Source organism: Pteronotus mesoamericanus, unplaced genomic scaffold (genome assembly GCF_021234165.1).
Source record: "Pteronotus mesoamericanus isolate MK-2021 breed Mesoamerican mustached bat unplaced genomic scaffold, CSHL_Meso_final contig_702, whole genome shotgun sequence".
In the NCBI taxonomy this organism is placed as follows: Eukaryota; Metazoa; Chordata; class Mammalia; order Chiroptera; family Mormoopidae; genus Pteronotus; species Pteronotus mesoamericanus.
In genome coordinates this window covers 6684112-6753078 of record NW_026555239.1, presented here as the reverse complement: position 1 = coordinate 6753078, position 68967 = coordinate 6684112, and the positions used below count along the sequence as shown (strand labels likewise).

General features: G+C 65.5%; 1 pseudogene; it reads left to right on the top strand.

Annotated features, from left to right (window-relative positions):
- The first annotated feature begins 67247 nt into the window (after nucleotides 1–67247).
- LOC129077918 (DDB1- and CUL4-associated factor 16-like) lies at nucleotides 67248–67888 on the top strand (annotated as a pseudogene).
- The last annotated feature ends 1079 nt before the right edge of the window (nucleotides 67889–68967 follow it).

The following is a 68967-nucleotide window of genomic DNA, read 5'->3' as shown; positions in this document are numbered from 1 at the left end:
AGCCACTGCCCGACCTGCCCCGGAACCCCCGCCCAGCTGGTCAGTCGCACCGTGCGGGCTGAGAGGCGGTCGCACACAAGCGTGGCAGCCACGCCGCCTCCGCCATGGCCGGCCTCCGGCAGCCGCGCGGGCCCGCAGCCCCCCTTCCTTGGCTGGGGTGCGGGAACGATACTGTTAATACCACGCACACGGCACAGCCTGTGCTGGAAAAGGGCTGGCCCTTCCCACTCAGAACCCGCCTCGGTGCTGCGGCACCCGGGTGGGCTTCCAGGAGGAGGCGTCTGGGCAAACCCTGTGTAGGGTTCGGGCAGAGAAGGCGGGCAGACAGCAGAGGCAGGCCTGACTGGGCTGCCCGGGGGGCTCAGCGGGGCCCGTGGGGTTGGCGGGGAGGGTGTTCCCACGCAGGGGACCCTCCCCAGGGTCCTCTGTCACCACGCCTGTGTCTGCACCGCCCCCTGCCGAGTGGCCTGGCCGGAGCAGCGATTCCTAATTTCAGACGCTGGGCAAGGCCCTGGCGGCGGTCACAGAGCGGACGGTCCCTGGCGGCCGGGGCGTCGCGCCCGCCCAGCGCCTCTGAGACTCCCTCCTGGCCTCCTGGCCAAGGGGACCGCGGGTTCCCTTTCACACCTTGGCTCCGCCGGGCACGTTTCTGGGCTGTGGGCCCGGGCTCTGGGAGGAGCCCCACCGCGAAGCGCCCGCGGGACCACACCTGCCCCCGAAGTTTCCCTCCCCTTCACACTTGTAGTTGAGCAGAATCAGCAGATTATTGTAAGAAAATGCGACCTTGTAGAATGGTGGGCACAAAGGAGAACACAGTTAGTAGCATTTGCTAGAGCAGCAGCAAGAAGCTGACACGGGAAAGGGAGGTCATCGCCCACGTGCAGAGCGCGGCCCAGGCCTCGGAACCGGCCCGGAAAGGCGCTGGCCCGGACGCAGGAAAAGTGCCCACGGGTGCGGATGAGCCCGGGGGAGGCCTGGCGGGCGGAGCGGCACCTCGGCCGCACTGGAAAATGCAAAAGGATAACGCGACGGCACCCCGGGCGCGCACTCATTATGTAATTAATACGGGACTAGAAACTCATCCCAGCGGAATCAAAGCGGTGTCTCTGCTGCCCCCGGCTGTGCCCGTTCCCGTGGGGGGGGTGCTCGCTCCATGTCTGAGGATGCGCTGGGCGGGGGGCGGGGGTGGGGGCGGGGGCGCTGGCCGCCGCGGATGTCGCGGTCCCGTGCGGAGCAGCGGGAATCAGCCGGCGTCCCGGCCGGGCTTGGCACACGACTGGCGGGAGGGAGCGGCGACCGCGGCCCAATGGGCCGCTCCGTCCCGGGGCCTCGGCAAACCGACACATCCGTTTGGAGCGGAAGCACCCCTACCTCACACCCAATCAGAGCACGTTCAAGGCAGCGCGGCTGCTTAAAACAGGCGGGGAGAACACTGCAGGAACGTGCAAAATAACGTTCGCATGGCTTTGGCGTAAGGAATTTTCTTATAACAAAAAAACCAAGATGTATTTAAAACTTTAAAGTACAGATGCATTCAACTGCACAAAACTTGGGAAAGGCTGGGCGTCAAACAATTCTCTGAACAAATTCAGAGGAGAAACGGTAGCTCAGGGCGCGTGTTGTAACATATCTGACCGTGAAGCGTTGACGCCCGTGACAAGCCAGGCGTCCCCATCAGCAGCTGGGCATCGTGCCACACAGTGTCAATAAACAGGCAATTTAAGGAAGACAAAAGCTGAGAGCTGCCCAAACTCACTTTGCTGTATTAATAATTACATTACTCTTTGTCTCGCTGCCTCGCACCTGCCTGACAAGCAGCCCCGAACATCGTTGTCAGGCGGGAAGCGGGGTGACAGGCCCTCCCGACGCCGACGGGGAAAACCGGAACCGCAGCCGCTGTCCTGGGAGGCAACCGGAGGCCCCGCTGCTGCTCCTGAGACGCGCCCCTGGGACGCGGAGCCACACGCTCCAGCGCCTGGCCCTGCCTGGTGAGGGCTGCGCGGGTGAGGTGCCTGCGCAGGTGTCTGAACTCCGTGGGCGCCGCCCCACTTCCTGGGCGACGCGGACCGTCTCTCCTCCATGTGTGATCACGCGTGTGCAGGTGACACGCTGAGAAAGACGCCGGCCGCGTGGGGAGAATGTCATCCGGGTCGTCCCCGAGATATCACACGTCTCGTGTTGTGACTCTTCAGGCAGGCTTCGTGTCCCGCCGTCCTTGGGAAAACAGCGAGTGTCCCTGCGTCCCAGCCGGCGGCGGCGTCTCCCCAGCGGGCGGGGCACCGTCAGATTCCGCTGCAGGCCCTTCCTCACGGCGAAGGGAGACGGGCACACGGCGAAATGGAGACAGAACTGCTGACAAGGAACAGACTCCAGCCTGTCCCCTCAGGAGCGACTCCAGGGCCCCCCGTGCAGCAGAGGACCCGGCCTGGCTCCCGGGCCGGAGTCCGTCCTCGCGTCCGGAGCTCCAGCCTGCACCTGCGCTGCGGCCCAGGTCTCCCCGGGCTCCCAGCAACCCCCAGGGCCGGAGCGTTGCCCTGGAGATGTGGCCACAGAGGGTTCCCATGGCAGACAAGCCAGCTCGCTCCTGAAGGAGCCCAGGGTGACGGATGCTGGGAAGGGTCTGTCCCTGGGAGCTGCCTCCTGGAAACCCTCAGGCCTCAGGGTGGGGGGCACCTGCTCACCGCTGAAGGTGGGTGTCCAGAGCGCCCCCAGAGTCACCAGCGCTGCTCCTCGGTGGCCTCAGGGGATGCTCCTGACTGCCCCTCGGACCGCAGCCGACACCGTCGGCTGAGACGGGGCAGGCTGCCTGGCCGTCTGCAGCTCGGGGCTCAGAGGGGGCCTGGGGACGGTCCCATCGGAGGAGGGAGGGGACTTGTTTTCCCTGGACGCCCCTGAGCTGCCGCCACGAAGCCCTGGGCAGGCTCCCACGCAGTAGCCGGCGGGCGTGGGGGTTTCTTAAAGAGTAAATAAAATGGATATTTCTTACGTTTGTGGAGAAAAAAATCGATATCACATGTGTACCGATGCTAGACAGACAAGAAAATTATTAAGAGCTGCATAGATTTACACGCCGGGCGAGGACATTCAAATACATTAGAGGAATAACTTATGCTTTCTTTATGGTAATATTTTTATTTAAGATTTCCTCCTGTGCCAGAGCAATACTATACTTACTTAGCAACATAGATCAAGTCTCCATTCGTCACAAAATATGTAAATAACGGCGAAAGCAGCAGAGAGGGAACGCCAGGAAGGCGAGGCGGGGCGCACGCCCAAGGCCGGCGTGGGGCGGCGGGGCGACCGAGCTCTCCCCCCGCCCGTGGCCCCCGCATCCACCACGGGGAGCGCTCCCGGGCTGGTCGTGGGGAAGGAGGCGGGCCTGGGCTCGGCCCCAGCGAATCACCCCGCTCCGCGTCCCTCGTCCTGGCCCACGGGAGCCAGCAAATAAGCAGAGTCTTCGGGATGGAGTCTCCCTGTCGCTGTTGTTGTGCCGGGAGATCCCGCGCTGCTCCCCAGCCCCTCCCGGCCTCGGAGGCCCCGCCGCTCACCCTGAATGCATCCCCTGGACTCCAGGGCTGACCGGCAGGGTGCCCCCCGGAGCCCGCCGCCGGCCGTGGTGCTACAGGCGTGTCCTCTGCTTGTCGCGGCCACCCTGTGCCTCCCGCGTGTGCAGGCCCCCGGGAGCTGAGCCGCAGAAGCTGAGGGGTGAGGGGACACAGGGGCAGGGCTGACGCTGGGCTGCCCAGTCAGGGCCCTTCCCAACCAGGCAACCGAGAGGCCCCAGAGCTCCCTGGAAGCCGGGGAGTCCAGCGGGGGTCCCCCCGCAGCCTCTTCTCGCTCCGCCCGCCGGCGCCCCCAGAGCTGCTGCGGAGCCTGGGCTGACCCAGCAGGCGTCTGTGCGGGGGCTGCCTCCGCGGGCGGCTTCCTGCCGCCTGCACACGGGGGAGCCTGTCCTGCGTCCAGCGCTGCGCTCCCGCAGGGTCCCGGCCTGTGGTGGGTGCCTCTGCCCTGCTGCTCCCTATGGGGGCGGCCCCGCCCTGCCTCCCAGGAGCTGGGCGCTGCCCCAAGTCTGCGGGCCTCCCTCCTCACAGCTGATTGGAACTGGCCACCCCAGGTGCCGGCCAGGCTCCCCAAGGCCCCGGGGAGCGAGAACTCCGCCTGCTTACAGGCAGAAACCCCAGTTGCTGGGTGGGGGAGCTCGCATCCACTCTCAGGAGTCGGCCTGAGCCGGGGCGCGACTCCACCTGCACGGCCCGTGCCTGACCCCCGGCTCTGTGGGGCGCCACGCGGCCCCTGGGCTCCTGGCCGCCCTCCCTCCTCCAAGGGCCCTGGCGGCCGCCCGGCCCGGGGCACAGGACGGTCAGTGGGTACCAGGACCAGCTCGGGGCTGCAGGCGGGCCCTCCAGAGGCCCAGGGGGGCGAGCTCCCTCCCGGGGGCGCGTCTGCCCCGCCCTGGTGGGGGTGGCGTGGGTTTTGTCGATTCATTTGGGGTCATGAAGAGATCGGAGCTCCTGCTTTGCGTTGGTTCCCAGGGACACGAAGCTGCTGCCCCCGGGGAAGCCCACTGTGAGGGCGGGGCCCCAAGCCGATGCGCCCACAGCGCTCGCGCAGACACGTGAGGAGGGGCTGCTGTCGCCGAGGTGCGTGTATGCGTTCTGTATGTGCGTGGGTCTGTGTGTGTAGCTGAGCACGTGTGTGTCCATGTGTGTGTTGTGCATGTACATGTGCACATTCATGTGTCTGTTTTGTGCATGCATATGCATGAGCATGTGGATGGGCGCACACCTGTATGTGTGAGCATGCAGCCACACGTGCAAGCGTATGTCCACACCGACACACATGTGCAAACACTCATACATGCACGGGCCAGCGAGGGCACACGTGCAGTGTGTGTATGCGTGTATGCACCTGCCAGGGGCGCCCCCACAGCCTCACCATCCCCTGGAGCTTCTGAAGCCACGCCCAGACCCCCACTGCGCACACGAGCTCGGGGCGCATGGGCACATGTCTGACTGAGTCTGAGCTCCCTGCAGACAGACCGGCACCCTGGCTATGGGCCCTCGTCCATCCGTGGCGCGGCAGGGCCCCACGCTCCTGGTGGATGCGGGCGAGCGGGCGGAGGGGGCCGGGAGGAGGGGGAGGGGGAGGCCCTGGGAGGGCGGCAGTCGGCGGCCGGCGCAGCACCTGCCCAGGGGAAAGGGCAGCCGCGATCGAGGGGTAGCAGGCTCGCTGCAGCGTCTTCAGGGCAACGGTTTGTATCGTGACTTCCTGCCACTGCAGGGAGGACTGAGGCGCCTCCCTGTGGGACTCGAGGGGACCCTGGGGACCTCCCCTCACTCCTTGCCTCAGGACCCCACGGGAGCCCGCGCTCTGCACTCAGCCCGCCGCACCGGCCGCATCGCTGCCCCTTCCCTGTCGCTGCCGCGTGCTCACCAGCAAGGCCGGCGCGTGTGCCCGTCGGGAAGGATGCCGCGCCTCGGCTCTCGCGCGAGCGCTCACCGCACCCGCCCTTGCTCTTCCCACCCCGCCCCGCCCCTCAGGGGCAAATAACTGCACCCAGTCCCCGGGGTTCCTTGTCCCCCTCTGCGCCTCCCATCAAAACAGCACGCCAGCTGCTCGCGATCGCCTCCCTTTTCGGATCACACACGGGTGGGACTCGTACGGGGGACAGCGATTCTCTCACTTCCCTCCGAACCCTGACCCCGCCATCGGGGTTCCCGGGTCACCCGCACCGCCGCCCGCCGCTCTGCGCGCTCCTCTCACACGTCTCGGGGCCCGTGTTCGCATTTCTGTTCTGCTCCCGGGGCGCAGTGATCGGGACGCGGGGGCGAGAGCCACGTCTCAGCGGGGCGCACGCAGCGGGAGTTCTGGGGGGCCCCCCTCCTCACACACCGTCCGGGAGCCTCTGTTCTGCTCGGCCGGCTGCCCTCGCGTGGCGGGTCAGAGCGCGGCCGTCCTGGCCCCTAACTGCCCCCGTCACCTCTCCCTGGCCTGCGTTCGGTGTTTTGGGGACCCCGCGGCCCTCGTCCCCTGCTGTGCCCTCGGCTCAGCGGTGGGGGAAGGGGAGGAGGGCGTGTCCTCAGGCCGGCTGGGAGGTTTGCCGGGTATCGCAGCCCGAGTGGAACCACGGCCCCGCGCACGGGGCCACGGCTGGGGCCACTCGGCGCCCCGAGCTCCCGGAGCTGCCGTGGGGAGCGCCGGCGTCACCCCGGTCCCGGTCCTTTCTAGGGAGCGCCACCCCCCCCCCACTCCGCTTTCCCCCGACTGCTCTCAGCCTCGTCCCTCTTCATCGCTGCCGTCCCGAAGTTCCGCAGCGAGGCGACTTCAGTCTCTTCCGCTCAGCTGCCTGAACTGCCCCCCCCCCCGAACCCCCAGGCCCCTCGGTTCCAGGGGCGCGCCTCTTGCTGCTTCTCTGCTGGTCCTGCCTCCAGGCTCCCTGTTCCGATCCTGTCAGGGGGCCTCTCGGGCTGACCCCCCCGCCCCCGCGCCCGCCCTCGGTCCTGGCATCCGCGTGCCTGCGGCTCCGGTGAGGCACATGCTCAGCCGCCAGGTTTCCCTTTCACCTCTTTGCTGCCGCTCCCTCACGTTTGTTTTCAGAGAGTTTCCCGTTCTCCGAGCGCCTTCATTTCCAGGCCTCCTTGTTCTGCGGGGACGGTGGGGGCGGTGGGGGGTGGGGACACACAGCCTTCCCGGCCGCTGAGCCGGCCGTCCCTCCAGGGTGACGGGGGCTTGTGTTCCGGTTTGTTCGCTTTGCTCCTCCCCGTGTTGTCTCCATCACCGCCGAGGGCCTGGCCCCTCGGGGACGTGGCTGCTGCCCTTCAGGCCGCTTTGCTTGGACCTTGGCCTCTGTGGACCCTTGGGGCCCGACAGGCTCCCCCGCAGCGTGAGCCGTGCCGCCGCCAGCCCTCGGGGAGCCAGCTCAGCACCGGCGGGGGGTGCCTCCCTGCGCCTCCTCTGGCTCTGTCCCCGGGGTCAGGGCTGCCGTGTTCGTGGTGCCCAGGCCCCCGGGACGTCCGTGTCCCCCTTTCCAGCGAGGGCCGCTCTCCGCCCAGCGCTGCGGAGACGGGGCGGGGCCTGGCTGCCCCTCACGAGGACCTGGCGCGCCCTCCAGCCCCGCACGCCCCCGCCTTCTCGGCGCGCCCGGGGTCGAGGGAGGCGCGTGGGTGGCATCGCACCCACGGACCTCCCTCTAGGTTCCTTCGGAACTGCTGGCGCGCTGCCTCCCAGTGCCAAACTTTCCTGGCCTCCTGCCCGGCGGCCTCCCGCCTCCACAGCTCTTCGTTCCCGTGGCCCCTCTCTCTGCGTCCTGTGGGCATTGTCTCAGGGGGCGATGCCGCCCCTGCAGCCCCAGAACCCCCACAGCTTCCCGCACATGCTGGCCACTCTGATCCCCAACCCCCCTCCCGGGAACCACCGGGGCCGCCCCACCCCCTGCCGCTGAGGAAGGCCCTCCGCGCATTCGGGTCGTGTCCCACGCTCTCGGGAACCCGCGGCCGTTTCGCTCCCCCGAGGGGAACCATGACGGCGATCGTGCTGTGGCGGATGGCGCCTGCCAGGCGCGGCGCTGCGTGTGCCCCGGTGTGGCCCGTCCTTCCTGCTGACGGTGGCCACGGGCCCACCTGAACTCAGGCGTGGGCGGGGCGTGGCCGAGGCTCCAGCCGGGGTCTCAGGGCCACAGCTGCGTGTCCAGCCACTGCGTCCCGCGCGCAGGGAGGCCGCTGAGGTTCTCTTTAGTCCCTCCCTTCATCTCACCGTGGAGGGGCGCAGGGGGCTCAGCAGGAGGCAGCTTCTCGGTGCTGCCGGGCAGCCTTGTCAGGCCCCCATGCATGGCTGGCCTTTCCCCTGTCCCCCAGGTCCCTTCGGCCCCATGCGGTGCTGCGCCCAGCACGCTCCTGCCAATGGGTTACCTTTTCCTCTCGGGCGGGAGCCGGCGGTCGGGCTGGGGCCTGGAGACAGAGGGCGAGGGGCGCCCCAGCCCTGGGCGGGAGGCATTTCCCCAGGAGACGTTTACAGCTGAGACAGGCGGGAGAGGAAGGAGGCCCCGAGTCAGGGCTGCAAGAGCCTCCCGTGGGGCCCGTGGGGTCCACATGCTGCCTCTCAGCCGGAGGCAAACCCGCAGAGAAGATCAAGAGGCCTCCGTGGAAGGAGCGCGCACGCCCTGCGCAGCCAGAACCCGAGCCGCGTGCCCGAGGAGTTGACGCGGCGCCACTGCCTGTGCTTCTGGGGCCGGCTGGGGAGCGGGGTGGGGGGCGGCCGTGGCTGCGCCACGGCTCCGAGCAGCAGCTGCTGTGATTCCACGCCGGTCTTCGCTTTGTCCCTCTCGTCTCGCCACAGGCAGTGTGCGGAAGCCACAGAATAAGCACCACGCGCTGGGAGCTCGGCCCTGAGCCCCAGGGTGGCGCTGAGCCGACCCCTCTCCCGGGCAGTGGAGGCTGTTTGCCCGGGCGGGGCCAGGCCACGGGGCCCCCGCTGTCCACGCCCCGCCCCGGCCGCTCAGCAGGGTGGGGACTCTGGAAGTGGCCGCCTCTCCCCCCGCACCTCTGGGTGCGCGCCAGTGCCCTCCCTGGATGGGGAGGGGGCCACCTCGGCAACCTCTGCTTGGCAAGGCTGGTGGCGTCGTCTGTGTGGCTCTTGCTGGCGGCTGCCCCCTCGCCCCGATGCCCCCCACACCTGCGCCCTCTAGGCTCCCTGTCCCTGTGGAAACACCTGGCCGTGGAGGAGCGTCAGACAGTGAGACAGCCCCTGCCCGCCTGCGGAGGGCGTCCTGACGCCCGTGCCCGCCCGCCTGCCCACTCCTCCCGGGAAGGAACCCTCCGCGCTGCCCAGTGCGTGTGCCCCGTCCCTGCGTGCCCTTGAGGAGCAGCCGCGGGGGCGGCAGGGACAGCGCACTCGCTGTCATTAGAGGGCTGACTGATGGTCTTGCGCAGCTGCCCGTGTGCGCGGTCGCTCCCCGGCGTGGCCCGGGACGCAGATCCCTGCATCCCTACAAGTGGGCGCCTGGGGGCAGATGGGGGACCGGGTGGAGGTGCGGACAAAGCCAGACCCACGGGAAGGAAGCAGAGCTCCTCGCCCGTGAGAGGTGAGCCCACAGGCTTTAAGATGGGCCAACAAAAGAGGTGAAATTAAGTTGCATTTTAGGAGAATTCGTCCTCTGGGCAGGCTCTCTGCGCAAGCCAGGGAAGCGGTGGCCTAGGGCCTCACGACACACAGGGCAGGCACAGGTGCTGGTCACCGTGCCTGGCCAGCCTTCCCTGTCCCCATGAGGCGAGGTGGCCCAGGGGGAGCAGCTCAACGCCAGACCAGACTCAGACGCACAGGAGGTGGGGCCACCGACCTGTGTCCCCGCCGCCTGCGGGGCTGTCCTGGTGGGAAGGGTGGGCTGGGTGGCCTTTCCCGATGGGGACAGGAGACGGGGAGACGGAGGGAGGGTGGCCCAGGGAAGGGGTGCCAGGATGGGGCAGGAGCGGCGTGGGCACGGGCTGCTCCCCAAGGCTGCGTGGGCCTCGGGGGAGCCGGGTGGCCCACTGCGTGGCGGGCACCCGAGGGCAGCGAGCCGTCCTCACGCACGGGCCAGGGGCCGCACCGGAGCGGGGCATGCACTCCAGGATGTTTCTGAGCAGAGTGTTCCCACCGTGAAAGAAAAGAGGGTGTTGGGGGGCAGGAGGCATCCAGCTGCTCTGCATGGGCGCCTCAGGGACGTTCTGCAGGCCTGGGCAGGGGCGCAGTGCCGTCCTCGAACCCCACCAGTGAGGCAAGCGAATGGACGTCCGGGTCAACTTGGTAGCTTAGCTCCACACGGAGAAACCACGGTAAGGTCGTTGGGAACAGTGATTTGCAGATAATTAGCAGTTAGAGCCTCAGGCTGAAAGTAAACGAGCCCCGTTCCCGTAAACAGGGGTTACTGATCTCACTATTACTGCTCAGGCCGCCGATCTGAGGCCGCGGTTTCCTAATGAGTTTGATCTACGCGAGCTGCTCAGAAGGGACGTGGCAGGGTCTTGAGGTCTGCGGGGGGCGAGTCCGCGTGCGGCCCCGTGTCTGCGAGTAACCACACGGCCGATGGGGGCGCCCGCTCCCAAGCTCAGGGTCAGCCCGCGGTCAGGGGCACCTCCTTCCACACCCCTCAACGCCGCAGGCAACCCGGGCGGGGTGCCAGGCTCCGCGTGTCCCGGGAATGCCTCGTAGGCCACCACGCGGCAGCGTGTCAGGAAGCAGCATTCTTGATGATGAGAAGCAGCGGAGGGTCTGACTTCAGGACTCACTGATGCCGCAACAGCGGGTTCTTGGGGGGAGGTGAGAGCAGCGAAGCAGCATCAGTCTTCAGTGTGTGACGCCGATACATATATATAAGTACGGCGATAGGCTATGTGATTGCCTAGATTATATGTCGTCTACTGATGGTGACTGCCACCAGCTCAAGGCCGATAGAAGATGAGGTGCCGAGGGGAACTTTACCCAGCGGCTCGGCTCAGCCGGGCGGACGCACCCTTCTAGCTTAGTGGATGGGAGAATGGGCTCCCTACTTATAGGGACAGAAGTCTCCGCCCCCAGTCCCTGATTGGGCCATCCTCATGCAAATGAGGGCTGCAAATCCTCGCAGTCTGATTGGTCCAAAAGGCACTGTCCTGATTCTCAGGATGGAGCTGCTCTGATTGGTTGGATGAATACGCTACGGAGTTACAGCTGCGCAGCTGCGATTGGATGGGGAAAGCCTCATCCCATTGGTCAAAGCGCCGGTGGCGGTTCCCCTGTTTCCGCCCGGGGAAGACAGGCGGCCCACAGGCCTGGCCCCCTCCTCCCCTGGCAGAGCCTCAGGAGCCTGGGCCCTGCGGGCTCAGCCCCACCTCCATCCAGTGCAGCGAGGGCGGGGGCGCCGGGGGCTCAGGGCGGCCTCATTCTCCGCACCTGGGACCCGACGAGGGTCTCATCTCGCCCGGATGGCTCAGAGGGACGCTCCTTGCACGTGGGCCACGGTCGCTGCTGGGGCCCGACCCGCGGGGAGGAGGGGCGCGCACAGTCAGGCTGCATGACAGGGAGGCTGGTTCACACCCCCAGCATGGCTGCCCCGGGGTGGCCGTGGCCCCGGCCCTTCTCAGATCTTAATAAAACTCCTGCTCTGCCTCTGTCTCCTCTCACCAGCACCGCCCCCCCCCCCCCCCCCCCCAATTCCCAGGTGCACTCGGTGCCTCAGGCGGAGGGAGCAGCCGCCGCACGGCCCTTGCAGACGTGGTCGGCGGTGTGTGGTCGCCGTGCCCCTCCCCCCAGCGGGCTGGCCAGGGCGGCCGGGTGCTGGGGCCGTCCCCGCCCCCCGCCCAGACTGGCGGCTGTGTCTTTAAAGGCCGACATCTGGGAACGGGTGATAATTCCTCTTTCCAAAGGGGCCTCACCTCCGGATTGATTTTTCAGCAGCTCTGGCTTTTTTCCCCCAAATTGAAAAGGGCTTTACACAATTGACAGGTGATAAAAATAGGTCTATCAGAGTGATTTTTCTTCTCAAGGGAAAAGGTGCCTCCCCGCAACCCACACCTCTGGGCCACGGTGTGGGGGAAGGGGTGCGCGTTTTTCCTTGGGGACCAAGGGGAACACCAGACGTCTCCAAATCCATGAACTCAACGCCGCCGCTCGTCTGTGCAGGGAGCCTGGGGGGCAGCCCCAGCCCGGTCCTCCTGGGGGCTGAGACGGAAGGGGGTGGCCGCCCCTTTCCGACGTCAGCCGCGCCCCAGCCCTTGGCGACACCATCTTCCCGGGGATTGGGCTGGCCCCCAGTGCCTGCTTCCAGCAAGGGACTGGCGTCGGGGGTCCTCCGGGCGAGCTGGCAATTCGCGCCCCCGCCCCGGCAGCCTGGGTGCTGGGATGTCAGGCAGGACGCAAAGCGCTTCAGGCGCACTTTCCACAAACCCCTGAACGCGTGTTTTACAAATGGGGCTCTGGGAGGCCGGGTCGCAGCCCAGGGCGCAGGTGAGCCGGGTCGGGTCCTCGCCGCAGTTGGCTGACGCACTGATGCACGCGCGGCGTCCTCTCGGCCGCAGACCGGAGCTCCCTGCCGCGCCAGCCGCGAAGGCGCGCCTGCAGCGGCCCCCGTTCCCGGAGCATCGGAGCACATTGCAGACAGGCACCGCTCCCCTGCGCCGCGGCCCGGGGCGAGGTGGACTTTGTGATTAGATACATTATAAGCCGCGGCCCTATCTGCCCTCAGCCTCCCCGACCGGTGCCTGCTGCGGACACGCAGATCCCCCACGTTCATAAATGGAGGGGAATGAGCGGCCCTAATCTCCGAGAGGCAGCAGATAAAAGATTCACCGCGTTTACTTGGATTAGAGGAGAGCTCTGACCTTGAGGCGGGAGGCATTGTTTTCTGAGTCGACTTTCAATGGGAAACATTGTTGTCTTTCAAGGGAAACAGGCGCCTGAAACTGTATCGTGGCACAAACAATGCCAGGTCGGCACAGAGGACCCCGGTAAATCCCAGCCACCTTATTAAAAGAAAATAACTTATTTCAAATGTTTCTGCATCCGGGGACAGGGCCGAGGCGACGGTGTTTGCTCATCTTCCAACCCCCGCTGGGCTGGTCTGGATAACGCGTGCTTTGGCAATAATCAGATGCTTAGTAGGCTAATTATTTTCTGAATAAAATCAAACAAAATCAAGTAGTTAAAACAGCAGACGGGAAACATCTAAAGTCCTGTCCTGGTCGTTCGTGGATGTCCGATGCTCGGGTGGGTTTATGAATATAGAGCAGGTCTTTGTTCACAGCGAACACGGCTGCAGCCTCGGAACCCGCGCGCAGCTCTTGGCGAGGCAGGCAGGAGCCACAGTGCCCTCGGGGACAAGCCAGGTGCATGTCGGATCACACAGGTCCCTGGGGAGCGATCGCCATTTTCTGCTCTTAGCCTGAGTCCCGACTGGCAGGACAGGACCCACAGGCTCACCTCTCAGGTGTCGCTCCATTACCTGCACAGACATCTGCCCTGACACCTGCAGGGTCACCTGCTGGTCACCTGCCCGCACACCCGCACCGGCAGTTCTGCTCCGGGACCCCCCTTCTCGCCACCCCCACCCCCGGGCAGACAAACAGCTCTCTGCGACCGGGGTCTGCGGAGGACAGGGCACAGTGCGGCTGTGCCAGAGGAGGGCCCTGCCAGGCAGGCTCATTAGCCGGCTCTCCAAGTGGAGGGCCTGGCCCGTGGAGCCCCGTGGGCGGGCAGAGCCCTCAGACGGTGGGGAGCAGCCTTCCCCACCGGGACGTTCTTCTCCCTTGTCTCCTTGCTCATGCGCGCGGTTTAACTGTCCTCCCTGACCGTTGGCCAGGAGCCCCGGGGCCCGGGCTGGGCTCGCGTGCGGTTTGTTCTGCGAGGTCCGAGGTGCCCCGGGGGGCCCGCCCAGGGGCAGGCGGTGGAGGGTGGTGTGGGCGCTCTCTGGTGGCCAGGCCAGCGTATAGGGAGGTGGGGGGTTGCCTAGTTTGGGCTCTTTGGACCTCGTGGTGCCTGTCACCACCCCCAGCTCTGCTGTGGCCGAGCTCGGGGAGCCGCAGACAATAACCGAGCGGGCCTGGCTGTTCGCCGGTGAAACCTCATTGACCATAACGGGGTGGGGGGAGGGGGCACGGACTCTGTCTGCCGACCCTGATGGAGGCAGAAGCTCACTGGGGACGGTGACCAAGTCCCCCTCTCTCTTCCACAGAGTGGGCTTCAAAACTGTGGGCTCACCCGCTCTCAAAGCCCGCAGGCAGGTCATTCGGCCGTGAGCGCCTCGCTCGGACCCAGCAGCCCCCACCAGCGCACCTGCTGCCGCGGCCGAGCCTCCCGTGGCCTTCCACGGGGTGACTGCACCGGACGCCTGTCCTGAGGACGGCTGACCCGACGGGAACCTCTATTACATCGTCGCTTCCAAACCTGACAGGAGATTCAGAACCACGTCTGCTCTGGGAGGCAGCACAGCCCCGGGGGCCGGGCAGCTGGGTTCAGAGCCTGCCGGCCGCTGTCTGCACCGCGCCGCGCCGCCGGCGTAACGTCTCCGACCGTTCGGCTTTCGCATCTGCTGTTTTAAGAAGTTCCTCCTCAGACTTCTCGCAAGTGTCGCCTGAGACCACGAGTGCGCTGCCTTTGTTCTGGGTTCCCCGAATGAGAGCTTTCCGAGCGGGGTCACGACTCCCCGGAACCAACCCCCAGCGCGGCGTCAGGCACCGGGGCAGGCCACCCCCGCCACCCCTGGGACGGCAGCATTTCAAGCACCTTTCTCTCCCAGGAAATCGTTTTAAGCGATGGCACGGTAGGAGCGGTAGCTTCTGAGGACAGAATTCACGGCAGGCCGAGAGGTCTGGCGTTTGGGACTTGGGGAGGGGAGGGGGCCAGGCAGCCTCCAAGTGGCACAGTCACGGGGCGTCCCTGCCCTCAGCGCCTGGTTCCCCGCGGCCCAGCAGGCCTGGGCAGTAAGCACAGCCCCCAGCCGGCTGCCGGGGAGGGACGGAGGAATCCGATTAAGCCACTTCCCGGGAGCGGGGCTGCTGAAACCAGGATAAAATGCATTTGGAAGGTACGGTGTCGCGGCCGTGAACATGCCAGGGGGGTGTGCGGACAGTCCTCGACTTCAAATTGGTTTTAACTGCTGCCTGCTCTGTAACAAGATTCGGCTTTATGAAGTTACCCTGGTGCCCGGGAACGCCCGCCCGCCCCAGACGTCGGCGGGCACAGGCTCTGGGCGCACCGCGGCCTCTGGCTCCCCGGCAGGCGGAGGCCGCCCCGCAGCCCACACTGAGGTCCCCGAAGGCCGGCAAACAGCCAGTGTGGGGGGAACGGTGTGCGGAGCGAGATGGGGCGCTGCCCGCCCGCCCGCCCCCTTGCCCCCCCACCTCACCCCCGCCTCCCCAGGGGCTGGAGGCCCTGCCGGGGCCACCGCAGTCCCGGGGCCCAGCGGAGAACGCAGGCACAGCCCTGCCCTCCGGAGGCGGACAGCCGAGAGGAGGGCGGCCGCGGACCAGGGGGCCACAGGGCAGCAGCGCGGAGGCGGGGGCGCAGCTGAGGGGGACAGACAGGAGAGGGACGGAGGGCAGGGAGGCCGGAGGAGAACTTTGGCCGGGTGTCCACGGAGTGACGTGCTCCTGGGGGAGGTGGGAGTGAAGGCTCAACGACTCCAGGGACAGAGCAGGGCCAAGGCCCCTCTGCGGGACCCCGCCCTCCTGACCCCGCCCCCGAGGCCCCGCCCTCCCGAGGCCCCGCCCCTCCGCTGGACCCCCGCCCTCTCCAGCCGCCCCTCCTCCCAGGGGGCCTGGACGGCTGACCCCGCCGGCCTGAGCGTCCTGCGTCTGGTCCCCGCCCTGCCACCCGCCTGCGCCCCGCGGCTCTCCTTCCTGACACGTCGACTCTCCAGCACTTTGTGTGCGTGTGGGTGCGCGCGCGTGTGTGCGCGTACCCGCCTCTGCCCATCGGCGTGGTGTGTGTGGCTGACGGGCCTGGTTTCACAGCGAAGAGCTTTCCTGGGACCGTCGGTCCAGCAGCGAGGGCCGCCCTTGGGGTGACGGGCCCCGGTGCGGACACAGCGAGCCCTGGCTGGAGCCCCGTGGGGTCGCGGGGACCTGGGAAGCCCTGAGAAGGGGCAGGAGGGGTGTGAGGCGCGGAGGGCTGCACGGCCCCCCTTGGGTGCCCCAGGGCTGCGTCGGAGGCGCGGGTTCCCGCTGCGGGCTCCAGCGGGCCGGCGGTGCCCTCCCCGCTTTGGACCTCCAGCCTGGGTCCCCACCTGGGGCCCGACAGTCACACACAGGACCCACATCCGCCCCTACGGGACCACCCCCAGAGTTGGTGTCAACAAACTGAAGAGGACCCAGGACGGGCCCGCGCGGTGACAGGTCCCTCCCTGTGGGGCATCTTCCTCTGCAGAACGTGCCCTGGTCCCATGACAAAGGGCGCAGCACCCGGCACCGTCCCCCGGCACCTCCACCCGGTCGCTGTGGTCCCCCCACCGGGAGAGGCCCCTCCCCGGCGCCCACTGCGGGGTTGGCTCCGAAGACCCTCGGGGGCCTCCGGGGCGATACCGAGCCTCGGCCGCAGGGGCAGCCCCGCCGAGCCGCGTTCACAGCGCTGCAGGCCTTGGGGCGCCCTCCCTCCCGCGCTGGCCCTTCCAGAGTCGGGGGCAGTCACCCCACGGGCGTCTGCCAGGCGGGGGCGACGGACCCCCAGCCCTGGAGCTGGTCACACCGGGATATGCTCCTGCGGCCCGGCCGCCCACCTGCCAGGAGGGGCTGGAGCTCCCCTGTGCGGCCCACGCCCAGAGTTGACCCCCGTGGGACAGTCTCCTGCTCAGCAGGCTGCGGGCTCCCGAAACCCGCCATCCCCGATGCAGCCGCGGGGGTGTCCCCAGGGCAGTGCTCGCGGAGGCGCGTGTCCCATAGCTGTCTCAGCAGTGCCCGACCCCTAGGCCGGGCAGAGCCCCCCCTCCCCTGCAGACCGCACTGTCGGGAGAGAGCAGTGAGGCTGCCGCACAGAATCCGCCGGGGGCAGTGCAACTCTGGGAGCCCAGGGCGGGGCGGGGGCTGGGGCGGCCGGCACGCCTCCCGAGACCGGAGCCAGGGCTGCCCGGCGGGACACGGCTCCTCGCAAACCGGACCGTGAGGCATGCAGGCCCCCCCGTGCCAGCGCTGGACCCGCGGTGCGGGGGGCAACCTCCTCCTTGCTTCTTTCCATGTGACCCACGGGGCGGGCGGGCCGGGGCGCCTGCCCTCCCGCGGGGCCGGAACCGGGTTCCCCCCAGCGTGAGCCCCTCGGCGGCCTGTCCTTGGGCAGGTCGGGACTGGGACGCACAGGGCGCTCAAGGCCCCTCCCCCCGCCCCGCCCCCGGCGCCGGTCGCCTGCCCGCGTCCACAGCCTCCCTGGAACTTAATCGGCAGGGGCGCCGCCCGTCCCTCACTTTCCCCTCGTTGCACATCACGGGAGGACGGGGGGCGCTGTCAGGGCCTGGGCTGTGCGGGGCCCCGCCTGGGCCCCGAGGTCACGTGAGCTCTGGGAGCCCCGCCGGCCCTCCCGCTGGGTTCTCCACCACGGCTGGGGACGCTGCCCCGCTTGCTCCGGGGGAACCGGAAGCCACGCGTCTCCCTCAGCCTAAGACCCGGCTGTTCAGGCTCCGAGCGGCAAGGCAAGGTCGTGGCCGTTTTACAGACCCCAGTTTCCACCCCAGTTTCCTCCCCAGTGCACCCGGTGACCGAACTGTGGCCCAGAAGCTCTTGGGAGGCCGTGCTCTGCTGGGCCTGGCTGGGCTCAGGCTCCTCACCCACGGTGACACAGGGCCACCGCCCTCTGCCTTCGCAGGAGAGGCCCTCAGGGGCCCGGCACCCAGTGCGGCCAGCGGTCTCCTGGGCCCACCACGGGGCCCCTGCGAGGCCCGGGGGTCCTTGGGGCACGTCTGCGTCCTGACTCATGGAGGGGGGCCCGTCCCAGGGCCCAGGGGGCACAGGGGGCTCGTCCCCTACGGGACCGACGGCACATCCTGCCGGCCGGTGGGCACTTGATTTATACGCCAAGGTCTATACACAAGGTCTGAGTCTCGCTGAGACAAAGGGAAAGAACAGCTCTTCTCTCTCCCTCCCTCTCTCTCTGTCTCTCTCTCTCACACACACATGCACACGCACACACGCAACATGCACACGCGCGCCATGCCTTATCGGGTGGAAACAGCGACCTGATTTGCGGAAGCCGCTGGGGAGGGGAGCCGGGTAGCTCCGCTCCCACACCTGCGTCCTTGGGTCTGGAGTTTCCAGAACCGGATCCACTCGGTCAGCGGCAGCTGCTGGGTGGCCGGGGGCTAGGAGACTTAGCCGCACTCAGCTAATGGCCCTCATTTCTTCCCATTTTTTCCGGCGAGTTCCAGATTCCATTGTGCCCATTAAGGATGCAGCTGGCTCCCCCCACCCCGCCCCGAGATGCCACAGGCCGGGGAGCTCCTTCTGACCTGAATTCCATTTTCTAACAAAGAAGACTGACATTTCTGAGTTTTGCCAACAGGTACGGTAAATTGCCTGATGAGTCGCGTCAGACCCCGGGGAGCCTGAGCAGAGTGCAGGCGGCTGAGCGGGGGACACACGCTCCTGTCCCCAGCCACGGAGCTCTGGGGAGAGGGGACTGAGCCTCTGAGGCTTGTGCCCCAGGGGGCCGCTTAAGGACCCCCCCGAAAACTCTGCCTGCCACCTAGGCACACACAGCCACGCCAGCATGTGCATGCATGAACAGGCACGCACACACAACCCCACAGAAGCACACATGAACATATGCAAACATGTGCACACACACAGGATCCGCACAAACACATGTGCTCACACCCAACACACGTGCATATGTGAACACACGTTCACATCCCCTTTTCAGACAGGGCCTGCGCTACCTCCGACGCTCCCACAGCTGCTCACACCGAGGGCGGGGCGCGGTGGGGACACACCTCAGTCCCCGGACCGCAGAGCCGGCCCCGCTGGCCTCGCCACCCCCGCCCTGCCCCGCACTGCCTGCCGCGTCGGCGGGAGGCCACCAGCCCGGGCTGCGGGTGGCTGCTTCCACGCTCGGGCGCCCAGACTGTCAGGGTGTCAGATGAGTTTGGTGACGTGTTCGCGAAGCGTCCCTATGTAAAGGCAGGCGCTCTACCCCCGTGTTTGTTCGTGTGACACACGCGGCTGGACAGCAGCGTGCCGGGCTTCCACGCGGAGGGGCCGGCAGCGGACCTGGGCCGGGAGCGCTGCCAGGCGCTGCCGTGGAGGGACGGGCCAGGTGACCGAGGCCCCCGCCGCCCTGGGCCCTGGGCCCGCCTGCTCAGCCTGAGCCCCCTGCTCCCGAAGCCCCGGGGCCTGGATGCTCGCTGGAGGGGCCCTGCTCGCTCAGCACCCCTGGCGGGGCGCCTAGGGCTGGGGCCGGGCGCCCTGCAGCACCTTTGGTGAGGAGCACCATGCCTGTGAGCGGAAGGCCAGGCGCGCCCTGCGCTGGGCGGGCAGGCCGGCCTCGCGGCCGAGCACGCTGTCTGCCGGGGGCCTCTCTGCTCAGTGGACTCCTGACACCCCAGCCGCCGCCTGGCCCTGGGCCCACGCCCTGCTTTTGGGGAGCTGGGCAGGACCAAGGTTTTGCTGTTCCCATACGTGCCTTTTGGGATATTGATTTAAGGACTCGTAAGGAACCTCTGACCGCCCCCCGCCCCGCGCAGGCCAGAAGGACCCGGATAGAAAATGCTGCCTGAAGGAAGGAGGGGCCGCGTAGCATCACCCTGCAGCCTCAGGGAGGCCCCGGGAGGAGCCCCCGCCCGTGCCCTGCTGTATCTGGGGGACCCAGCAAGGACACCTTGTTTCCAGAGGTTTCAAGTGCGCCACGCTCCCTCGGCCTCGCCCGCCTGTGGGCTGCCTTTTCCTTTGATGCCCCCGACCCCGCCTCCTGCTCCGGGGTCCGGAGGGGCCCGCAAACCACAGCTGCCGCCCATGTCTTTGGGGCTCACGTTCTTGTGGCACCCCCACGGGCGTCATGACAAACGTGGACACCGCCTGCCATTGCTGTCTCGATCTGAGGACACCCCGGACGGGCGGAGGTGGCAGGGGGGCTGGCTGCCCCACGCAGCACAGTGGGCGGAGCTCAGGGGCGGAGCTCTGCGCCCGGGAGAGACAGTGCCCTGCCCCCACCTGGCACAGCTTCCCCGCCTGGGGATTCTCTGGGTACCTTCTGCCCCACCAGCCCTCAGCAGGACACTCCCATTCCATACCTGTGGCTTTGCTGAGCGGGCCACGGGGAAGGGACCGTCCTTCCCTGGGCTGGTCCTGGATGCAGGCAGGTGCAGGCGCGACCGCGGTGCAGGCAGCACGCGACCGAGCGAGAGAGGGAGGGATGCGGGCCCGGCTGTGCGTCCAGGAAGCAGCCGTGTCCCAGCCACAGAGACAGGGGCATCGGGACATCCGGGGGGGCTCTAACCTTTTCTCGTAGCTCCCCCCCCCCGACGGGTACCATGGAAACACGTGCACGGGGCTGTCGATAGATGTCTGTTCAATGAAAGCGTGAGAGGTTTCCTATTAGGCTATGGGCAATGGAAGCTTTTTAATGGTCCTCTAAGTAAAATGTAAAATTAGTTTTGACATTTCTTTCCTCTGTGAACAGGTGTGAGGACAGCGTCTGGGAGCAGCTCGAAGACACTGAAAAGGACAGGGAAACGCGTCAGGGTGTCTCGGGGGCCACGTTTCGGCAAGGCCCTGCCTTAAAGCAGCGGGAAAAGGGAAGTGTTTACTAAAGGCGAGTAAACCTCCGGAGTTTTAGGGGGTTTCGTTGTCTTCTGATAAGAATCCAATTATGTAAATACATGCACTTTCTCCTTCAGGAACGAGTTTCAAAATAAGAGGATAGCAAATGCCAACATGAAATGTCGTGTGTTATTTTTAACCTTCAGTGTGGAGGCAGCATATGCTTTGCACCGGGAAGAATAAGAACGCCGGACCCTTGACCGCGTCCTTCCCAGGGCCAGCTGCTTGGGAAACGTGTCTTTGAAAGGTGGAGGGCGGGGGCGGGGCCACAACAAGCTCGCGGAGCCAACGAGGCCTCCTTAGTTGCTGGAGTGAGGACGGGGAGCCCGGCCTGAGAAGCGCCTTCCCCCGCCGGGAGGGACGCGGCGTCCGGCGGCGCGGGGAGGCTCAGTGGCTCGCCCGGGCCGACGGGCGAACGGGACTCCTCTGGGGGAAGGTGTGCGATGGCCCTGCAGAAGCAAACTCGGGGGGAAAAAAGAAAAATATAACATTTAGGATGAAGAAATCCCAATTACATATATATGACCGTTTAAACAAAAAAGCCCACTAAATTCCACCTAGTGTTTATTTTTGTTTCTAGAGGTTGGCACGTTGATTGCAGAGTTTATTAGTAAAAGCAACACCGGCCAAGGGAACCCTAAAATAAAGGGCGTGGGTGCAGCACTCGTGTGTCAGACACTAACGCACCCCGCGAGTCCCCTCTAATTACAAGGAGAAGGTGTCAGCGTGAGAACAGACAGGCTGATGAGAGACTAGGACGTCCAGAAATAGATGCAGTTACACATGAGACTGCAGCGTGGGATAAAGACACGGGAACCAGGGGAAGCAACGCGGATGTTTCTGAGTCGCGTGGCGCTGCAGGGCCACCACGTCGAAAGGTGACGTTGGATCTGCTTCTCACACTGTATTTGAGGATAAACTCCAAACGGTTAAAAGTACGTAAAAAATACACTAACGAGAACGAGAAGTGAGTCTTTTAATACCAAGGAGGGCGACCCTGGCTGTATAACACACGAAAGCACCTTTGCGGGCAAAGATGCTGTAAGGGAATGAAACGCAGCGCTGGCTCGGACAGGGCGCTCGGCGCGGCCCGCGGAGGGCGCGCAATCAGCCTTCCTCCAGGGGCGGCTCTTTAAAATGAAAACCCCCATTAGAATTCGGAGCGGGAGCCCGCACACAGAGCGCAAGCGCAAATTGCCGTCAGTCACGGGCTTCGGGGCAGACGCAGAAATGGAAATGCACCTGTCGCGGCGCGGGGAGGCGTGGGGGCGGGGCGCCCTGTGAGTGGCCGCGAAGGCGCTGGCCTGGCGCGGCTGCCCACGGCCGCCAGACGGACACGGCCGCGGGCCGGCGGGGCCCGAGGTCCCCGTCCCCGCGACGCTGCCTGTTCCCAACCCTCTCGGCCGCCTCTGGCCTCGGGGGGGAGGGGTTGAGAGCGGGAGGAAGGCCTGTTGCTTTGCCCGCCTCGCACCGCAGCCGGAGGTCGCACGCCAGGGGGCAAGGGCTCCCGGGGACAGCAGGATGGGCAGCGGGCACCCTGAGGCCGGCAGCCCTTGCCCGGCCGAGGAGTGGGGACCCCGCACGGTGCGCAGCGAGTCCCCAGGGTCGGCTCCTCACTGGCCCTCCTGGCGCCTGGGCCCAGGTGGACGGACGTGTCGTCCAGGCGGGCGGGTGGCGGGCAGGAAATGAGCCTCGGCCTTCTAGCCCCACCCGGGGAAGGGGAGTCTGGAGGTGGGGACGCGGCGCGGGATGGGGACCAGGAGGGAGTTCCAGGTGAGGCGGGAGAGGCGTGCCTTAAATTAGGGGTTCCCCTCGAGCGGTGCGCGTGGGGGTCTGGCCCTGGAAAGCGTCCCGCAGATGGTGGGGACTAGCTACGAGGTGACCCGGCACAGGCCCCGGAGTGGCCGCTGCGTGGGGCGCCCAGGGGCGGTCGGAGCAGCCCTGGACCGGAACCGCGGGGCGTGACGCTCCCTCGCGGCCTGGACGTCCCGCTCCGACAGAACGCACCCCCGTCCACGCTCCCCTGGGGCTGCAAAAGGCCCCGCGTCTCGCAGGATGACGTCGAACGTGTCCAGAACGCAAAGAAAAGTGACTCAGCGCATAAAGTACCAGGCAAAACCTCAGCGAAGGACGTCGAGGACGCGCTCGCTCGGCTGCGGGGACCGTCAGACGGGGACTGACTGGGTCACGTTCTGGGGGGCAGGGCGCCTGCCGCGGAAGCAGGCGGGCAGAGCGTCGGCCGAGCCAGGCGGCCGCGAGCCGGGCCGCCGCCCCGCTCCGGGCTGAAACCCCGCCGGCCGCGCGCACGGGCCGCCCCAGCCCCGGACGGCGGTGGCAGGAGGGCGGGGCACTCGCCTGGAAACACCGCGCGGGAAGGTACTCGCCACCACAGAGAGAAGAAGAAAAGCACTGCAAAATGTAAGCAACGCTCGGGGGCGTGGGGGGTAATATGGGAAAAGAACAAAAGGGTGGCACTGGGGTCCGAGAGGAGAAGCGGGGGAGGGGCGCCGGCGGCGGCGGGGGCGGCGCGGGGTGCGCGCGTGACCTCCTGGCCCTGGCGGCCGCCTGCCAGGGCCACGCCTTTGCCCAAACCCCTCACATCGCAGGATTTAAGGGCATTTTTAAATTACACGCCAATTGTGTCTCAATAAAGCTGAAGAAAGCAAGATGAATGAGCAGGTCCGCTGGTCAGTAAAACCGACGGCTCCTTCGTTGAGACGCTGGTACAGGAAGTGCGGAGAATCCAAAAGACAGAGAAGAGTTATAAGGAAATAATACGAATATGTTCTCAAAGGTGACTGGAAAAGGCACGTACCCAGGAAAACGTAAATGAGAAACGTTATCGGAAAAGAGTAAAAGCGACTGTGAGGGGGGAAATTTCAAAAAGAAATTCACACCATCGGGGGTCAGCCGCCCTGGGCGGGGGCGGGGGCGGCCGGGGGAGCTCCGCGAACCCCACGGTGCGCAGACAAAACCCGCGGGAACCCCCAAGGGGGCGGCGGCCGCTCCGCGGCGCTCCCGGCCGCAAGGCTGCGCAGCAGGAACGCAAGGGTTCTTCCTCCTTCAGGGGGCTCGCTCGCGGTTGCTGATGATGGAGAAGGAGCCTGCTAGCATCTCGGTGAACCCCTGGTGCGTTCCACAGGCGAAATACCCACCTAATTTTTTAAAGTTTTAACAGATTAAGTATGGAAAGCCTCTCTGTTACCTCGTTCACACGACCCCGCCGCAGGCCTGCAGCAAAGGCCCCCGGACGCCGACCCTCCGCCGCATCGGCGCCGCCGCATCGGCGCCGCCGGACGGAGGGCGCCCTGTCTCGGCTTCGTTCTGCCACCTGAAAGCGCTGGGGGCCGCCGCGGGGTCGCCGTGTAGGTCATGCGCTGCGCCCCCGGGCCCTGGGCGCAGGGCGGCGTTCCCCGGAGGGTCCGGGACCAGGATGGGGGGCCGCGCACCGCAGGCGCTCGGTAGGAACTGGCGAAAGGAGCGAACCAGAACCAGACTCGGGCCCCCACGCCGGGAGCCCAGGGACACACGGCGCAGGGAGGGGCTGCAGGCGTTGGAGGGGGGGGCTTTAGAAGTGTGTCCGTATTAACAGGGGGGCTGGGGAGGTCCGGGAGCTGCAGCAGAATGAGACAGAAACGGTCAGAACCCCGTGTCCGGACAGCGGCGGCCACCGTCCAGGCAGGAGCTCAAGGCGGGCCCGCGGCGGCAGCTCTGCTGGCGACGGAACACCCGGCTGCCCCGAGAGAAACGGCCCGCCCTGGGTGTGTTTCGGGGAGCTGCGAACGCCGGGGAAAACCGTGCAGACGCCGTCCAGGTGGGCGCGCGGCGCGCGCTCGCGGGGAGGCTTTTTACGTCCGGAGGCAAAGTCTCCCCCTGTTACCGCGTAAATGTGACCCGATTTCTGCCCACGTCCCAGTTTTCTATCTTCTCCAGTGTCAGCGTCACCTGCAGGGGTGGGCGTCCGGGGCTTCACCGTTGTGCTGCGAATGGAGGAGGCAACAGTTAAACAAATGACGGCACAGGTGCCGACCCGCGACCGGCGGCCCACGGGTGCGCGCCCCGCACCCGCGCAGGAGAACGCACGCGGCCGACGCGTGGACTGGTGGAGAACAAGGCGGCCAGGCTTTCAGCCAAATACGGGGGAAAACAATGAATAATGGATCCCACAGATGGGGTAAAAATAGAAAGATCAATAGAAAAAAGAATAATGAAAAGCAGAGAAAGATCAAAGCACACACGAGAATTTGGCATGGGGTAAAGATTTCACGGCCAAATAACACGAACACCGCCATCTCGATCAATTGTTTTGAGGCCATTATGGTCTTTCTGGGAAAATAAAGGTAGAAACCACCACAAGCAATGAAAACACAACAGAGCTCTCTTCTCAGGAACCGGTGGGGCTCAGGTATGAAAAAGGAAGCGTCAACACAAAAATTAAACTGTCTGATGGACGTGGCATCGGAAGCCATAGAAACAATAGAGCAAATATTTGCTCCGTGTGCAAAGTCACAGGTTAATATTCACAGCAGAGACGAGCCGCACGGAAGGGGAAGGAAAAGCGACGCTGGGAAACAGGCAAGATCCGCAGAGAAAATCGAACCGGTGAGGGCGCAGAAGAGCTCTCCCGGCGGGGGGTGGGAGTAAGAACGGAGCCTGTGACAGTGGCCGGAGGCAAGCTGGGGACTGTCCTCGGCGACAGAGCTCACATGGTGAGCCGTTCTGGAGGGCAGCTCAACCCTCGAGGTCCGGATTGGAAGGGTGCGGGCTCTCTGCCCGAGGGGTCCCTGCAGGGAAGGTCTCACGCCTGTGAGCAAAGACACCTGCCAAGATGTCACTGCACCAGGGAGACCCTGAGGGGCACTTACGTCGCGCCCATCAGTCGGGAGAGGGTCCCCTGCCACCAGCGTGTGTCACCTGGGGGGCGGGCCGCCGCCGCTGCACTCCACGGGGCAGGTCCGGGGGCTGCTGGGAAATCTTTACGAGCCATGTTAAAGGGAGAAGCCCGAGCAGCACAGAAGTGAAAGCCGGCCCGGCGGACGGGCTGCCCTCCAGGCATGGTTGCGTTTCCCCGGCAGGCGTGGGGGCGAGGGGCACCCCCGTTTATCCCGGGGAGCGGTCGCGGGGGCGGGGTTTCACCCCTCGCCCCGCCCCCCAGGCCCCATGCCTGCCCGGTGGGACGGCCCAGGGACACCTGCCGGCCCGTGAGAGGCGAGGCCGCCCTCCCCTCCCTCGCCGGCCTGCGGACCCCAGCCAGGCCTGTCTGCGGCCACGGAGCGATCGGCTCCGGCATCGGCAACGGGTATTGACCAAGGCCTTCCTTCAGCGTCCCAGACTGACGTGCCTGATCGATAGCGGTGAAGGGAAATAATTAAAACCGTCAGATTTAGAAAGTATTAGAGGTGCTTAGAGCTTTCTGCCAACTATGGAAACCAGGGATTAATGGTGTTAGCGCGGCCGCCTCTGAGTCACAGAGCAAGTTATTAAGGTCTTTCTTTGACACTCGTTTGCAGGGAAGGGTCAACATCAAAGGCTTCGGGGCAAACCACCGAGTCCATTAACCCGGAGCTCCCACCGAGCTCCGGGGCCCGGCACCGCGGCCCCTCCTGCGAGAGGCAGGGCGTGAAGGGCTCCAGCGCCCAGACACCCCGTCCCCTGCCCGGGGCTCCCGCGCCTGCGCTCCGGCCCTGTCCTCGCAGGGCCTCCCAGGTCCCCGCCGGTCCTGCCCACCCTTGGGGTCCCCGCTCCTGTCACCGTGCCCTGCGCCACCCCTTTCTCTCCTACCCAGCATTTCTTGGGAAAGAAGGTCCCTGAGACCCAAAGGGCTGAGGCAGCCGGCGGGGGCGACAGAGACCCCGCCTTTGGGGCGATTGCTGCCCCGGGCACGTGCTCTGGCTCCGGCCGTGGCCCCAGGGCACGGGGCTGGGAACGTCCTCGGGGCGCCTCAGCCAGGGTGGGCGGCAGCACGGTGCCCCTGGGCCGCCTGAGGCTCCGGGAGTCACCCCCTAAGCACGCGACGTGAGCTGCAGGGGGCGGCCGCAGAAACACTCGATCGCCTCGGTGCTGGAGGCGGCTGGTGGGCGGCCCCTCCCGCTGGCGGCGAGTGAGAGGTGCCAGGGGGTGGTCTCGGTGGGGGAGGCCCCCGCGGGCCTCAGGCCTGGACGCAGACGGGGGAGTCAGAAGCCGTCACCCTCCACCTGACTGGGGGGGGGGAGGATAAATCCGAGGACCCGCAGGTGACGATAGCACGCAGATGGGACAACGCTTGATGTCCGTTCAGCGCAGACTCCCCGGAACGACGGGGCGTGACCGCGGGCTCAGCCTTGGGGCTCCTCTGCGTCTGTCGCTCCGCAGGCCCCTCCCCTGCAGGGCCCGGCCCAGACCTGGCTGATGCTGGGGACAGTGGGGACCTTGTCCCTGGGGAGCTCGCTGTCAGGGAGCTGAGACGCCATCATGCGCAGTGGCGTCTGGGTGAGGGCGGCCGGCCCCCGTCGCCCGGACAGGGAAGCAGGACGCAGTTGGAGACAGCCTGTCGTTGCCCCGGGCGTCCCTCGTGGCGCGGCCACTGCAGCCACCCCCCGCCGGCCACGGCGCCGCCTCCCTGTGGCCCCCACGGCCTGCGGGTGTCCTGCACCCCCTGCTTTGCACACCTCTCTCTCACGCCCGATGCGAAGCTGAGGGACAGGGCGCGGTAATTCCACAGGTCTCTCCACAGCCGGGGAAGCTCCCAGGGGACGGAGGCCCGGCCACCTGTGTCCTTCGTGTGTAGGACACAGTGCCGCTGGCGGACGCCAGGACCCCTCCGTGGAGTGGGCGAGGGCGCGAGCAGCTGAGCGAACGGGGGTCTGGGGGGGCCGCCTGCGGGCCTGGGCCACCGGGGACGCGCTCGCTCTGATTTATCTGTCCCCGTTACTCCTCCAAGGGGAAACCAAAAGGAGGTTTGCCAGCAAGTGAACAGGTTTCCGATATTTTTAAAAGAACTGCCTCCATCTCCCAGGACTAAGCCGGCCAGAGCGGGGGCCGCGCGGCGTGCCGACCCAGGCGTTGGTCCCGGGCTCTCCGAGTCACAGGGTCCTGCCCTGCGTCGCGCCACACGCTGTCCTCTCAAGGCCGAGCGTGGTGACCTCAGCCCTCGCCTCGTCCCACCAGGGCCCTGGCGCGCCTCCGGCCGGCCGCGTCCACGCCCCCAGGGGCCGGGCCGAGCTCTGCGGATGGGCCTCTGCGGAGACCCGGCAGCATCGCCCCAGGGCCCGGGCAGGGCCGCCCCGGCAGCCCCGGTGGGAGACAGTGCGGAGGAGAAGGGGGGCCCCACAGACCCCCACCCGCGGGACCCTGCCTCGCCTTCCTCATGGAGACATGGGGACCCCTTACAAAGGGTGCGCAGCGAATTGGGGAAGCTAACGGTGCCTTGGAAGGTAAAGAGCAGGGAGGTGGCAGCTAACGGTGCCGGCGTTGGCCTCATGGGCCCGTCACCGGCCCCGACCCCCAGGCAGGCCGCTGTGGCCCAGCGCTCCCGCCGGGGAGGGGCCCGAGGCGCCGGGATGTCGGGGACGGGCAGGCCCCCGGCCCGCCCGTGCAGCTGCTGGGCCTGCCCCAGGCCGAGTCCCCTCCCGCGGCAGCCGCGCCAGCTTCTGGATGCCCCCAGCAGAGACGCAGCACCCCGGACCGCCTCGGAAGTGCCCCGGCAGAGGGCAGGGAGCTCGCCAGATCCACGCTCCTCCGCGTGCGCTCGGCCCGTGCCCGCCGCGGTCGCCTGTGCCCCAGGGCCGGGCGCCGAGGGTGACCTCCTCAGGCCGAGGCCAGGCCATGGGGCCCTCTGTCCGCCCCTGGGGGCTGCCCTGACTTCTGAGAACCTGGTACAAATCTGAGTGTGCACCACAGGCAGGAGGTTCTAGGAGGCGTGGAGAGGGGGCAGAGGCAGAAGCTGACGGTCGCCAGGAACCACGTGGCCCGCCTTCCTTTTCACACGAGGCTGTGCTTTCCCCTCTGCGCCTGGGGCCTGCTGCTCCCAGGTCCCTCCTCCCTGCGCCCCGCCCCCCACTGACCCTCCTCAGCTGTGGCTCCACCCAGAGCCTCCCGGGGGGGCGCTCAGTCTTCCCAGTGCAGGGGCCGTGCGCCCTGCGGACCCACAGGCAGAGGGGGAGCAAGGCCAGGGAGGGAGACGCACCTCAGGGTTCCCCGCAGGCCAGCTGCCCAGCCTGGGGTCACGCCGTGGCGGGGAGAGCAGGCCTCCCCAGGAAAACGCGCCCGAGACAGCGTCCTGGACACCCGGGGAGTGCGTGCGGTGCATCGCAAGTCACACACGCACACGCACAGACACGCCATGCTCACACGCGCCACTGCATGTGAGCTGATCGTTCCAGGCCATATTGTGGTAATTTCACAACCATTTTGCTGTACTGATATGCCTATGCGCTGGGTCATTTTGGCGGTTGTGGGACACACCGGGGGCCCCACGCACGCTTTTCTGGTCCTCGCCCGCATTGCACGCGGCCCCTGCACAGGCCGCCCGCCGCCCCCGCCGTGCCCGGGGCCCTGCCGCCCAGGGAGGAGCGTTGCGGGCGGGAAGGCCGGGAGGCTCCGTGTGGTGGTCGTTAGTTTCAGTGCGCGTTTCCGGTGGCCGCTCACAGCGCAGTGACCGTCCTCAGCTGGAAAATACACGGAAGCTCTTTCGTTCGGGCCTCGGCCCACACGGGCCCTTTGGGCGTCCGCCCGAGAGGTGAAAACCGGCATCTTATTAAAACAATTGGTGTTTTCCGGCAGCTTGCGGCTTGGCATACGTTTCGTCCTATCTTTGACCAGCTGGGAATTTTCTAGGAGGTGCCTCGCCATGTACTCGAGTCTCTTCTCTTTGTCTTTTTAAAAATCACGTTTAAGATCATTTCACACGTTACAGCCAGCAGCCATCCAACTGCCCCCTGCACTGACAATGTTTCCCTGTCATTTGTGGGGGGGAGGTGACAGTCCCTGACCCGCCACCCTTGATGAAATGCGGCCACATTGTTTCTTTATCTTTTTTTTCTGTAACGGCTTCTTAGTTGCCAATATTCATTGAAAACTTTTGTCCAAACTGTAGGTTATACATATATTTCTTTTCTTCCGGGATTATATGTGTTCATCCTTTCATATTTTAACATCGGGGGGACCTGCTCCTTATTTTGGAACGAGAGATGAGCGAGACGCCCGGCGAGTGTCCCCGCCGTGGTCCCCACCCTCCCACCCTCCCCGGGAGGGTGCTCATTCCACGCCTCCGACCTCCCTCAGGCAACACCCCGCAGCTGGATCTGTTGTGCTTTCCTTGACAACGGATAGCCATGCCCTGCGTTATACAAATCGACGTTCATTTTATCCAAATTAAACACGCACGCGCGTGCACGCCAGCGTTCTATTGGAAACCACCTTGGAGTTTTGCATTAATTGGTGGAGAATTCAGATCTTCGTTTGACTGTGTCTTTCACGTGAGCATGTAGCGTCTTCTCTCAGGGGTGCCGAGCCGTGTGCCACAGGGAAGCGGCGCTGCCTGCGGATGGTGCGTCTGGAGAGGCCCGGCCCCCTGCTCCCGGCCGGCTGATCACGCAGCCGCGCGTTTGCCTCCCGAGAGAGAGAGATTCCAGCCTCATCGAGGGTTTCTTTCCACGTAACTCAAGTTGAGAACGGCAAGGGCACAATTAAATGCAACCTGAGGCCACCCCAGATATTATCCACCAAACGCCTCCTGTCCGATCATCCCACCCACATGTCCAAACGTCCGTTATTCCAAAGGCAGCTTTGTCTTATTAACGCTCACCTCTCCCGTGGAGTCGCGCGGCGGCCCCTCCGCGGCTGTCAGGGTGCTGGGAGAGAGGCCCCGCATCTCAGTTCAGCCGCCGCCGCCTCGAGCAGCGGCCTCCTCGGGGCCCAAGCCGCCGATGGCCTCGCATCTCGGCGTGGCGTGCCTTCCGTGTGCAGTGCAGGAACCCCAGAAGGGGGGCCTCTGCCTGGCACGCAGGGCCTCTGCTCGGCCCGCCCCCGCCAGGACAGAGCACGCTCGGCCGAAACCACCCCACGGCCCCGTGGGCGTCTGGGGTGCCGCGTGCTGCGTGGGGACCGAGGCTGTGTCACGCTCTGGCGGTTGTCCCCTCGGGATTCCTGGGGCCCCGAGATGCCACCTGCCCTTCTCCCTCACTCTTGGCCCCTCTGAGCCTCAGTCCCCAGGGAGGGACCTCTGCTGCTGAAGGGGCGGCTGGTGCATCGGGGGGCGGGGCGGTGGGCGCAGCCAGGGCCCCCACCCCTCGAACAGTCGCTCGTGCGGCTCAGGATCCCAGCAGGGACGGGTTTGGAAGGGACCTGGAGACTCGGGCACCAAGAGCGCCTTGGCAGACGCGCGTAGTGAACGAGCAGTGAGCAGAAGCGGCCGCATGCGGTCGACGAAGGGACAGATAATGGAGGGGCTGGGGACGCAGGAGACGCTGGACCCAGGAGCTGCCGCAGGACGAGGAGGGGACGTGTGCCCACGTTCTGGGGCCGCTGACAGAGTGAAGCCAGTGGACACGGGGCAGTCCATCCTGGCCTCACTGGACCAGCTCCGCGGGGACCTGCTATGCGCCCTCCTGGTGGCGGCCCCCCTCCCCTGCGCCTGACGCCTCCAGGGGAGGGAGCCCCAGGTGTCGGCTCACGTACAGCCAGGCCTTGGGGGCCTCCTGCCCCCAGGTTGGCCCGCGGTGGACTCTGGGCTGAGAGAGAGGACAAAACATATGAGCAGACCGCACAGGAGCAGAGAGTCAAGAGTCCGCAGACGTCCCCGGTGCGCGGGCTCCGCACCCGGGAGCGTCGTAGCCCTGGTGGCCTCCAGGGGCGGACTGAGGACGGGCCGGAGCTGCAGGTTGGACAGGCCAGGATGGGGACATTGTTCCCGACAGGAAAACACAGGCAGAGCCCCGAAGAGAGAGGAGGAGGAGCGACGCCCGGGCTGGTACGGAGGCCGAAGGCTTTGTGCCGTCACCCCCGGGGCGGGAGGGCTTCCGGGGACCGTCCTGCCGTCTCCGCGGCTGCTCCGGCTTCCTCCGCGGGGCGCGGGCGGGGGTCGGATTTCAATAGACTGGTTGCTCTCTCCCTCTGTTATAAATCACTATCATGAATAGAAATCGATGTATTAAATGTATGTCATATTTCATTCATGTTTATTCCTGCAAACTATTCCAAACATAAATGCAACTGTAGAGAACAAATAGTGTATAAACCCACTTTACTTATCATTGTCTCTAACCACATGAAAAAATTGTCCGTGTTTGTTTCTGGTTATTACCTTTGAAAGAAACGATTCTACAATAAGAGAAACCGCCTGTGCCCCTCCGCCATCCCAGCCCCTTCGCTGCGCAGAGGGAGCCACAGGCAGGGACTGTGTGTTTTCCTCTTCTCCCACTTCCACCTGCTCCTGGCCTGGAGTAGCGATGAGTTTGCTGGAACACCCGCAGCCGCCTTGGAACTTGAGGCAAACGTGAGAGCAGCAGCTATTCCAAAGGGATTGGCGCGGCAGAAAAACAACGGGGGCCCACAGTCCCCAGGCCGCCGTGGATCGAGCCGGAGCCCTGGAGCTTTGGCCTTTGACTTCATCATCAAATGAGGGAAAAGCAGTTGCCCATTTCGTTGTATCTGCTTTTCCGTGAACTGGTTTCTGTGCTGTGTTGCGAAGTCAGTTCTGACGGAAGTCAGCCACTCTCCCGAGTCAGGGCTTGGCCGGCGCTGCCGCGAGGCAGGCACGCAGCTCCTGACGCGCTCCGCGCCCCCCCACGCCTGCCGCTCTGGGCAGCGTGCTCCGGGGACCCACGGCGGGGCACCCCGCCCCAGCGGGGTGCGGGAGACGCGTCCGCACTGATGGATGCAGCTTGCCGTTTGGGTGGGATCCCCCCATTTCTCGCTCCTGTGAGGATGACGACGGTGAGCTGCCGTCTCGGACACCTCTCCCTTCGCGCGGCCGAGGCTCAGGAGGCCCCCCAGCACCGTGGCGCGCCACCTCGTCGGCCGCAGGCCAGCTCTCTCCACGGTGTGAGCTTTTTTCAAAGAACCAACTTCTCATTTTCTCGATTTTATCTGGTGTTTATTCAGTTTCTGGTTTTTTGTTTTTTGTTTTTAAAGATTTTATTTATTTTTAGACAGAGGGGCAGGGAGGGAGAAAGAGAGGGAGAGAAACATCCCTGTGTGGTTGCCTCTCGCGCGCCCCCACCTGGGGACCTGGCCCGCGAGCCAGGCCTGTGCCCTGACCGGGTATCAAACCGGCGACCCTTTGGTGCGCAGGCCGGCACTCAATCCACTGAGCCACACCAGCCAGGGCTGGTTTCTGTTCTGTTAATTGATGACATTTTCTTTATCGCCTCTTCCCTTCCCTGGCGTCTGTGCAGGTGGTCTTCTGTTTCTAGTCTGGTTGGGGCTGGTTTCGGAGGGAGGACTCGCTCTGGCCTGCGGCCCTGTGCCCCCGGCTCTGCCTCCAGGGGCAGGGCTATGGGGCGCAGAGAGCTGCCTCCCCCGTGCTGGGCACCGCGGGACCACAGACTCCACCGGCGTCAGCCGCCCAGACACGGCCGTCTGTCCATGATGGCGGCTCGCTGTCGTTACCCTCACAGGGAAACTGATGCGGGAACGTGGGGGTCAGCCATGATGAAACACGCAATGCAGGGGTGTCGCTGGTTTGTCACCGTGAGCCCCCGGCACCAGCGGGCACAAGGGCGGCGGCCCCGCCTCCGTAGGTCCGTTCCCCGCACCAGCGCTGGGGCGCTGCAGGCCGGCCTACCGATGGGACGGGACGGGTTCACCAGGGCACCCCAAGGCCGGCGGGGCTCAGGGCAGAAAAGTCCGCCGCACGAGACATCGGGGACTCGAGACACTCAGGAGCGGAGGAGCTGGTTGCTTCTAGAGCCTTAATATTAAGGAATGAAATTTAAAATGCTTCTTATGCAAAAATTTACAGTCAAGCCTTTCGGTTTGAACAAAGTCATTCAGATAAGCAGTGTGACCTTTCGTTTCAAATTGGAAATTTCCCAGGAAACCGAAGAGGCAAAGAATGAGAGGCAGAGAGACGGGGGGGAGGAGGAGGAGGAGGAGGAGGAGGAGGAGAAGGGGCTGAGGGCTGGACAAAGACGCAGTTGCAAACGCCAGGGAGGGACCGGAGCCCCCCGTCCCCGCCTGGCTGCCACTGCGGAGACCCCCCACCCTGGAGGCTTCCTGCTGCCAGGGCGGTGGCCGCAGGCTCCGAACCCTCGAGGCCCCGTGGCAGGTCGAGGAGACGGGTCGGCCCTGCCGGGGCCTGGCTGGAGGCAACACAGCCACACCGGACGCCGTGGCCGGGGTTAGGCCCGGTCAGGACAGGGGGCCGTGTCCTCAGGACGCACGCAGGCAGGACCTCCGTCTCCTCCCCAGACCCCAGCGGCTCCGAGCATGGCTCCGTCCCCCGGTCGCCCACAGACGCGCGGCCCCCGGGCAGGACGGAGCCGCGGGCGTCGCCCCAGGATAGCCCTCCAAGCTCCTGCTCTGGGTTTCTGGTGTGGAATTTTCCGGAGAGACCAGGCTTCTAACTCATCATCGTGTGTGCTCCCCCCCACCCCCCGCCCAACTGTCTTAATTATTTTGCTGATGACAAAGGTCTCTGCTCGCTGGACGACACGGGGGGAGCTCCCCGCAAACCGGCCCCCGGCCGACACTGCGGCGTCCAGGCCCTGGCAGCGGCCGCTCCGCCCGGATCCCCAGCAGGGTCGGGAGTGAGGCGGCAGCTCCCGCTGAAATGGCAGCAGACGTGGCCTTTTCACATTCTCCTGTTTCTCTTTTTCTGTCTTTAAGGAGAGGAAAAGCCCAGCGCTTTGAGCACGTGTCCTCTCTGCTCTTCCCGTGGACAGACAGGCAAAGCGCTTACAGCGATTGGCCTTGTTCTTTTCTAATCACGGGAAATTGACCCGTCGAGGAAAATGAAACCCGAATTTCCTGAGCAAGTGTCCCAGGCGCTGACGGCCTGCCAGTTTCGAGGACACGGGCTCCTCAGGACGACAGGAAGGCTGGGCCGGCCCGCAGCCTTCGGGCCTCACGGAAGGGCCTGGCTTGTTCTACTGAGTCAGCGCAATAGAGTCAGCGATTTTACGCTTTCTCTCAAAAGCGTTGCAGACACCGGTTGTGAGCGCCGCGCGGTTACCTGCAGAGCGAGCCGCGCACGCTCATTGTCCCCGTGAAGACACTGGTGAGGGACCCCTGGGAGGACTGGAGAGCTCAGCTCATTTCGCGGGGCGCCTGAGAGGAGGGCGGGTCCGCGCCCGGGCCCCAGCCCAGGGGGCGCCCCGGCCGCTCCTCCCCCTCGGCCCGGGCGCGAGCGCTTCGCTGACGCAGTGCGAGCGTGCAAACGGGGAAGGCGGCTCCCAGCCGGCTGGGGGACAGGTGTCCGTCCACGCAGGCCGGGGCCTGAAATTAGAAGAGGGGACAGGTGGTCCGAGGGGGTCAGTGAAACTCGTTCCCCAGAGGAGGGCGGCGAATGGGGAGTCGCAGGACGGACGTGTCGGGAGCCATGGAAGAGCCTCCCGGAGGAGGAGTTTCTGCGATGTCCTGGCTGACCCACGACTCCCTCATTCTGGGCTGGGGTCACCAACCAAAGGCCAAACTGGCCCTGACACCGCAGCCCAGAGCTGACGCAGGAGGCCCTGGGAGGAGTGGCCTGGGGGGTGGCCCCAGGCGACGTGGGACGGGGCGTGGAAGGAGGGAGGTGGCTTAGAGGTGCCCCCCCATCACCTGCCCTCCTCTCCCCCCTCCCTCACCTGCTGCCCCCTTCCCTGGTGTGGGAGTCTTTTCTCCGGGGGCCCAGAGCCGTTAGGGAAGGTGCAGAGGCAGCTGCGCTCCCCAAGGCTCCCCGAGAGCCCCCGCCCCGAAGAGTCGAACTTCCCTCCTGTGAACCCTCCGTGAACCCGAGGACCAAAGCGGTCCCACTCAGTCCAGGGGGGCGGCCGGGCCTCACTCTGTGCCCAGCAGGTGTCGGCTAAGAAGGGCCCAGGCCCGCCCCGCCCAAGCCTGGCGGGGGTCGGGGGACAGGGAGCAGGGCCGGAGGGAGCTCCTCCGCACCCGGACCGCAGACAGGCTTCCCAGCTGCCCAGGAAGGCCTGTCGGCGCAGCAGTAACAGCGGCTCGCGGGAGACGGGCGCGCCCTTGAGCGCCGGTTACAGCGCCAATGCGGGGGCTCGGAGACGGTTCGCTCCACGCCGCGGGGCCACGCCCGCCCCGGCTAACTGCCCACGCAAGACAGAGAACAGCGGCGAGCGAGCGGGGGCGGCCGACCATGGAAGGGGTCGGAAACGGGGCCACGGGCCCGGGTGCAGGCTGGGGTTTAAACGAAAGGCGGGTCGCCACAGGGAACGGGAACAGTGTGAGACCCCGCGAAGGACCCTCGCTGGCAGGCCTCGAGGGGGTGCCGCGCGGTTGGGACTGAGAACGGGGGACGGCGGCGGCGCCACAGCTGCGGGTGCTGGGAGCCGCGGAGGCCCGCCCGGCGGGCACGCATCCCGGGAGGCCCCGGCGCTCGTGCGTCTCTCCGAGACGCGTGCCGGCCGGGCTGGGTGGGCGGGGGAGGAGGGGCCGTGCGTGTAGGTGGGCGTTTTAAAGGCGCTTTGGGATTGAACGGCCCATTCCGCCATCGCTCTCAACCTGCGTGACTTTTGAATGAGTAGTTCCTTTCCTGTTCCCCAAACTCCGGCACCGGGAGCCGCAACTCCCAACACCTGGTGGCCGGCGAGAGGAACCCAGAACGGGAAGACCCCGGGGGAGGGGCCGGTTTCCGCAGGAGCGCTGGGCCCCGCAATGGGTCCATCCTGTAGTGGCGCCTCGGCAGCGGTGACTTACTTCAGAGGAGGCGGAGTCAGACGTTTCCATTTTGTGCGGGGAGGCCCGCGTGCAGCGGGGCGGTAAGGGCCGGTGCCTTTCTGGGTGCTGTGTTTGCACAGATCTCCTACATGCGCTGGGCCAGCACGGAGGGTCCCTGTGCGGGCCTGCAGGGGGCGGGGGCTGGGCGGACGGGTGGGCGGGGTTCTCCAGATGGGGTGCCTGGGCCCCCCAGCCCCCGGTCCAGCCTGACAGCCGGGCCCCCCGGGGAGGGGTTGGGAGGGGCAGCATGTCACCGACTCTGCTCGGGAAGGGGTCCCCGAGCCCCTGGGCAGGGCACCTTGCTGGGCCCTGGGGGCTCCGGGACCCCATCCCGCGCTCCTGCCCTCGGGGCGCCAGCGGGGACGCAGGCAGGGGCCGGGACGCCCTGGAGGACACGGTCCGTGCACCCCCCGCACCCACCTGTGCAGGTCGGACGCCGGACGGCTCCAGGCCTCCCTTTTCTGAGTCACTGATGGACTTTTTTTGGTTCTGGAAGAAACCTGCTCCAAGAGAAGCCTTGGCCAGCGGCGACAGCCCCACCCACAGCAGGTGGCCACGGGGACCCACCGAGGCTCGGCTCCAGGCTCAGGGACAGCAGGGGGCTCTCTGCCCGCCCCGTGGACGCCCGGCAGCCCTCGCGACAGGCGGGTGCCAAGCCCAGGCCGACGCGGCTGCTTCCCGGCACCTGCGGGCCCTCAAGCCTGAAGACGCCCGCGCCTCACCCTCCCTGGAGGCAGCAGGGTTGCTTTTTGCGTGTCGTGTCATTTTATTTACTGTAGCGACGCAGCCAGCCCTCCTATTGGGTAGCGCGATTCCTGCACTTGATCCTTCCTTCTCAAGACTAATTTAGCGAATCTAAGGCCTGTGCCTCCCTTGTGTATCTAAGGACAGCTGTGCCTATGTCTACAGGAAACCTTACTGGTATTTATAGGAAATGCATTAAACCCAAACGTCAGTTGAGGGAGGAGAGGGATCGATCTTCCTTATGTTAAGCCTTATAATGCATGACCATGAACATGGTATGTCTCCACTTAGGTCTTTTTTGAATCCTCTTATCATCATCAAAAAACTATCAGCATGTAGATCCTGTGTATGTTCAGTTCAGTGTTTACTACAATGAAGCATTTCGGGTTTTTTTTGGAATGGATGCAAACGGAATGGTTTTCATTTAAATGTCTTCATGTTCAGTTTGTATATAATTTACAAGTGAATTTTCTGTATTGATCTTGTATTCTACTGTCTCGGTGACTGCATTCGTTCTAGGAATTTATTTGTAGATTTCCTGAGATTTTCTACTTTGAGACAAGCATGTCTTCTGCAAACAGAGACAGTTTTATTTCTTCCTTTTCTACCTGTTGTCCCTTTTTTATTTCTTGCCCTGTTTCGGGGGCTTGAACCCCCAATCCTATGTTTCGGTTGAACAGAGCGGACGTGTTTCCCTTGCCGTCGGCTTCCACAGAAACACACCGAGCTGACTACTCGCCCTCGCAGGCAATAGGCGCTCAGGCGCATGAAGTGCGTGCCTTTCCAAGGTGCACCCTCTCGCGGCCTAACTTGTTGAGGGTTTTTCTCATCAATGAGTGTCATCTTTTGTCACAAGCTTTCCCTGCATCGGTCAGTGTAACACTACGATGTTTCTTCTGTAGGCTGTTGATACTGTAAATGACCTTGGTGGATTTTCGGATGTTGAACACCTGCGAGGAATCCCACTTGGTCAGGAGGCATATTTATTTGTATGCACGGTTGACTGCAGTTTGCTAATATGTTTGAGTATTTTTACATTTCCGTTCATAGGAATAGCAGTGTGTGGCTTTCATTGTTGGCACTGCCTTTGGTAGTAAGCCCACCCTGGCTGCGTAAGATGCTCGAGACACATCCTCTCCTCTATTTAGAGAAGACGTGGTACAAAAGTCGCATCGATTTTTTAAAGTATTTACAAGGGTTCTCCAGTAAAACTCTTCATGGGCTTGAATTTAAAATTCAGCTTTTTCTGGCGATGGGACGCCTTAAAGGACGTGTCTCGTCTCGGCGGCGCTTGGGTGCCGTGCCAAGGGGCTGCCGTTCCGCGTGGGGGATCTGCGAGGGTGGAGCTGTGGTCGTTTCCCCCCTCAGGTGGTGAAAGGCCGCGGGGTCGGCCGTGACAAGCTGCCCGGGCCCCGCGGGATCGGTCGCCTGTCCTTCACCCTTCTCAATCTTAGAGGTGTGCCAATTTCACTTATTTTTAAGAAGAACCAGGTTTTTTTTTCATTGATTTTCTCTGTTGTCTGCTTATTTTCAATGTTATGGGGTTTTTTGTTCTTATCTGCACCGTTTCTTTCCTGCTTGGGGTTTGCTTTGCCCTTTGCCTGGCTCCGTGAGGTGACCGGTGGTGGGCGCGGCCGTGGCACTTTCTCCTGTCGCGCTCAGAGCTGCGAGCTTCGTCCTCCGTGCCAGCGGGGCCCCAGCCCGCACGGCGTGATGCGCTGGGTGTTAACCTGCGGAGGTCTCTGCAGTTTTTAAATTTCCTTTGAGAGCTACTCTTTAACCTACAGAGAATTCAGAAGTGTGCAGTTTAATTTCCATGCGTTTAAAGATCTTTTTTTGTTGTTATTGATTTCTAGTTTGATTGCTTTACGGTCAGAGAGCGCACTGCGGTAGCAATACTTTTAAACGTGTTGGGGTTTGTTTTATGGCACAGGATGGCGTTGATGTGGATGGATATTCCTTGAGCACTTGAAAAATAACGTGTATCTCTTTTGTTGCGCACGTTCTAGGGGGCGTCGATTGGATTTTGTCTTTTGACGGAGCCACTGCTGTGGTTGGGGCTCCTCTGCCAGCTTTGCCGGCTTGTCTCTGCATCCTGCAGCGAAAAAGGGGGTGTCGGGCCAGCAAGGCAAGGCGGGGACACCTCAGACCTGCCCCGGTGGCTGCCAGGTGCCCGTGAGCGGCGCATGTGCAAACACACACACATGACAGATGCCGGGGGAGGTGAGACGCCCATCCCGCGACCTCACCCTGAATTTCCAGACAGCGCTGGACACGTGCAATGTTGTTCCTTTCACAGGCGGTGACAGGGACCGGGAAGAAACAACACCTGTTCAAGGGCGACAGCAGAGCCACTCAAGGAAGCCCAGATGCCAGGGTTTCTCTTCTGGGAAGAGGGACCCCCGAACTAACAGCCAGGAGAAGGCCATGCACCCCCAAACAGCCTGCTGAAGCGGCTGCGGCCTCGGGAGGCCCCCAGGGGAGCAGGGGACAGGCCTCGGGGGCACCGCCGCTCTCCAGCCCTGGACTCACCCCTGTGCCCCCTGCGCCTGGACAGGGGGGCAGGGGGCTGGCGCGCGGCTCCCCCTGGGCCCGCCCCCTGCGCCCGCAGGGGCTCCGGGTTCCCGACAGCACCCGGCAGCAGGCGATGGGAAGTGCGTGCCCGCGAACGGTGCGAGGAGGCCGTTGATCGCGGCGGCACCTCCCCGGCCGCGCACGCGCGACGCACGGCACCCGGCTTTGTTCCTCTGCGCTGGGCCCGCCAGTGCGAAAGCCGGCTCCTCTCCCTGACGGCCAAACCAGCTGCTAAGACATTTTTACACAAGGCGAATTTTCAAGATTTCTCATCTCCCGTGCCCATCGCTTAGCCTGCATCAGGCCAATGTTATCAGTTTTAACAACAGGCTTCCCGGCTGCAATCTGGATGGCGTCGCGGGTTTTTCAGCATTTCCTGACCAGCCTCCCGAAAACACAGCATCGCGCCCGGAGAGCCTCTTCCCCTTGTGGAAACGGGGCGACTGTGCTGAGGGCTGGCGGGGACTCGGAGCCCCTGGGACACTGTCCTGTCCCCTCCGTCGTGTGCTTTGCCTGTCCTGTATTTTCTTGCACTTGCACCGACGCATTTCAATGTCTTTCAAGGGCTCCTCTGCGTTTATGACTCTGCTGACATCTTTGACTTGTTTCTTTACAATTCCCAGGAAAACAAGCGTTGTTTTTGGAGGCACCTGGAGCGCCAGCCTCCCCGGGAGACACGCGGGCAGAGAGGCGGCCTTTGCTGTGGCCCTTCCAGACGCACGCGGGAGGCCTGGATGCCGGGTTTCCACCGCCAACACCGGAAACCAGCAGGAAGCCCGAGGCCGGCGCAGATGTTTGGGGACGCGCCTGGTCCGGCCTCAGCGTCCCGCAAGGGACTCCAGTGCTCAGGCCTCAGTGTAGCGGAGGGAGGCGCCCCTTCTCTCCGGAAGCCAAGTGTTACCACCGCCTCGCCAACCTCCGACAGCGGCACAGATGCACCACGGAGCGGTGACGCCTTTGTGCCAGACATTGAAAACCCGCGCTCCCACGCGCCCTGTACATCCCACGGGAGCTCTGATGCCACCGGGCCAGCACCGAGCGCGCTCCAACCCCCTCTTCCTTGGTCGCATTTCTGCACGACAGGCAGAGCTGTGGAAAGGTACATAATGAACAGAGTCCATCTGTCACCAGCCAGCAAGTGTGATAACACTAACCAGCTGTGAAACCCGGGGTGGCAGCGAGCGCGCGAAGCCGCAGAGACGCGGGGAGAGGGCTGCCTGCCTGGCCTGGAGCCACCAGCCGGCTGTCCCCAGGCACGGCCAGCGTGCGGCCACCGTCGTGCCGGTGTGCTTCCCAGAAGAGGACGCAGGCCCGGGCCGAGGGCTCTCCCACCAGCGGGAGGCTCGGGGAGCAGGACCATGCGCCACAGCCGCAAGCCGCGCCAGGCTCTGCTGAGGCTGGGGCTCCCCCAGGGCCCGCCTGCAGCCCGGTCCCAGCCTCCACGGGACAGGGGGAGCATGTGTGCAGGGGCTGTGCATGTGGGGGTGACACGGAGCGATGTCATCGACGGCGTGACGGCTGGGCCGGGCGCCAAGGGCGTGTGGGCCAAGGATCACGGGGCGGCCTCAGACACGGTCCACGGGGACAGCAGAGGAGGGAGCACGTGGGGTCGAGGGGCGGGACGGCGCGGGGGTCCTGTAGTGTGTGGCTCCCGCTCCCTGGGCATCCGCGGCGGGGCGGCCCTTGGGGTCGGGGGTGGGGGTCCTCTGCGCAGGACACCAAGCAAGGTCCGACGGGGACACAGCGGGGACAGGGCCCAACAGGAGGCGTGGCCGCGTCTCACGGACCCGGCAAGGCAGTTGTGGAAGAGTCAGTGCAAGAGACGTCCCGGGTCGGTCCCGCTCGAACTGTCGGGGACACAAGACAAACAGCAACGAAACCCGGAGCACCCGTCGCCCGCAGGAGGGCCTCCCTCCCAGGCCGGCCCTGAGCGCCTGCCCCGCAGGGCCCGATGCTCGGGGCTCGGGGCAGAGGGCCGGCTCCGCCTGCGCGTCCCAGCCTGCGGGCCCGGGGGCACGGAGCACGTGGGAGTGCGTGGGAGTGCGTGTGGTGGGAGGGGTCCTCCCAAATGTCCGGGCCCCGGAGAACGAATCCCGGCCGTCAGCAGCCTGTCACCTGAGGAGCAGCTCCCCTTCTGACGCCTCTCACTGGTGCCCGGTCTCGGCGCAGAGACGGGTGTCACCACTGGGACCGAGGACAGTGGACTCGCCTGTGGGTTTCCCTCTGCGGCGTCCACAGGTGGCTCGGTCTCTCCACAGTGTCACCGGTGAGAGGCAGCGAGGTGGCACCCAGGGGCGTGGCCGTGGGCCGGCCAGCCCTGCCCTGCGCAATGTGCCTGTCGCCCCCAACGTCGTGCCGATGGGGCGCCCCCAGCACAGGACGGAGCCCTCTGCCCGGAACTCCCGCGGCCACGCTCGCCTGCGCCCGCACACGCCCAGCCCAGTGCCTGACCCACGCGCTGCCTCCGCGTGTGGCGTCCCGGGTGCAGAGCCGACTAGCAGGCGCCCGGCGCCCCTGGCCCCCCAGGGGGACGGGCGAGCTCAGCTCTCCGTGGGGCTGCGGCCCCTCCCCCGCGTGAGCCTCAGAGAGCGTGTGGGTGCCACGCTGCTCCAGCAGCACCTCCTCCCACGAAGTTGTTTATGTGGCCGCGGGAGGCCCACCTGGGCCCGGGGCTCCCGCTGCCGCCAGGTGAGGTTGGAGTCACTCACGCTCGGTCCCACCGCCTGGCGCCCGCCCATCAGAGACCTTGGCCCGAGGAAAGGACAGGCCAGCGTTGGGCTGCAGCGGCCACGAGCACGCCCTGAATTCTGCGCGTTGCGCCTGCCGCAGCGTCGCGCCTCCCTCGCCGCTCGGCTGGAAGTCAGCCAGCGGGAGCCAGGCCAGCCGGTCTCAAGGCCACTGCCGTCATTAGCAGAGACGCAGCCCGGGGTGCCAGCCCTTGCGTGTGGAGTCTCCCGTGGATCTAATGTTCCCGTTTTGTCAGGAAGCCAAAAACAGACCTTGCGTGTCACAAGGTCCGCTCCCTGCTGCCCTCCACCAGGCCGGGGCCCAGCCTGGGGTGGTCCCGGCCTGACCAGCACAGGGCAGTGCGGGGGAGGGGGGGCAGGCTGGTTTTGGGAGGGGTTGGAGAGGCGGGGGCACGTCCGCAGAGATGGAAGGTGTCACATCCCGTGCAGCCCCCAAGCGGGCTCCCCGGCAATGGCCCATCTGTGCACGGCCACGGAAGTGCCAGAAATCGCCCGGTTTGGGGGAAGCGCCAGAGCTACTCAGGTCCCCCGAGGGAACGAGGGGGCGTGTGGAGGGTGGGAGCCAGCGTTCCCCGACACGCAGCCCTGCACTGTGTCCGGGCAGCCGCCGCGCACTTTCCACGGGGGCGCAGCGGAGCTCAGCCCAGCCGCTGTGCCAGCCCTGGGCCCGGGGCAGCCCCTCCCCCCAACGCCGATACGGACGCGGGAGGAGTCACGAGAGAGTTCTGGAAGCTCTGTGCGGCCCGCGCCCTGCTGGGCTGTGGCACCCCGAGCCGCCTGGCTCCCCGAGGGACACCTGGCTTGTCCTCACGCCGGTGCCCCTCCCGCTTGAAGGGGCCCCTTCCCGCCGGCGGGGACGCTTGTTCACAGAGGTCCAGGTCCCTTAGGAAAATGTCTAATTTGGTTTGCTGCTTGCAGTCTACGCTGGTCCATTTTTATCCAGAATGTTCTTTCATCATCGGCAGTCACACGCCCCCCTCGGGACTTCACCGGGGGAGGCCTCGTGCAGGCTGGGAGACGTCAAGAGTGCGGAAGCCCCCGGCGCAAAGTCCGGGACCCCCGCGCCCGCCGGCCCCGCCCCCGCGCCTTCCCGGCGCGGTCCAGCCCCACACCGCGCTGTGGGGCCCGGCGCTGCCTCCGTAGGGAGCTGCTCAACCCCCGGGCCTCCGTTCCAACGGGGATGCCCTTTCCTCCTGGGTTTGCGTAGCTCGGACAAGGTGGCGAACACATGCTGGGTCTGAGGAGGAAGAGGAGCCCGTGGCCGCGGCAGCCGCAGGCCCCGAGAGCACCGTCCCCGAGTGTTGTCACGGGTGGAAACGCTCCCCCGTGGGGCAGGCCCCGCCAAGGAGGGGTGACGAGGGGGCGTCCTCGGCCGGGAGTCGCGAGGTCACCAAGCGCCCTGTGCCCTTGCCGAACACACCGTTGTGAACTGTTCATGCCCCCCTGATGCGTGTGTGCGGAAACCACCCCACCTCCCGCGAGCTGACGGGTTAGAGGCGGGGCCTTTGTTGGTGAGGAGTCCGTGGGGGTGGCCCCGTCAACGGGACTTGTGTCCTTGCAAGAGGGGACCCAGAGAGCTGGCTCGCTGTGCTTCCGCCACGTGGAGACACAAGAGGAAGGTCCCCACTGAGCTGGGCGGGGCCGTCACCCCGACTTGGGCCCCGGCCCCCAGGCCGTGAGAGGTCAGCTTCTGTCGTTTGGGCCGCCGCCCGGGGAGGGGGGTCCCTCCCTCACAGCAGCCTGAGCCGTGGCAGCTGGCGTGCACGCGGCCCCGTGCATTGTGCCCATTTCGCCGATGAAAGCAACAGAAACCCTTGTCCCAGTCCCTTCGTTGGTGGCAGAGACACAAACCCAGGGCACGTCTTCCGCTGCCGGCCGGTGGGGCCCGCGCTTGTGGGAGGCGCGTGCTGCCCCCCCACCCCCACTCCACCGCCCGAACGGGTCCTGTGGCCCCGGAGTGGCCCGCATGCCCTGGGGACAGAGCCTGAGCAGAGGGGAGGACGAGCCTCCGTCCGCGGGGCTGGCTCTGCGGGCGCCCGGGAGCTGCTGCCGGCCTGGGTCACGCCCAGGGGTCCCCGGGCGGCGTCCTCAGCTCCCTGTGGCTGGGACGCTGCCTCACGTGGGCGCGCTGGCTGGTTAGCCCATTCAATCCGCTGCCTGCGGCCTCCGTGTCTCTGTGCCAGATCCGTCAGGATCACGGGACATCCTGGGGTCCAGCCCCGGTCACAGTCCCAGGGTCCCTGTGGACAGGACACCGTTGCCCCCCCGCCGGGGAGAATTCCGTCTCCAGCAAGCGTGCAGGTGGCAGGGCCGGCGCGGGCAGCTGGCACGGAGCAGAGACACGGCTCGGCGGTGTCGCCCGGAGCCGGCCGCGGGGCCTCGCGGGAGGACAAGTGGCAGGACGTCTCCTGAATGGGCTGCAGGGGAAGGTCAGGCCGTGCACACGGGGCCCGGTGCCTGTGTTGCAGATCCACACGCTGCGTCCCTGCAGCACAGCCTTCAGCGGAGCAGAAAATATTTTTCCAATGAGCCATTTCCGAAAACGGCCCCGCAAGCGCGGCGCGGATGCTCTGCCAGCGCCCGCTGCGACAATTGGCTGTGATTTAACTTCAGGCTGGAGAGGGCCCGCGGGCGGCGGCGCTGACACGCGGCCAGAGAGGGCGCTGGGAGCGCAGGCTCCTCCTCGCGGCGGCGGCCGTTGAGGGGCGCGGGGCGGGATCTCCCCTCCCCTGCTCCTGCCGCAGCGTGCCCTGGGGGCTGCGCGTCCTTGGGGGCGGCCGTGGGGCTCAGAGAGGCCCTGGGCTGGGAACGCCCCGCACCTCAGCAAAGATCTGCGGCTCAGAATCGGCCTGAGGTCCTGGTGGAGGCTTCCTCGCCAACCCCTCTTCACCGTCACCCCCAATCTCTGCTCTCACGGGCCATGTGACCCTCCAGGACACCCCAACTCTTGCCCAGCAACTCCCGCTGCTTCTGCTCGGCACGAGGGGCTGGCACCGAGACGCCGTGTGGTCACAGGCGCCCCTGGCTGCGTGCAGTGGAGAAGCTGGGCCCGGCCGGGCAGGGCCTGCGCTGACCCCCGAGAGGCCTGAACCCCAGGAGGCTGGCTCGGGCCACGGCTCCAGCTAGAGTTACCAGGTCACTGGGGACCTGGGCCGGCAGGGTGACCGAGGGAGCCGTGGGCCCACAAGCCGAGAACCTGGAACTGCACGGAGCCGCGGGAGCGACCCAGTCCAGCCCCGCGGGTGCACCGCAGGTCTCAGAGCGGCGCCGGTCGCCGTAGCGGAATCCTCTGCGCCGCGCCCGTCCACGGAGACCAGGCCCCCCGAGGCGGGTCCCCGTCTGCAAGTGGTGGGTGCTGGGGGCCGAGACCCACACGCGCACGCGCAGGTGAGCTCAGGGGTCAGGCCTGTGCCAGGACGCTGGGGCAACCACGTCGGGGGCGCCTTCTGTGCCGGGAAGGTGTCCTGCCCAAGGAGAGGGGGTCTCCGAGGGGGCCTGCAGGGACGAAGGTCAGGAGCGTCCCTCGTGGTGGCTTCGGCCGCGCCCCTGCCAGGCGCTGAAGCGCGACCCCCGCACCTGTGGGTGGGGCCTCCTTTTGGAGAGAGGTCTCTGCCGACGGGCCGGGTTCGGCGAGGTCACTGGGGTGGCCCCGTTCCAGGGACTGGGTGCGTGTGAGAAGGGACACCAGACACAGACGCGCACAGAGGGACGGCCACGTGGGGTCAGGGGGAGGATGGGGAACCCGGCTCTGGCTTTGAAGGGGCCTGGTCCGGGTGCTGCGGCCCCACGGCCCGGGGCCTGCTGCGGCCGGGCCCACGCCGAGGGGCCGTCGCCGCCACACGGGGCGGGCGAGCGTGTTCCAGTGCTCGGGGCGCTGAGCCGAGTCTCCCGGGGACCAGGGGACGGGCGCAGGGGTGTGACCTCTGGCGTTTCAAAGGTGTCCTGGCTGTGGCTCTGTCCTGACCTATCTCACGAGTCAGACAGGTGTCCCAGGGCTTCCTCCTCTCCTCAGCGCCCTCGGGGCCCGGGGGACCTGGGCAGCGCGACCACAACGCCGCCCCGCAGATGGAAACTCAGCCCAACCCGAGCAGGCAGCGGGGCCGCTCGCCCGGCGACCGGCCCGCGGCCTCGGGCCCCCGCGCGGCCCCCGGCGCCTGGGTGTTCTCCTTCCTGACGCCGCGGTTGCCCTGGCTGCTCTCCTTCCACTCCCGCCCCCTCCCGTGCTCGCTCCCTCCGGGGTCCGCAAGCCCTGGCGGGAGGCTCAGCCGGGGACAGCGCAGACCTGCCCTGGGAAGCCACGTGGAGGCTGGAGGAGCAGCAGACGCCGGAGCTGGGACGGGGGCGACGGGCTGTGTATGCCACCGCACTCCCTGTGGGGTCCCTGGGGGGGGGGGCACGAGCCGGCGTGTCCCGGAGGCCAAGGCGCGGCCGGGCCCCGGGCGTCCAGTGTGCGAGTCTCGGGCCCTTCCTTGGGGATCCGTCCTGCGGATTCAGGCATCACTGAGCCGCGAAAGAGCCAATTGTCTCCACACGTAACCAACGACTCTTCTCTGTGGGTTGCCTTTTTGCAGGTATGACGATGCCGTGACGAATCGTCTTACAGTTACACCCACCGGAGTCATACAAGGCTAAGCCATCGGATAGGCTTTGGCTGCGTGTCCCTAGCAAAGTCTCCTTCATTCCCCCAAGACGCGGACGTTTCTCGGTAGGCGAGCGTCCGCCCAGGGTCGGACAGTGACTTCTCACGAACAAGACGGCCAGCGCCAGCTACGCGCCGACCCCTCCCGACCGGCCGCCGGTGGGCTCTCGCACCCCCGCTGGGGACGGGCCCCCTCCCGGCAACGAGCGTGGCAGCTGCCACTCAGCGTCCTTCCATTGCCGGCGAGGGGCACCAGAGCGCCCTCCCGAGGCGCCTGCCCGACACCCGCGCAGTGCGAGGAGCTAGAGCTCAGGGTCACTGGGCACGGAGTCCCAGCCCTGGCCACGGAGCGTGCGCTGCCAGGAAGCCTTGCGTTTCGTGTCTTCATAAAATAAATAAATAAATACATAAATAAATGCGTTACCATAACCTGCTGACTCGTCTGTGGGAGCCCGAACGGCATTGAGCCCAGTCCCTGAAGTCCCGCGCGGAGCCCGCGGCAGGCTCACCTCCACCGACCTCACGGCCGCGGCCTCCCACACCTGACGAGGCCCGCTCTCGTCTCCTCTCTCTGTCCTCTCTGTCCTCGCCCCAGATGCCCCTCCCGCCACGGCTCCCGCCCGCGGGGCGGCCAGCCCTGGTCTGGGGCGGGCCCCCGGGCGCACACAGTGCTGACCAAGGAGTCTGTCGTGAGCCAGCCTGGGGGCTGCAACGACAAGACCCCCGGGAAGGGCCCACCGGGACCGCCCGGGGGACCGAGCCGGGCTGGGGGAGCCGGGCGCCCGGCACGCCCGAGGTTCAGAGCCAAACGCAGGCCTGGCTGGAGGAGGCGCCCGCCCAGGACAGGGCTCTGCAGGGCGGGGGGGGGGGGTGGTGCCGGGGGCTCCGGCCCCTCTGCTGGGCGAGGCCCCAGAGTCCCCGCTGTGCCGGCCTCATGGGGCCGCCAGGAGGGCCACAGGGGCCGTGGGGGGCGGGTGCTCAGAACGGAGCCCGTCAGCAGCAGGTCCACGCCCCCGGGCCGCCGCCACGACCCGGTGACCCCACCTACGTGAAGGGCAGGGGGCCATGTCGGGCTGGGAGCCTCCGGCCACAAAACTGGGCGCTGTTGGGACGGCGCTTCCTGTGGCTCCGTGGGACAAACGACATCAGGCCCCCCTGCCCCCCACCAGCCTGGAGATGCCAACGCAGCCCCCCGCCCCCGTCGGGGCCCCGCCCGCTCAGACCTCCCGCGGGGCCTGGCCGCTGCCCCTGAGCCTGGGGGGCCTGCTGCCGGGCGGTCAGTCGGCCAGCTGGTCCCACCGCCCCCAGGCCCGCCGGTGCCCGCGGCCGTGCCTCTGAGAGACGCCGCCCCCACCCGCCACGGCTCAGAGCGGGCGGCTCGGCTGGGCCGTGGGATGCAGCCCCGAGAAGCAGAAATGGTCCCTGTCCCTTCGGAGCCGACATCCATCTCGGCTGCTCCGCCGTCTCTCGTCCCAGTTTCTCAGCTCTGGGGACGCCCGGGGCCATTAAGAAGGGGGACGGGCGGGGAGCGGTGCCGGGGAGCGAGCGCGGGGCCCTCCGGCGGGACGCAGCCTCCGGCGCGTCCCCTCCCTCCGCACCAGGCCGGCCTCCGCGGGGCGGGCGGCCTCACGCTCTGATTGTTGGGGCTTCTATTTAAAGCTGGGCCGGTGATGGTGGGTGGTGACAAGGACACCTCGAACGGCCGCGACGCCCTGGAGAGGAGCCGCCGGGGCCGCTTCCCGGGGCCGCTGCAGGGGTTCCCCCGCGTCCGGGCCCCGCCACGTTCCCCGCGGGGGCTGGGCTGCCTCCCTGGCCTGGTGGTCCGTGCGAGGCCTGTTTCCCGCAGGCCCGTGGCCGCCCCCGCTGGACTCCGGCCTGGTCTGCACAGGGCTGGCCCTCTGCGGGACAGCGTGTCTCTCTCCTCCTCCGAAGGACCCCCGTCGTATTGGGTCCGGCCCCGCCTGCTCTGGGGACGCCATCGTCACATCTGCGATGACCCCGTTTCCAAAAGAGGCCACTTCCAGGCTCTGGGGGTCACAGCCCACCCCCTCAGGTGCCTCCTGCGGGGCCGTGAGCCGATGGAGGGAGCCGTTGCGGGGCCTCTCGGGAGCCCTGGGGAGGCCCGTGGGCCGTTGCCAGGGGGGCAGTTGTGTGAAGGGGACCGGGGACACTTCTGTCCTCCTGGAAACCCCTCAGTGAGGACTCGGGGGCCCGGCCTCAGTGCTGGAGGGGTGCCGAGGCCGCCTGAGGACAGGGCGGAGCCCAGCCGCCTGACGCCCCTGGCCGGGGGCCCGCGAGGCTCCGCAGGGCCAGGGGCTTCTCCCCAGCCAGCCCGTCAGGCACGCTGTCTGCTGCCGGCCCCACGCCCACGTCCCCCTCCGCTCGCATTGGCGGCCTCCCGTGCCCCCTCCTCCTCCGGACGCCTGGCTTCTCCCACTGACGCCCACGGGGCCTGGCGTCTGTCCGTCCGGGGTCCCACTGGAGCCTGCCTTTCACACAGCCTTGGACGACCGGCATCTCTCGCCTCACGATGGGGTCTCGGAGGGATTGGAGGGCGTCCCAGGACGTCTGTGAACGGCCCCCCAAATCCGCGCACAGCCCCTCACTCTGGGCCCGCCCTGGGCATGGCCGGGTGTCAGGGACTCCTGGACCTCAGGGACATCCCCCGAGGTGTGTGGCTCTCCCCGAGTCCCTGACGGTCCAGCTGGCCTGGGCGGCACAGAGAGAGGGGGTGGAGTTCCAGGGAGAAGAAAACCCGTCCGAGAATTTTCCAAAGCTGCCTTTGGAGCTCCCGCCCCCTCTCTGTCCAAACTGGAGCGCAGTGCGGCTGACGGCTCGCCGAGCGACACCATCCTGGAGACGGGTCTCAGCACAGGCGAGAGCCACCGCCCGCGTCCGCCCGGCGTGCGCCCAGCACAGCCAGAAGGCACGTCTGCCCTCTTCAGCGCCCGGTGCCCGTGGAGCCCCAGGCCCAGGGCCCGCTCCCCCGTCCCAGGAGCGAACGCCCACCCAGCTCTGCTCTGAGCGGGAGGGTCCGGACCGTCCCGCTCAGAGCTGAGAACAAGGAGGGGGCGGGGCTGCTCTCGGGCCTCAGTCTGTCTGCGAGGAGGCGCGTGGAGGCGGCGGAGGGGAAGCAGACAGCACGGGGGCGCGGGCCACCCGCGGGCTCGGAGGCGGGGCCTGGGAAGGGTCGTGGGGCCACCTCCTGAGCTTGGGGCTGCTGTTCGGGGAGGACCGGCCTCACCCACCGCGGGTGGGCCTGGGCGGGTCCGGCCGGGGCGGCCCCTCTGCGGCTCCCGCCTTTGCACTTCTCGTGGAGAGAGAGGGAAAAGGGTCTGACTTGGAGCCCCGAGGGGCCAGGGGACACCGCTGCAGGGTCGGAGCTGGGCGGGTCGTGGCCCGGTGACCTCCCTGTCCCCCGGCTGCCCGAGCAGCCTGGCGGGGTCACAGGTGGCGGACATCCCACACCCCAAATCGCTGGCTCAGTTAGGCTGTTGCCATTAGGGGAACGGAGCCTAGTTTCCCATTTCCTTGGAAAACGGCAGTGAAGCCTCTGACTTGGAGGCTAATCTTAGCGCCTCCTACACCGTAACCCCGAAGTACCTGCCTCAGCGGCTCCGCCCAGGCACGCGCTGCTGCCCCCGCCCTCTCTCTTGGGGGGGGCCTGGGGGCGGGAGCAGGGGACAGGCTGGAATCGCGGCCCAGGACGCAGGGCGGGTCCTTCCTTGGGACCGGTGGCCGCTCCACTGGGGCCCGGGGCCAGGAGCTGGGTGGAGCTCCTTGTCTCTTCTCTCTGCGCAACAAATAAGACATTTGTTCCCCAGCCGAACGCCACTTCCTGGAGTGATTTATGGCCTTATTACGAAGTTCTCTGGAGGTATGGATTTTTTAAATACAATTTACATTTGGGGGAAATCGATCACCCTCCTGCTTTCTCCCCTGAATCTGAAGCAGGACCGCCCGCCCTGCGCTCCCCGTGGCCTGTCCTGGGTCTCACCTGGCACTTCCGGGGGGCGGGGGGCGCAGGTTCTCCTCCCCCGCAGGCGTCCCTTGCCTCGAGGGCAGCCTGAACGTGTCCCCACCCCCACCGGGGGAGGCCTGCGGGCACGGGGGAGCAGAGATGCGAGGTGACTCACCGAAGTCCCTAAGGGCCCCTAAGGGCTGGAATGAGCACAGCCAAACAAAGGGAACCTTCAGCGACTGCCCAGACGCGAAGCTGCTCCGCGCTCTGGGCATCCTGCGCCGGGTTTATTTTACTGTTTGTGTGAACGTGGAAGATGCGCACGTGAAGACCTCGGTCACCGAGGCGCCCGGCCTCAGGGTGGGCGGTGAAGACGGTGCCGGCAGCAGCGGGCCTGGCGGGGCTGTGAGGCCCTGGTCGCCGGGGCCGGGCCCAGTCCAGCCTCCCCCTCCCGACCCCGCGGAGGCGACAGAGCCTGCTGTTGCCCCGGCCTGTCCCCAGGCCGCCCCGTGAGTGCCAGATCGTCTTCCTCCTTCCCGGGGCCCCGAGGCGGGCAGCCGGGCGGGGGGCCTCTCTCCGCGTTGACCAAGCGACAGGAGGGCCGTGCGGGGCGCGCGAGCCTGCGGGAGCCGGAGGGGCATCTCCTCGCGCTGAGGCTGAACGCGGGGACTCACGGGGCCTGCCCACCGGCCCCAGCTGATGGGGGTCACCCCCGTGAGGTCTGGGGTTGTCGGAAAAACTGAGGAGCGGAAAGGCCAGCAAGGAAACAAACACACGTGATGTGGTCGTGGCGGGCGGACGGCAGATAGACAAGACGACGGGAAACGTGAAAGGAGGGCACGTTGGGGGCTGGGGACGCTCGGGGACCCCAGGAGGCACGCTGTTGGGCGTGTCGGTGTCCGGCGGCCCGGTGACGCAGCGCCCCACAGGTGCCCGGCCGAGCCCCCGCTGGGCTGCCGTCTGAGGCCAGGCCCCACCTCAGGTCTCCTGTCCCCGCCGCGGCCGCCGCGTGCCCAGGCAGGACGTGGGGTGAGGAGCTCAAGCCAGTCAGGGCCCAGCAGGGGCTGGAGCGGGTCTGTTTTTGTCGAGAGCAAGGCCGTGTGGGCGAGGGGCCCCTAAGATCAGAGGCCTGGGGGGGGGCGTCCGGGAGACAGCGCACGAACCCTCCCCCGGTCCCTCCGTCCGAGCGGCGGGGACATGGGCAGCCCCTGAGGAGACCCGCTCAGCGGAACCTGCACGGTGACCCAGGGCTGGCGCTAACCCGAGGGGCTCGAGGAAGGACTGAACTTCCGGGAGGGGGACCACGGGGAGCACATGGGACGGGGGAATCAGGAGGAGGCGACCAAGGTTAGAGGCAGGGGATGTTCATGGCCCTTTCAGTAAATAACTGGAAAAACCGGAAGAGACGGGGGGCTGCGTCAGAACAGGCCGGCAGGTGGGCGGGTGAGTGGGGGGAGGGACGGACAGATGGACAGACAGACGGAGAAACAGGGAGAGGAACGCGATTTCCAGTCCTGTCTGAGGTGAAGTTTTGGACTCTCTCAACATACAAAATAGAATGATAGGTCTCCAAGTCAATCTACACTGAGAGAGGTAAATCTGCCTATCTTTCTATCGATCTATAGATCTGTTGATCTATTAGTCTACCCCTCTATATTAAGAGAGTGCGTAACGTCTCCTCGGATGAGACTGGACATCTAAATCGACCAATTGCCAGGGATGGTACAAAACTGAGAGTTTCTCCAGTAGCTACTTCACCTCAGTTCGCTCTCGCCATGAAAATTCTTCACTGAAGTCTATCGACATTTTAAGAATAACTAATGCAGAAGTTATTTAAAATTTTTGGACACCTTTCTGTGAGCATGACCGAAGTGTCACGTATACACGCAGCCAGGAACGCACCTAGTGCGTGAACATAGATGCAGAACCCTACCCAATATATCAACAGGGAGAATCACAGTCCATCCAAGAAAAATATACTGTCACTAAGTGGGGCTTTTCCAGCAAGCAGGCATGATTCACTGTTTGGAATTTAATTATGGATTAGGCCCATAAATAATAGAAGAGACATTTTAATGATTCAAAACTGTATAAAATGTCTAAAAGACCAACCACTCCCCCTCTTTAAAAAAAATGAGTGACGCATGAGGTTATTCCTATAAAAGCAGCACAGAAACCAAAAAATACAAAATACTCACAGCGCGCAAGGCGGCGCATTTCCAGGCCACTGATACGGCGTCCTCCTCCCGAGTTTGGCCCGATCGGCGGGACGCGCGCCGGGCCGGCCGGGGCCCACGGAGCCGCCTCCCCTCTCTCGGGGCGGACGCCTGACCGGTGCAGGCCCCCTGGAGCCTGACCCGAGAGCCCCCCTCAGCTCTTACACGGGCTTAGCGGCCGCCTGGCATTTCCACATCGGTAGGCAGCCTGCTCAGACACATGCACACAGGAGCAGAGACATAAAGATTTCTATTTTTAAAAATAACTTTAAGTGCCTGGGACCAATTTCACTACCACTTATTATGAGAACGAGTGAGCGGTTTACACACTATCATCATCGAGCCACTTAAGAAAGAACGGATTAGGGCATCTCCAGGTGTGTACTAGATGGGAAAAGCGAAACGCAAACCAGGGCAACACAGCGCTCCTATTTGCGTTTTGTAAAAGGGTGATTTACCTGTGTACGCAACACCCAGAAAGACGGAAACGCCGGAACGGCCAGCTCAGGTGAGGAGAGACTGGGCGGAGTCACAGACGGCCGCTCCCAGGCCGGGGAGGGGAGGGGCGGGGCGTCGCTGCGGGGGTGGGGGCACCTCAGGTCTATTTGAAGACCCCGTCAATTGCCAGCTCTGCGTACCAGGCTGATGTCTTCGTTTGTCCAATGAAAGTGTATCTACATACAGGGCACGCAGTGCGCATGCGTAGCAGCACTCTCACAGGTTCCTGGGGCCCGGCCTCGCGGAGCCGCAAGAGCCTTTGATTTACAACCAGAGAGAAAGGAAAGAAGAAATCAAGCAAACAAACCAAACAAAGACATGCTGCGGCCGTTCCCAAGGTAGACATGCCCCACGAAGTATGAAGCAGCTTTGCGCGCTGGTGCCGGAATGAATACACCTTTGGGGAGACCGGAGGGCAGGTGCCCAAACATCTGCCGACCGGGAGGTCGGATTGTGACCCAGGTGTCATTACAAAGGAGCGAGGAAGGGGCGGGCCATGCGGGAAGTGGTGCGGGGACAGCTGGACGGCCACATGGGGAGACACAGCTCTATCTGTGTGCAGCCACGCGGGTGAGAACCCCAGACGGCATCGGGATCCCGGGATCCCGGAGTCCAAGCCAGACTTCAAAATCTTAGAAGGTGTTTCCTCATCCCTGTTCATATTCTTATTTCTTAATTAGGACACAGAAGCACAAAACCTAAAGGAAATAAATAACGTATTTTATGGCACCGGCGTTTACAACTTTGCACAGCAAAATGCCATAAATAAGAAAGCAAGAGACTTTTTTCCTCCAACAAAAGTCGTTAAGATTTTAGTCTAGACTATGGAAACAACTCCAACATATCATCAAGAAAAAGAAAAGAGTAATTAAAAATGGGCTGAAGATGTAAATATACAGTTCAGAGAAAAGGAAACTCAAATCCCCAACAAATGTATGAAAATAATGCCATTCCTACTTAACGTACTGAGACAATCTCAGACACGTCCAATTTATAAAAGGTAAATAGTACGGGGGTGCGGGGCGAGGAAGGCGACGACCACGTGCGGCTCCCGGGCTGGGGGTGGGGTGTCCCGGCTCACCCTGGGGACAGTGCTGGACGTGACCCGCAGCCCGGAGCTGTGAGCGCCATGTCGTCCTTGACTGTGAGCAGCGACCCTGCTGTACCCCCGCCCGCACGCACACGGAGGCCGCGCAGGAATGTTCCACGCGCAACAGTTACTGCGAACACGGGGGACCACCATGTGCCATTAGCGGGGGCGGGCGGGTAACCCGGGGCAGGGCGGAAGGCTGGAGAAGGCTCGCGTGGGTTGGCGGGGCGCCCCAGCAGGGATGGGCCTTAGGACAGAGCCGAGTGAGAAGGCCAAGGGCACAGCTGCCCCTTTTGTGTAAAGATAAAACAAAAGGGTGCACGTTACATTGATTAGCGCTATAGACTAGGAGAGCCTCAGACCGATACCAGTCCAAGTGTTTACATGTTAGGGAAAGTTTCCAGGGACGTGCAGAGAGGCACGTAGGGCAGTGAAGGGTGTGAATCCTGCGGGGAAGCAAAGCCGCCTGCGGAAGGGGCTCCCGGGGCTCCCCAGGGTCGGTGTTTTTAAAAAGGCAGAGCCTCGCAGCAGCGCTGCCCAGGGGCTCCTCCCGCGATCCGCTGCCTGGGAGCCGCAGACCCTGAGCTGCCCGCAGGCCTTGGGTCCTGCAGGTCCTGCAGGCCCAGCAGCCGGGATAGAGGAGACCAGATCCAGTCTCTGCCACTTGCAGGGGCTGCTCCCAACCAATCAGAGCTGTGGAGCTCCAACCAATCAGAGCAGTTCCATTCTGACCAATCAGGACAGGGTCTTTTGGATTTACCAAACAGAGAGCATTGGAGCCCTCATTTGCATGAGGGCAGACCAATCAGGGGCTGGGGGCGGGGACTTCTGGCCATATAAGCCAGCTGCGTGAGTCACTGGGAGCCAGTTCCTGTGATTGAAGGCTGCGGTCTCAGCAAGGCGGAGGCGTCAGGCAGGAAGGGCGCGTGGCCGCACGGCTGCCTCCCAGCCTCGTTGTATCACCGCTGCTTTGCCCTCAATCAGGTTTCCTTCTTCACCGCTCCCCATGTTGGGGACTGCTATTCTGTTTGTGTTCAATTGGTGGCAACAGCCATTGGTTGACAAAGGAAACTTGACACCACCTGCGGTTGATTCATTGTTTTTCTTTAGGGGGAATTTTAGACTTTCAGAATAACCGAGTGGATAGTAGAGAGGGTTCCATACACAGGCCTCACCCCCACTTCGTGGGAGCAGGTTCCCATTGTTTATGGGTTGCGTTAGTGGGGCACACATTTTAGTTACTGACCCCGTACTGACAGGTCCTCATCAAAGTCCACCGTTTGCGTCACGGCTGCTGTTGGAGGTGTGCGCTCCGTGGCTTCTGACAAATGTAATGACATGTATTCACTGCTGGAGTCTCACACGGAGGAGCTTCACTGCTCTGCAAGCTCCATGGGCTCCGCCTGTCCACCCCGGTGACGTTGGTCTTAAGGGTCTCTCCGGTTTTGCTTTTTCCGTAATGACTTGCAGTTGGCACCCCGCTGCAGCCTATTCAGACGGACTTCTTTAACTTAGCAGCGTGCACCTAAGGCTCCTGTGTGCCTTACACAGTCTCGTCACTGAGTGCTAGTCCACTGTGGGTGGGCCACAGTTTTTCTATCCACCCCCCTACGGAGGGACCCCTCGGCTGCCCTAAACATTTCCCTCCAAGAGTTTGTCCGAGCGGCCGTGGGAGATCCTGCGGAGTGGGCTCCAGTCACTTCTCTTCCGCTGGGCAGAGCTGGGCGCGACTCCGGCGTCACCTGTCTTCTCCTGGTTTCAGGGGGGTGCGTCTTTCAGTCTCGGGGGTGTCCAAGCACGTCACGGATATTCAGTCCGCCCGGCCTGTGCCTCCTTGCGAGGTGGGCGGGGCGGCCTAGGAGCCCGCCCAGGGCGCAGGGCCGGCTGCCCTGCTCCTGCTTCAGTGTTGAGTCTCGCCTTCCGTGAGGGGCGTGGCTGTGATATCGGCCACGCGGCCACCTGCGGTGCTTCACGCCCAGAGCTCCTGCTGCGAGCCCAGCACTTGCAGACTTGACCGTGACCCTTCTGAGCAGCCCCCCAGGCACCGCGCGGCGTCTCCACGACCAACCTGGCCCTCCCCTCAAGTCTGAGAGACGGCCCCCTGCTCTCATGGGCCCGCGTGCGCGGCGTGGCGCCCCGCCGAGGCCGGCTCCCTCCGTGCATTTCCGCAGCTCCGGGGCCTCGGCTGCGCACAGCGCGCCCTGTGTTTGAACCTCGCTTTGTCTCTGCTCCTCACATGAATATTTATTGCGTAGAGAGCAAGGCCAGCAGCCCCCCCTTCACGGAATTCGTCAACAAGTCCTTTGTGAAACCTGACCTGGGGACAGAGGATGGGGAACAGATGAATGGGTTTCGTTTTCTGGATCACAAGGGCTGTTGGGGACAATGCTCAATGGCTTTTATTCTCTTATTTCTGTGTGACCCAGGGCTTTGGGAAGCACAGCAAGGGGGAATTTGTTGCAAAATAGAATGCGGTCAGCGCACAGGGAAGATGGGCTGCCATGCTGTGCTCCAGGGGACAGTGACCCTCCCAAACCCACTCAGGGTGCCACCATGACGGGCACACGCTGGCCGCTGGCACTGGGGCGCCTGGCGGTGGGCGGCTGCAAGACTCCCCTGGAGCCGCGGGCAGGACGCGGTCCGAGCCCCCGGCTGGGCGCTGTCCGTGCGACTGGGAACCCAGCCACTCTGGGGCGAGAGTCGCCTCAGCGAGGTGCTGACGTCCTGCTGAGCAGCAGGGGGTCAGCCGCCTTGTCCGTTTAGCAGCCTGTCGCCCTGCAGGGCCTGACACGCGGTTCTCAGACCCCCGGGGCAGCCCGTCTCTGCCGCCTCTGCCGCCTGGGACCGAGGGCCCAGGCCCCTGCAGCCAGCGCGGTGGTGCTGACCAGCTCCCTTCCAGGCGAGAGCACTCACCCCGGCTGCTGAGGGGGCGGCTGCCGTTCCCTGACGGGGTGGGCAACCTGGGGACTGTCCCACGTCCACCTCAGGACCTGGGCCACCGACGCAGGACGGCTTTTGAGCTGCAGCAGTTCATGCCGCAGGTTTCCTGAAGGTCCGGCTGAGTCCAGGCACCTCCCCACGCCACAGCGGGGGGCCGGCCGTGTGCCCCACAGGCTGGCCAGCGTCCTCACGTTGCGCTAAGCTGTAAGACACCAGCTCCGAAGTGACTCACGCAAACCACCTCGAAACTCCTGCGCTTGTGTCTCTAGGACCCCAGCTGTTTGCAACGCACGCGGGGCTGCTGCCTGCACCCCAGCCTGGGTCAGCTCACCCTGGCGGTGCCGCCCGGCCTGCGGTGCGGCCGGGAGCCAGGGACCAGCGCGGCCCAGCCCGCTCCCTGGAGGACCGCTCTTTCAGTTTTTCAAATTTTATTTTCCATTACAGTTGACGTACAATGTGATATGAGTTTACAGCAGAAAGGTCAGACAGCCAAGCACTGTGCAAAGCGGCCCCTGGAATTTCCAGCACCCCCGCCCGGCGCCGCACCCGGTTGTGACAAGACTACCGGCCGCGCTCGTCCCCTGCGCTGCCCCTCACGGCCGTGACCGCTCCGCGCCCGCCCGCCCGCGCGCCACCGCCCCTTCGCCTCGTCTGCCGCCGGCCCCGCCGCTCTGGCAGCCGCCGTCTGCTCTCGGTGTCTGTGCGTCGGCTTCTGTGTTTAGACCAGACACAGAAGGAAAGTCTGGCATTTGTCTTCCTCCGTCTGACTTATTTCACTGAGCACGATGCCCTCTCGGTCCATCCACGCTGTTGCAAACGGTAAGGTTTCTTTCTGTCTTTTTTCCCCCGTGGCCGAGGGATGACCCCTGCAGTCCTTCGGGGGTTGTGAGACGCACTGGCTGAACTTCGGGGGCGAGGGGTGCCGTGTGCCCCAGAAGAGCGGAGTTGTCGCAAACCAGGGCAGGACGTGGCAGGAGGCGCGGGCTCAGGAGCTCGGGCGGGGAGGCGGCAGCGCGGGTCCCGCGCGTGGGGGTTGTCCCTGGCCTGAGTGGGACAGAGAGGACAGAGGCCGGGCCCCCCGCCAGCCAGAGCTGGGGAAGCGGGGCGCAGCCTGGACAGCCACGGGAGGAGAGGCCCCCAGAAACCAGGCGGACGTGGGAGAGGCTGCCCCGTCTGGGTGCGAAGTGGGAAAAGCCTTCTGAGAGCGAGCGCGTCAGTCACCAAAGCCGCCTGTGGGAGAAGCCAGGGGCCACGGGAGGCCCTGTGCAGGGCGGGGCCCGGCAGGCGGCCCACGGGCGGGCTCACGGGGGCGAAGGGGCCTCTGGACAGGGCTGCCGTCCATCTGACGCCCAGCAGATGGATGGGGGCGGCCGTGAAGCCCACGGCACATGGACGGCGGTGGCTGCCGCCCTCCGAGCCCTTTCCCCCACGTGTGCTCTGTTGCAGCCTAATGGGCAGAAGATGTTTCATTTTCCAACAGGCAAGGACAAAACAGGAGACTGAAACCGCGTGGGGGAGCGGGTTGAGGGAGAGAGGCTCCCGCCCCACGCGGGGCAGGCTGGGGCTCCGCTTTACTCCCACGGGGACGTCTGCTCCCGCACGCCCCCCACCCCCCGGCGGGCTTTCCTGCGAACGGAGGAGCCGCTGGGCCGTCTGCGCCACGCGGTGCGGCCCCGGCTCATGACCGGGGCTCTCCCGCCAGCTGAGAGCAGCCTGGGCCCGCGAGGCCCTGCCGGGCAGTGGCGGGACCGGGAACGACGGCCTTTTCTCAGGCGGCAGACGGTGCCCCAGAAACGCCACTGTCTGCTCTCCACATTGTCACCCTGTTGTCCCCTGTCAAGGTTGCCCACCGCAGGCCGAGGGGCAGCCTGGGGGGCCGCTCGCGAGCGGAGCCCAGGAGGGGTGGGCGTGGGCGCTGCGCTGGGCAGGCGGCTGCCGGCTCTGCGGCCTGGAGCATCCCTTCCCGGCGGCTGACGGCCGGCGTCCTCGATCGTTGGCCGGCCCAGGCCTTCCATCGCCACGGGAGGTCGGCTTCGAGGGGACGTCTCCTTGATCCCAGGCCTTGTGGAGGGTTTGTTGTGCCGGCACTTGGGGTCCAGGTATCAGAGGGCGGCCGACACCGGGGGACCCCCTTCCAGGGCTGGGCCCCTGTTTGCAGCTCCGCTTCAGGGTCAGGACGCTCCCCTCTGGCCGGGCTGGGGAAGGGATGCCCCCGCAGCACAGGCCCCGGGGGTGCCTGCCAGGAGCCTGTGGGCGGGAAGGGAACGCTGTTCTCGGTCGCAGCCGTGGTGCCGCCGCCGGCCTTCAGGCTGTCCTGGGGGCAGGGCGGCTGCGGGGGACTCGGGGGTCAGGGAGCAAGCGCGGCTCCGCCCCGACGCAGCGAGGGAAAGGGGGTGTCACAGCGGGGTCCGCGGACGAAAAGTCGCGCCGAGGAAGCCTCGGGGGTGAGGGTTCCGGCTGAACCCGCGCCCGGGGCTCCGCCGTCACCTGCGCGGGCGGGAGGGGAACGCGGTCAGTGTGAACCGACCGAGCCCAGAGCTGCGGAGGGAGACAGAAGCCGAGGCCGGTCCAGCAGGGCGCTCGCAGGGCCGGACAAGCCTCGGTCCTGGGGCGCTGGTCAAGCCTAATGCAGGGGCACGAGGGAGGCAGAGGGAGATGGAGACAAAGGAGGAACGAGAGAGGGAGCCGGGAGCTGTCACTGCGCTGCCCGAAAGGACCCGCAGCCCCGCCCGCTGGCCGAGGGAGAAGGCCCCGCCGGCAAGAACTGAATTCACACGCGAGGGGCGGGGCCTTCCTCCCCCGCTCCTGCTGCTCACACGCGCAGCTCCAACCTCTGGCCACGCGGCCCAGCCGCCCGCCCGCCCCGCCCGCTGCCTGGGTCGTGACGGGCTGGCTACGTTGGCCGCCTGAGGACGCTGCTGTCCTGGGCGTGGGCGCCACACGCGGGCTCCGCGGCCCCGTTACAGATGTTTCCGGATGGCCCTGGTTGTCAGGACAGCTCCCCTCAGCCGCCGCCCAGCACTGGCTCGGACAGGGACCGCCTACAAAGAGCGAAACGCCACCAAGGAGAGGGGGCCGTCCCCTCGTCCTGCAGGGGACCCTCTCTCCGCAGCGCCGCCAGGTGGGCGCCGGACGTCCTCGCGCGATGGGGTGACGGGGCCGTCCCCGGCGCGGCGGAGGGGACGCGGCCGAGACCCGGTGACTTTCCCTTCCTCTGCGGCCCCGGAAGCCACGTTCTGCTTTGAGGTGTCCAGAGTCCTCGCTGCACCCGAGCCCCGGGGTGTCAGCTCCTGGCACCTAGTCCCACCTCATCCTTGCCACAACTGGTCATTTCAGTATCGCCTGGGCGTCCCTTCGAACACCGAGGCCCTCGCTTCTTGACTGCGTTTCCTCAGCGATGTGTCCTCTGCCCTGCCCACGTTGTCCGGGTAACTGAGCCCCCCGCTTCTCGGTGGCGGCCTCCCCTCGCCGACCGCCCCCCGCCCCCATGCTGGGGCCCCAGGGCACCTGCAGGGCACCCCCCACCGCCCTCCGCGTCGCCTCGGGCTTCGTCGCGCGTCCCCTCCCTTGCTCTCCCCTTAAGCGCCCGGGCCCACCCCCCACCCCCCACCCGGAGGGCGGTGAAGGACACACAGCGGGCGGGGGGTGGGGGGGCGGCAGAGCCGAACCTCATCCTTGGCTGGGGTTCCAGAGACGTTTTCTGAATCAGGGAGCTAACTGGAATTGAGTGACCGCATCGGTGCTGGACGGCGGCCCAAGGGCGCGCGCCGGGCGGCACGCGGGCTTTGAGGCTGGGCGTGTGCGGCGGCGGGCCCCGCTTGCTCGCTGCCATGGAGGCGGCTCAGAAATTAGATTCCAAAGCTAATTTCTAGAAAGATAACCCTGTCAGGGCTTTCTATGATTCAGCCCACGAAGCGAAGTCTGCCTGGAAGTCTGCCCCCCGGGGGGGCTTTGGAGCCCCCGAGGACCGCCGTGCACCCGTGCGGTGCCAGCACGCCCCTCCTGTGCCCCCCCTTGGCTTCAGCACCCCCCACGGGGCCCGTCCCCTGGTCCCCCGGCTCCCCCTGCGCCCTACCCAGAACCCTGCCCTCTCTGCCTGTCCCGACCTACGTGGGGCTCAGCCAGGAGGGTCCCAACTCCCGTGACCTTCCTGGCTCCAGCGGCGTTTCCCCCTTCACTATGTCGGTGTGGTCACAGGAGCCAGGACAAGCCCTCCAGTCTCCTAGTGCCCCACCTTTGACTGGCCCATGGCTGCCCAGCAGCTGGTGACATTTTTTGGTTTTTCTTTTAGCGAGATGTGGCCCTGTGACTTAGTGTTCACCAACGGGACAAAAGCAGGAGGGATGAGCACACTTCGGGTCAATGATCTTCAAACCAATGCACATGCACCCCTTTTGCCTTCTTCTTCCTTCCAGACACCTGAGATCCAGATGCGATGGCAGGAGCCGCAGCAGCCACCCTGCGCCCAGAGTCAGAAGTCATGCTGCGGTGGTGCGGCCACCCCACCAGCCCGGCACTGCCTAGCTTTGGATGGATTCTGTGTCACCCCAGATTAGGTGGTGCCACAGAGCCTGTGGGTACAGCAAGCCTGGGTCAGTAACACCCTGGCAGCTCCTTGGTGTCCACCTTGACATTTCCAAGGGGCAAGACAGACAGCACCCCGAGGAGCAAGTGCAAAGCCACGTGCACCACCACACCCTTCTCTCTCTCAAGCAAGTGTGCCCGACCACACGGCCCGCAGCCCAGCCCCCGGGGGGCCGGCGGACTCCCCGCACCAGCGCGTGGCGGTGGGGGCTGCTCCTTGTCCCCTGCCCTCTGCTGCCTGGGGGCTCCGGCCCCAGCCCTGCTCTGGTTTGGGTGGAGGAGGGAGAAGGCGGAACTGTGCGTGTGGACGGAGGTGCCGCGTCCTTGAGGGTCCCTTCCGTGGGCAAGCACTGTCCCCACGTCCCCAGCCCCTGGGGGCGTGGGCTGGGGAGGGTGGGATCACACGGCTCTTTGGGGAGCCCCGCACGACTCCCTGAGTTACTGGGAGAAAGGGGCCGGCTCCACACAAGCATCACAGCCACGAGCATGTCTCCGGCAGAGCTGCCCGGTGTGGAGGCCCCCAGGAGAACACCGAGGGCTCGGGAGGTGGCCCTAACGTGACAGACGTTATTCTCTGGCACAAGAGCCAGCGCAGATGAGAACTTCCAAGGCAAGCGGGGCGCTTCCCGGGGGCACGGGCGGACCTGCCCCCACAGGCGGGCACCACCGCGCCGCAAGTCACGGGGAAAGGTGGCACGCGGGGCCCTGGGACTGTTCAAAAATCCTTGGCTTTGAACCAAAGGGAAAATTACATAATGGTTATTATTAGATGAATGGTTGTTCCTACACTCAATTAGCAAAGGGCGAGCACTTAGTCAAAAAGCTGTCGGAAGGGCCCCGATCTCGCCCCCCCGCCTGGCTGTGCCGGCCGAGAGCTCGGGGGCCCGCGGCCCCCGCGCGTCCCGGCCCTGAGCCTCGCGTCCGCTGGGTCGCCCTCCGTGGTCCAGCGACGGAGCCCGGCGCCGCCCCTGCTGTCTCCCCACGGCGTCCGCCCCGTCGCCTGCCCCTCCCCGCAGCCGCAGGGCCACCCCCCCACCAAGGCCTCCTTTGCCGCGTCCTCTAGATTTTCCTCCTGCCCAGGGTCACCTTGCAACCCCTCTGCTCACGGGGCCCAGCCCCCTTGTGTCCCCCCCTCCCTGCCGACGAGGGCAGCCTGGCCCCACACCCGCCGGGTGCCCCGTGACCTTGGGCAGACGACCCATCGATACGGCAGAGCCGACCCGGCTCTCAGCCTTGCCGGGTCACGATCCCTGGAGAGGGACCCCTAACCAGGGGCTTTGGCCTTTCCGGGGTCTGCGTCTCAGCCCCGCGCTGGGACGCGGGACAGCACCGTGGCAAACGCCCGGGCGCGTGTCAGGAGGAGCCGGGCGGGAGGTGGGAGGCGCTGCGGGTGTGAGCTTCGTGGCCGTCGAGACCAAGGACCGTGATTCAGTTCTGAGGCCGAAGCCTGAGAGCGAGGTGTCCGTCCACCCGTCCCGTCTGTCGCGGGGCTGAGCCTCCTCCGGAGGCTCCAGGGCCGGGTCCTTCCTGCCTCTTCTGGCCTCTGGTGGCCCCGGGGCGCCCGGGCGTGTGGCCGCCCCCTCCAGCCTCAGCCTCCGCCCTCCGTGCTGAGCCCTCTCTTCTCTCCCTAGGACACTGTCAGGCGGCGACAGCACCTGCCCGACCTGGGGCGACCTCCCCGAGATCCTCGATGCACCTGCCAAGGCCCTTTTCCAAATGACATCGCGTCCACAGTCCCTGACGATTGGCTGTGGACGTGCCCTCTGGGGGCGTGCCCTCTTGGCTACGAGGAGACCGACTCCCTTCTCTCTCTCCCTCTGCCTGACCCCCTCGGCTGGGGCTGCCCTCGCCCGCCTGGGAAGCCCGGTCTGACCCCAGGGCCCTGTCTCCTGCCCCAGCACCCAACAGGCCGTGCCCCGCCCCCCGGACATGCGGCCCCAGGGACTCCGGGCCGAGTGCTGTGCCCCGGGCCCCTGTCCCCGCCCCGCGCCCGATGAGAGCCCCCATCCAGCCCGAAATGGAGGGAACGCGAGGCGAATCCAGGCCGGTGCCGTCTGTAAACGCGTGTGGAGAGGCGGCCGCACGGCCCGGGGGAGCCCGCAGTGCGGTGCCGGGAGCCGGCCAGGCCCCTCGGAACACTCTGCTCGGGCGGCTTGACGGAAGGTTTTCAGCTTGGCTTCGCGGGTTGTGGCGGCTTTTCAATGATGTCACCATGCAAATCCCTCGTGGGGTCAGCAGAGCCTGGGGGTGCACCGGGCAGCTGCTGTGAGGGGCACAGATACCCTCAGGCGTTCGCTCACGGGACCGCCACACAGGGTCCAGGTCCCCGCCGGCCGCCTTCCCGGGCGAAGGTCCTCTGCCCGGAGCCAAGCACAGGTGTGGATGGAAAGCAGCCACCATCCCTGGGACACAGGTGCGAGGCGGGGGCGGGGTCAGAGTGCACGCCCCCTCCCTGCCTGGGACCCTCCCCTCCCAGGAGCCCCCAGCCTGCCCGGGGACCGGCATTAAGGCTGAGGATGGGAGGGCCGTGAAACCTCCGCGGCGACGCATCAAAATCCCCAGGCATCGTGCGCACCCAGGGAGGCACAACACCAAGAGGGACTCTGAGGAGGAAGAGGACTCTGGCTGATGAGAGCGAGGGAGGCTCATTGTTGGCGACAAACGCCCCACGCTGGCGGGGAGGCGGGTGATGGGGGAGGCTGGGCCTGCGGGGGGAGGAGGGGGCTCTGGGCAATCTCTGTACTTCCCGCCTGATTTTGCTGTAAACCTAACCCTGCTCCAAAAAGATGAAGTCAAGGAGAAGAAGGTGGGGGCGGAGGAGGGAGAGCGACTGGGAGGGAGGCAGCGGGGGCTGGAATGCAGCCTAGAGCAGGAGGGCACAGGCAGAACCGCCCAGGGGCGCGGCGGGGGCCAGGTCGGCCGGCACCCCGGGCGGCCAGCAGGCTTCCAGGCCGAGCCCTCCGCCCTTCCCACGCGACCCCCGGCGGGCGGCGCCCGCAGCGCGTGCAGAGCGGCTCACTCCTCAGTGCGGTGGGGTCTGCCGCTCCCGTGGTGGCTCGTAAATCTTCTGAGCCTGCGTCTTTAATCTGACATAATCGAATGCTGGTTGTTTGCAAAGGAAACGTTTAAAACGAGAGAAGCAGCTGCAATTGTCCCAAGGCTGAAACGGGGTGGGAGGCGGGTCCTTAACAGCAGCTTCCTCCTGCCCGCCCTGCTCCCAGGGCAGCTGGTGGCTCCGAACACGAGAGCGATGGACACGTCACCCCTGAGCCCGGCACCAATGTCGGAGGAAGGGGCGGGGGCGAGATGGCTCCCCAGTTCTGCTTGGGGCGGGTGGGGCTCTGGGGGCGGGGCCGAGGCCCAGGCAGATGCTGGGGGCGCTCCTGGCCGTGACAGCGTGGTGACAGGGGGAACACACATGGTTGTGTGTGACCCTGCCGTCCTTCCCCCCCTAAGGAGGGCGGTTCGGGCATGCGGGGCTGGAGGGACCTGCGGAGCCAGCCGGGTGCGGCTGCACGACCGGGCACGCCCACGGCCCCCGTGCGGCAGGACGGGGCCAGACCCGGCCTGTGCGTCCCGGTGGCGGCTTCCAGTGCCGGCCGTGGGCGTGGGTGCAGGGCGCGCGTGTGGGGCTGCGTGCAGGTGGCGGCACCGGGGTGGCCCAGCCGCAGGTAAGCGAGCAGTGCCTCGTCTTCCCTGGTCCGGGGAGAACAGAGGGCGGAGGGGGACCCACGAGCGTGCCGAGGACGGACGTGGCCCGTGGAAAGGGCGTGCGGCGGGAGGGGTTCAGGCCGCTTCACAGCGGGGGGCGCCGGGCGAAGGCTGTGGACACCGGGCAGGAACGGCGCGACCCTGGCTGCCCCGGCCGCCCCGCAGTCCCAGAGAACACGCATCGCGCGGACCGCCCTTCTGGCAACAGAAACGATTGATTTACAAGGATCGTCGAGAATCCCGTTGGGACCTAAGTATCATACAACTCGGTATAGTCTGGGATAAAAATTCAATCACATAAAGTTATGAGGGACTTGGAACAGAATGAAAATGAAAGTCCCAGGCTCCTTCGGGGGGTGCGGCTGAAGCAGCATGAGGGATTTGTGGCTTAAAATATATTTATCGGGAAAACGCGAAGCTATGTCTTCAAGTCAGGAAGTTAGAAAAAAACAACAACATGGCCAACGCGGAGCCCACTCACCACCCCAAAGAAGAAAAGAAACAATAAGGGTGAGTTTCGGAAGCAGCACGCTGAGGGTGAGGAGCGGGAAGACAGGCTGGGTGTCCGAAGACGCTTACAGGGTCGTCGGCTCCGGTCAAGGCTGAGGAAGAGACCTCACACGCCGCGGTCTGGGCGCGCACGCCTAGGGTTTAGCCCGCCGTTTCCCAGGTGAAAAGCGGCATTTCTAGGAAGAGGGGTCGTTGGCTTCCCCGGAAGTGGTCTCGGCTGAGGGGGCGAGCGGAGCGGTGGTGAGGTTGTCAGGACCGGGTGGCGCCAGGCCCAGCCCGGTTGTGCGGCCAGGCCCGAGTCCAGGAGGAGAAAAGACCCTCCCTCCCTGGGCGGAGGCTCCCCTTCCCGACAGTCCGCCCGCGGAGTCGCCAGCCGCCGAGGGCCCCTGCGCCGCCTGTGGGAGACGCTCCGTGCGCGCCGGACGCTCTCGCACCCCATCCCGCTGCCCCTCCTGCACAGAATGTGCTGCGCCGCAGGCTCTGGAGGCAACCGCTGAGTTTCTGCTCATGACCGAGTAGACGTGACGCCCTGGCACCACAACAGAGGACACAAGTGTCCCTTCGCAGGCTCACGGCCAGTTGAGACCGTGCTAAGGAAAGCAGCGCGTCCGGATGAGGAGCCTTGGCCTCTTGGCGGCCAGGGTTCAAAGGAGAGACTCCGGCCCGCGTCGCTGGCCGGGGACCGACACCGAGCTGCTCCTGAGCACAGAGGTGCCTGCTTTGTGCGGACGAATAAACAACAGGACCCGCGGAACGGCCCAGCGGCGCGGGCCAGAGGCAGGCGGCGTGAGCCACGGACGCGGGCACGGGCAAGGTAGCCTTGCTGAAAGGATTTCTCATCTTTCGTCTCTGTTTGCCTGTGTTAGTCGGTGTTTTGCTGGCTTAAAGTGTTACCTCTTTCTGGCTCCTTCTCCTGTTCTGTTCTAATGGGTCTCAGATATCCCTCTCCTGACCCCTCATCAGAACCAGAAAGTGAGGAAGAAGAAAAGGCCCCCTACCTCGACGGGGGCCCCAGGGAAGCGCAGGATCCCGCTGAAGAAGAGGTGCCCCGCCGAACCCTTCTCGAGAGCCCTGCCTGGCAGGCTAAGTGCCTTTTAAAATATTCAACAACTTGAAAACCTTTCACTCCTCATTCCGGGTTACATCGTGCTAAGCTCTCAGATCCAAGCTCATCCCGGTCCATACACTTCGAGAGAGTGGCCGGAGCCTCTCCCATTGCCCCCGCTGTGCACCCACACCGGCACCGATTCCGGAACGGCCACCTCTGGCTCTTGTGGGGTCCCACCTTTTCAAAAGCCTCCGACAAGCCCCAGCCACTGTCCAGAGCCCATGCCCTCCACACAGAGCTCTGCCATTCGCCACCAAACAGCTGAGCCGAACCGTGAGCAGAGCCCGTCCAGTTACTGAACGCCAATACACACCCCGGAGTCATGTGCTTCTGGCGGTTGCCGCGGCTGGTTGGCGCCAATGGTTAGGGACGCAGGCCGCCCTGAGCCCATCGATGCCACTTGCTCTTACCCTGACCTCCGAAGCGAAGCGCAGCTCCCAAACTCAACTGCGTCGCTAAAGAGCCACCGTTCTGCTGCCCCTCGTGCTGCTCACTGGGAAAGCGGCACAACATCACGCAGCCCAGAGCCGGGAAAGGGGCCCCCCCACCCAAGCCGCCCTGTCCCGGCAAGCCGAGCCCACCACGAGCAGGGTGTGTGACGAAGCGGCCCGAAGCGCGGCTGCGGAGGGCGCGCCTTGGAGCTTTCCCTTTGCTGGCCCCGTGCGTGAAAGGAGGGCTTCGACGGAGAGGTCGTCAGAAGGGGCCCCTTGCAAAAGATAAATGAACGCTTCTCCACATTCAGCCCCCCGCCCCATGTCCTCGGCCTCTCTGAATGGGGGTGCTAACTGGGTATCTGGTTAGCAAAGGGCAGGACAGGCAGGCTACCGCCCCGTCGTCACCCGTCCTCCGCAGCGGCCGCTGGGGAGTCAGCGGCCCCCGACAACACCTCCCCGAGCACAGTTTCCTCGGACGTTGACTTTTGGGGAGGTAGTTGAATTAAACTGAATAACTAGACGAAAGAAAATGGGGGGGAAATGATCTACCTCCCTGCTTGTACGTGGATAGCTCCACACGCGGCCCACTTTAGGGGTTCCTGTTTTGCGGGGAGAAAGGGCCGTTTCACACCAGCCTCTTCCACGGCAGCCCTACGTCAGTGGCTGCAGTTAGAGCCGGAACGTTTCCCGGCTCCCCTGGGCTCCCTCCCGCTCAGCGGACCTGCAGGGTCGTGCCTGGGGTTGGCAGACGCCTTTGCTGTAGGGAGTGTATCTCCTGCTTCTTAGCGCCCAGACTGTAGTTAAGAGGAAAGAAAACACAGTCCAAACGGCCAAAGGGCGAAGGTTATTCTGGGAGCACGGACGTCCTCAGCGCCAACTGCTCACAGGTCACAGCGCTTCCGCCTGCGTGTTACTTCACGCGCCTTCCCTCCGTCGCCATGTCTCCAGGGCCGCCTCTAACTCCAGAGAGCCCTGCTTCAGAACACCTCCGCCTCTAGAGTCGGGAGTTAGGGTGTTTAGGTCACTGTTTTCCTCCCTAGATCAGCTTTCGGTATCTCTGAACAAGCGCGTGCCCTCTTGTAACCGAGACTTGTGCAGCGTCTG